At 37.3% G+C, this 72,089-nt stretch overlaps 1 long non-coding RNA gene across 2 annotated transcripts; it reads right to left on the reverse strand.

Moving 5' to 3' along the window:
- Positions 1–9,612: 9,612 nt before the first annotated feature.
- On the reverse strand, positions 9,613–34,654 carry LOC118498376. 2 transcript variants are annotated; one of them, XR_004900879.1, is made up of 3 exons: positions 33,734–34,654; positions 33,424–33,585; positions 9,613–9,671 (listed from the first exon to the last, which is right to left on the reverse strand). It is a non-coding gene; the product is annotated as an uncharacterized LOC118498376 (long non-coding RNA). The 2 variants fall into 2 exon arrangements; XR_004900878.1 differs by lacking the exon at positions 9,613–9,671 and having other exon boundaries at positions 28,743–33,585.
- Between the last annotated feature and the right edge of the window lie 37,435 nt (positions 34,655–72,089).

The following is a 72,089-nucleotide window of genomic DNA, read 5'->3' on the forward strand; positions in this document are numbered from 1 at the left end:
TCTATATCTTTCTTGTGGTCCTCCAAGATTTCCATATATATTTGGGCACTCCTATATTGGGTGCATATGTTTATAATATTTATATCTTTAAAAAATGATTTTATTTATTTTTAGAGAAAGGAGGTGGGTAGGAGAAAGAGAGGGAGAGAAACATCAATGTGTCATTACCTCATGCATGCCCCCTACTGGGGACCTGGCCCACAACCCAGGAATGTGCCCTGACTGGGATTCAAACTCATGACCTTTTGCTTCACAGACACACTCTCAATACACTGAGCTACACTAGCCAGGGCTGTTTATTTCTTCTTGATGGATTCTTCCCTGGAGTATTGTGAAAGGTTCTTCTGGGTCCCTTTTTATGGCTTTGTTTTGAAGTCTGCATTTTGTGATATAAGTATTGCTACCCCAGGTTCTTTTCTTGTCCATTTGCTCAAGTATATTTTTTTCCAACCCTTCACTTTCAGTCTGTGTAGGTCGTTTGTTCTGAAGTGGGCCTTTTTTAGGTAGCATATGGTCAGGTTGTGTTTTCTTATCCATTCAGCTACTCTATGTCTTTTGATTGGAGCATTAAGCTATTTACATTTAAAGTTATTGATAGGTACTTATTCGTTGCCATTTTACCCACTTTGTACCTGTGTTCCTCTGTTTATTTTTCTTCCTCTTCTTAAAGTAGTCCCTTTAGCATCTCTGGCAGTGCTCATTTGGTGGACATGTATTCTTTTAGCCTTCTTTTTTAGTGGGGAAACTCCTTATTTTGCCTTCATTTTTAAACGAGAGACTTGCTGGATGGAGTAGTCTTGGTTGCAGGCATTTGCTTTTCTTTACTTGGAAAATTCCTTGCCATTCCTTTCTGGCTTGTGTTTCTGTTGAGAAGTAAGGTGCTAGCCTTATGAAGGCTCCCTTCTATGTTACTTCCCGTTGCTCCCTTGCTGCCTTTAAGATTCTCTCTTTGTCTTTGAATTTTGCCATTTTGATTATGATGTTTCTTAGACTGGGCTTCTTTGGGTTCCTCTTTATTGGACCCTGTGTACTTCCTGCATTTGTGTAACGTTTTCCTCTCACCAAATAAGGGAAGTTTCCCATCATTCCTTTTTTGAACAGGTTTTCTATCCCTTGCTCCTCTTCTCATTCTGGTATCCCTATTATATGAGTATTATTATGTTTTATGTTTTCCTGCAGTTACTTTAACACCTGTTTGTTCTTTTTGAGTTTTTTTCCCTTTTCTTGTTCTTTCTGGTAGTTTTTTCTACCTTGTTCTGCAGCTCACTGATTCAATCCTCTGCTTCATGTAGCCAGCTTTGGAATCTTTCCACCATGTTCTTCAACAGAAATTGTATTCTTAATTTCCTCTAGACACTTGTTGATAGTTTGTTTCCTTTTTCATGTTGATATAGTTTACACTAAGTTCTTCATAGTTTCCCTGTAGCTTTTGGTACTTCTCACTGAGCTCACTGAGCTTCCATATAACCATTAAAACACTTAGTTGTTATGGATAAGATTGAATTACATTAAAGTTTTTTTGATCACTGAAGCCACTGAAAAAATGAAGAGGAAATCAGAGTAAAAGATGTGTTATTGGTAATAAAATAACATGGGGATTACATCCAGGATATATAAATATTTCATACAAGTCAAGAAGTAGCCCAACCCAATACAGAATGAGCGAGCCTTGAAAAGGCACTTCACCAAAGTGGATATCTAAAGGCCAATAAACACATAAAAAGTGATCACCATCATCAGTCATTAAATTAAATACACCATAAAATGCCACTACATACCTAGCAGAGTGGTTCAATTTAAGCAGAGTTACAATACGGTTTACTCGCATACGTGGTTGGTGAAAGTGAAAATTGTAGCAATCACCACCTCACACTGGCATTATCTACTAAAGCTGATGTATCCACACCATACCCTATAACATAACACTTCCACTCCTAGGTATACTCCAACAGAACACAAGTGAAAGAACATTCAAAGCAAGATTACTCACAAACACACACAAGAAAACATCCAAATGTTTGCTAACATAGGTTAAAATGCAACAATGTAATTAAACTATACCTATGTACATTAATAAAGCTCACATTTTAAGCAAAATTAGTCTAACAAAAGATTATGAACTTATAACTCCATTTATGGTAACTTCATTAACAAGCAACACTAAGGTATGATTTTAAAATTCAGCATTGAAGTTACCTTTGGGGCAAGGGAGCAATAGTGATTGAGATGAATACATAGGGATAGGGTTTCCGAGCTGCTGGCAGCACTCCATTTTTTGTTTTATTTCATATTATGTTTTTTATCATTTATTTATTTATTATTTAAGTATAGGTGCTACACAATCTCCCATTGGTTATATTACCTTCTTGCATACAGTATTGTGACTCAACATTTTTATATCTTACAATGTGATCACTCCACTAATTCTAGTAATCATCTGTCACTGTGTAAATGTATCACAACATTATTGACTATATTCTCATTTCGATTTTCACCTATCCTGCACATCCTCCCTTCTGGTAACCATCCTTTTGGTCTGTTTCTGTTTTGTTTTTGTTTAAGATTCTGTATATGAGTGAAGTCATACAATACTTGTCTTTTTCTGCTTATTTCACCTAGCATAATACCATCCAGGTCCTTCCATGTTGCCACAAATGGCAAGATTTTGTTTTTTATTTCTGCATAATATTCCATTGTATATCACATATTCTGTATCTGTTCACCTGTTGATGGGTACCTAGTTTGTTTCATGTTAGCTATTGAAACTAATGCTGCAATGAACATAGTGGTAGATACATCTTTTCAAATTAGTGTTCTCATTTTTTTGGATAAACCAGAGAAGAGGAATTGCTGGGACATATATCTATTTTTAGTTTTTTGAGGAAATTCCATACCTTTTTCTGAAGGGGCTACAGCACTTTCCAGTTCCATCGATGGTGCATAAGTGTTCCCTTTTCTCCAAATCCTTGCTGACACGTTATTTGTTGACGTTGATAGCCATTCTGACTGGTGTGAGGTGGTATCTCATTGTAGTTTTGATTTTGTATTTCCCTGATTAGTGATTTGAGCATGTTTTAATGTTTGTTGGCCATCTGTATGTCTTCTTTGGAGATATGTCTTTTCATGTTCTCTGCCTATTTTTTATAAGATTGTTTATCTTTTTTATTGAGTTGTATGAGTTTCTTATAGATTTTGGATATAAACCCTTTACTGAATGTATCTTATAAAGAAAGAGAATTGGCCCTGGCTGGAGTAGCTTGAGTGCTGGCTGCAAACCAAAGCACCGATTCCCAGTCAGGGCACATGCCTGGGTTGCAGGCCACGGCCCCCAGCAACCACACATTGATGTTTCTCTCTCTCTCTTTCTCCCTCCTATCCCTCTCTAAAACAAACAAACAAACAAACAAATAAAAATCTTTTTTAAAAACACTTCTTTAAAAAAAGGAAGAGAATTGCAGGCCAGTATCCCCAATGAGCATAGATGATAAAATTCTCAACAGCATACTAGCAAACCAAATTCATTAATACCATAAAAAAGATTATACATCATGAACAAGTGGGATTTATACTAGGAATGCAAGGGTGCTTCAAACAAGCACAAAACAATGTGATTCCTCACATCAAGAAAACCAAGGATAAAATTAAGATTATCTCAATGGATGCAGAAAAAAGCATTTAGCAAAATTCAACATCCATTTGTGATAAAAATCTTTCAACAAAGTTAGTGTAGAAGGATCCTACCTCAACTTGATAAATGGCTATGTATGACAAGTTAAAACCTAACATAGTCAATGGTGAAAAGCTGAACGCTTTTCCTCTAAGGTCAGGAACAAGATAAGGATGTCCACTTTCACCACTACCATTCAACATAGTACTGGAAGTGCCAGCCACAGCAATCAGACAAGAAAAAGAAATAAAAGGCATCCAAACAGGAAAGAAAGAAGTAAAACTGTCACTATTTGGAGATGACACAACATTACATGTAGAAAACCATAAAGAATACACTAAAAATTAACAGAATAAATAAAGAATTCAGTAGAGTAGCAGGTTACAAAATTAATATACAGAAATCTGTTGTATTCCTATACATTAGCAATGAACAATCAGAAAGAGAAATGAAGAAAACAGTCTCATTCACAATTGCATCAAAAACAATCAAACAAACAAAAAAGAACAAACAATAAAATGCCTAGGATTAAACTTAGCCAAGGAAGTGAAAGATGTCTACTCTGAAATACATTGAAGAAACTGAAGAGGACACAGATAAATGAATGAATGTACCACACTCATGGATAGGAAGAATTAATATTGTTAAATGACTGTACTACTCAAAGCAATTTATAGAGGCAATGAAATCCCTATCAAAATACCAAAGTCATTCTTCTCAGAACCAGAACAAATAATCCTAAAACTTATATGGAACCACAAAAGACCCCAAATAGCCAAAGCAATCTTGAGAAAGTTGGTGGTATCATCCTCCCTGATCTCAAACTATATTACAAAGCTATAATAATCATAACAGTGTGTTACTGTCACCAAAAATGAAACATAGATCAGTGGAAAAGAATAGAGAACCCAGAAATAAACTCTCACATATATGGTCAAGTAATATATGACAGGAGAAGTAAAAATATATGCCATAGTAATGACAATCTCTTCAATAAGTGATGTTGTAGAAAGTGGTCAGATACATGCAAAATTAATAAAACTAGATCACTCTCTTACACCATATACAAAAATAAGTCCAAATGGATTAAAAAAAAAAGACCTAAATGTAAAGCTTGAAACCATAAAAGTTCTAGAACATTGGAAGTAAACATTATGATATCAGTCTGAAGAATAGTTTTTGGACAAGTCCTTTAAAGCAAACAAAAAAGCAACGAATGGTGTTACATCAAACTAAAAGGTTTTGTATAGCAAAGGAAACCTTCAATATAACAAGTCTACTGAATTGGAGAATGTATTCACAAATGATAGATCCAATATGGGTTGATATACATCTCATTTCTTGACTTGGGTGGTTACACAAAGCTATTGCCTGAGTTGTTCATTAATTCATGAATTTCCCATATGCATACTATATTTAAGAATTTTAAAAGTTAAAAATGGAAAAATATGAACAAGAAACTTAACAGAAAACCCTCAAAGTTCAAATGCATGTAAAAGCATGTTCATAATCACTAGTAACCAGAGAAACAGTAAGGCATCACTTTATAGCTTTTAGGCTGGGAAAAAGTTTCATTGTATCAATTTGTGGGGATGTGCATAGGTCTCATTTACTGATGTTGAGAGCGTAGTTTTTTGATCAGGACCTTCTAACTGGTGCATGCGCTACAAACCACCAACTCCACTCCTCGTTATATATTCAGAGTAATTTCTTACAGAGATCCAGAAGGAGACATGCATTAGAATGTTTTACTAGAATAGTATTCATTCTGGCAAGGAATTGGTTCTCATTTGGGATTCATCACTGGAAATGGCAATAGATGAAATGTGGTTGAACTCCATGAAGTACTATCATAGTTAGAAGCAGAAAATTAGACATCAACATGAAATAACCTAAAACACATACTGCTTAATTTGAAAAAAATGAGATAGGCCCTGGCTGGTGTGGCTCAGTGGATTGAGCACTGGCCTGTGAACTAAGAGGTCCCAGGTTTGATTCCCAGTCAGAGCACACAGCTGGGTTGCAGGCCAGGTCCCCAGTAGGGTGCGCATGAGAGGCAACCACACATTGATGTTTCTTTCCCTCTCTTTCCCTCTCTCCCACCATTCCCCTCTCTCTAAAAATAAACAAAACATTTTACAAAGCAATTTAAAAAATGAAATAGAATGGAGCTACAGCACAATACCAATTATGTGAATTAAAAACACCTGAATATCAAAACAAGATATATTTTTCAAGAACATATAAAAATTAAATGACCTATACTAAACAGGTAATTTTTGGTTGGGAATAAAGAAAACTAGGAATAAGGGGTGATGCTAAAAAATTTAATAGAAAAATATAAATAGCCAACTTGAGACACCCACTTAACCAAATGATCAAAGTTATCCTCACTAGTAGTAGAATAACTACTACTTAGAAGCAGAAAAGTAGTAGGATAACTATTACTAGTAGGATAATCCATACTGATATGATGAATTAAGAAGTACATACGACTTCTTTACTGTTTTTATCAACTCAAGTGTAACCCAATTTTAAGCAGAACCATTAGAGAAATCCAAATTGAAGGACATTCTACAAAATAACTGCCTTGTATTCCAAAAGTGTCAAATTCAAGAAAGACAAAAGGAGGCTGAGGAGCTGTTCTGGATTAAAGGAGACTAGAGATATGGGTTTTTAGATTGGAACTTGAACCAGAAATAAGACAATAGTAAGACAAGCAGTGAGATCTGAGTAAGGTGTTGATTACAGTATCATATCAATCCTAATTTTTATAGTGATGTTTCATAAGGTAACACTTGGGTAATTAACACCGTGTGAGTACTCCATACTATTTTTGATATGTAATTCACATACCATAAAATTCACCCGATTAATTTGTACAATTCAGTGGTATTTAGTATATTCACAAAGTTGTGAAACCATCACCAGAATATTGATTCCAGAACATTTTCATTACCTCAAAGAGAAACCCTATACCTATAAGCAGTCACTCTCCACACCCCTTCCCATAGCCCCTGGCAACCATTCATCCAGGTCTCTAGACTTGCCTTTTGTGCACATTTCATACAAACTGATTATACAATATGTGGCCTGTTGTTTATGGCTTCTTTCACTTAAATATAATATTTTCAAGATTCATCCGAATTGTAGCATGTTATCAATACTTCATTCCTTTTCATGGCTGAATAATATTCTACTGTATGGATATACCAATTTTGTTTATCCATTCATCAGATAGATGATGGGCATTTGGGTTGTTTTTACTTTGGGCTATTATGAATGGAAACGGTGCTGCTGTGAACATGTGTATATATGTGCAAGTACCCGTTTTCAATTCTTTTACATATATACCTCTAGTGAAAGTGCTCAATCATGTGAGAACTTTTAATTTTTTGAGTAACTGCCAAATGTTTCCAAAACAGCTGCACCATATTAAACTTCTATTAGCAGTGTCTTAGTATTGTGCTAACTTTCTCAAAACCTGAAATTGTTTCAAAGTGGAAACATTACTAGTGCATCAGACTTGAAAGGGAAGTGAAAATCTTACCATGTAACTAGGGAGTTTTTCACATCCGGCCTTATTGTCAACACTGTCTTGTTTAATGACAAAACAACTCAAAGAACATCACAAATATAGGAGTAGAGATGGGAGAAAGTGTCTCTTTGAAAATTATGATGTATTAAACATACGCATGCTGCACAAAGACCTTTATCATTTTTCAAAGGTTGTCAAATATTTCAAGTGGAATGACCTTCTCTTCCCAGTGCACAAAGGCCAGTGGTTTAGGTACAGAATAGATGATGGAACTGATTGGTGAATAGAAAACCAAGTATCTCTCTCTCTCTCTCTCTCACACACACACACACACACACACACACACACACACACAAAGAAACACAATCTTCTAAAAGCTCCAAGACATTAGCTTTATTTTTACTGAATTCAGCATGGGATGACAAAAATGCATTAACTATATCACTAAAATTAAATATTACATCTGTATATTTTTACCTTTATTAAATTTGTGTGACATTAGTTAATAAGATCATACAGGTTTCAAGTACAGAATTCCATTATACATGATCTGTACATTTCACTGTGTGCCCACCACCCAAAGTCAAATTTCCCCATGTTACCATATTCTCTACCCTGTCTACCCTTCACTATCCTCCACTCCTTTTTCTCTGTTAATCACCATACTGTTGTCTGTGTCTATGAGTTTTTGTGTGTCTGGCTTGTACATACAGACATTTATCTTTGCATTTCTTATATTCATTCATTTTCTGCTTTAAATCTGTTATTTCATACTAATTAAAATACATGATTTCCTACTAAAATCTAATTCATATAACCAAGGGCTTATAACTTCTTCCTAAAAAGTTATATTGCTTTATTATTGGGAATTTAATATTTTAAATTGCTTTTTTAATGTTTAAGGAATTAAATAATATTTACCAGGGGCAGAAGAACAAAACATAATGCAAAAGTGGTTTTCCAGAAGCTATTTCCATTCTCTTCTTCCTTTCTCCTGCAAGCTGGTATTTTACCTTTATAAGTTATCTGTCATTCCATAAGAAAGCTGCTCTTCTTCCAGCTTCATAAGAAATAATAGTTTTTTTTAAAAAGTCCAGCTTATCTAAATTCCAGAGTTACTACAGGGAACAAATGCTGGGGTAGGATGTTGGGGCATAGTGAGAGATACAGATTCTGATAAGACTGAGAGTCATTCACAAATGTTACAGGGCTGTGGTAAAGGGATAACAAAAATAAACCAGGTTCCTACAGGTGGACAAGAAGTCAAAATGAAGAGGAATGGTAGGGTAGTAGGGCAGTGTGATTATGTGTTATGCCTTCTGATAATTATTATGAAAAGAAACCAAGTAATGATTAATATACATGTGTAAATGATCGATCTTTAAGTGTTGAGGCAGAGAGAATAAATGATGACATTACACTTTCTCACTCATTCCATTTCCTAGGCTGCTCTGTGAGATCATCTTAGGTAACATAACAATGTTTTCACGGTGTCATTTCTGTGCACCCTGTCCAATGATGAAGCCCACTGATTTATGCCTCCTGGAAAAGTTATTCCCAAACAATACAGGTAAACAAACACTGGTAAGACAGGCATGGAGAACATGTTTCCAGGTAGCCTGAAACCCAGCAGACAATGTAGCTGTTGCTCAACAAACACAGAAATCTACATTGTATGCCAGGTTCATGCCCCAGACCTGGATGTTGGACCTGAAAGTCTTCCCCATATAAGATTTCAACAGAGTTGCCTGCTGCTTCTGGTATTTATCCTCTTTACCATAGGGAAAAGACAACTGCAAGTCAGAATGCACTGTTAGGACTTATCTCCTGCAAGTGAAATTTCCTTATACTGTCGTACCATCCAACTGTAATTATTTAATCGTCATGTTATTATGAGAATGCCATTTAAAAGTCCAGAGATGAAAAGATGGTTGCATGGATGGATGGATGGATAGATAGGTGAATAAGATAGACAGGTAAATAGGTAGGGATATAGTTTTGTTACCAAATTATTGATTTATACAGAGAATGAAATGGTTTTGTGACCAAATAATACCTTCCACAGAGGGAAGAGGTGGGGGGAGAGAAAATCAATCTGGATAAAATATCCAGATTTCTTCCCATTGTGGTAATGAAATCAAGTATAATAAGGATGAGTGTAGTTGAACAACAATTAAAAAAACAAATATACCACATAATTCATAAAAACCTTCATGGTCCCCACCTTCTGGCTAACAATGGAAGACTTATTACCTCATAACTTAACTCTGTGTGTGTAAATCAAGGAAGTTTTACAGTAGCCTTGGTTCAGGATAGTGTAACAGAAGCTAGAAGATACCATCAGAGACCCAGTAGCCAGATGTAGCTACTGATTACAAAAGACAGGATCTACACTGGCTACTGAGCCATTGAGAGTACCTATACATTCCAGCAGCTAAATGATCAGCAGGATTCTGGACAGGAGCTCTGTGGAAGGAAAGAGAAAACATTAGTCCTAGAAACTTAGGTGAAAATGGTATCAAGCGAGTCAACTGCATATTTTACTTATTAGCATTCTAACCATAATCTCATATATACACTTTAAAAAAACCTTCTAGATTTATTTACTTACTCAACAGGTATTGATTGAGTATTGATCTCTCAGGTACTGGAGCTCCAGCAGCAAATAAAAAAAAGATTAATAGTCCTGCCCTTCTAGCATTCATTAGTAGTAGTGAGAAAATCTGCAGTTGATTCCTTGGCATGTTTTGCAGTAAAATATCTTATATATGAGAAACAAAAAAGCAAGCAAAAAAAAAAAAAAAAACCCCAATTCACCATTCTGTTGTGGCCTTGGAGCATCTTTGTTTGCTTTATGCCAGTTTAACTTGGGTAATGTAGCAATGATAAACATATGTAAAATAACTTGCAGTAAAAATATTGTTTCCTTGTATAAATTTATGATACAGTTATAATCTACTGAAGATCTAAAATAACAAAAAAAACTGACAAAAGATGTTTAAAAGGTATTCAAAGCAGCAAATCACCAGTATGTTGATTCTAGGTTTACCTCTCATAATACAATGTAGCTATAAAAAAAGTTTAAAGCTAGTTGTCTGCTTCAAGTTATTCCTTCATTCACTCAGCCACCCTCAAAATGCCTCCTAAAGTGCCTTTTCCATATTTTATGCCACTCATTAGGGATGTGACACTAAATGAAGTCCCTCCACTCATGGAACTAAGAATGTAAAACTTAACTTGTGGGTACAGAAAGACAGAAAAAAATCAATAGATATGTGTGTCCATTTCATTGAGTAGTACAACAGGGAAGAGGATTGCTATTTTTCATAAAGTAATCAGGAAAAGCCTCACTGTGGGTGTAACATTTAAGCAGATCCCTTGAAGGCAAAGGACTATGCACATGATGCTATTTATATGAACTGTTCAGAATAGACAAATTCTTAGAGACAAAAAATAAATTAGTGGTTGCCTGGGGCTGGGAGGGTAGAGGTTAAGAGAAGGGAGATAGACTGCTAATGGGTATAGACTTTCTCTTGGGGGTGATGAAAATTTTCTAAAATTTAGTGTGGTACTGAAACCCAATGAATTGTACTAAGTGTAAACCCAGAGTTAGAAAGAACATGGCTAGTTCTGGCCAAGATGGAAGGTGTAGGTAGAAACCCTTTGCTTCCTCACACAACCAAAAGGAGGATAACAACCAATCTAAAAGCAATAAACAACCAGAAGTGCCAGAATATCAAACTGCATGGAATTCCAACAACCACAGAATTAAAGAAACAGTCAAACAGAACAACCTGACTGGTAAGGAAGCGGAGGGAGAGAACCCAGGGCAAGGTGGTGGACCATGAAAGTGGGGCTGGCTGTGGCAAGGTGGTGGGCTGTGAGGGGAGGGCTGACTCAAGGGGAAACTGAGATTCAGAACTGGCTGAGGACTATGGCAGTTGCCAAGGTGGGAGAAAATCCCAGTCTCACAGGATAGTTCATTAGAAAGTTGAGTTAGAGACCAGCAGGGGAGCTGCATTGTTCCCCCTCTGGCCCCTCCCCCACAGGCAGTGCTGCCTCAGCTCAGAAAGGAGGGTTGCCCTGCCCTGGTGAATACCTAAGGCCGCACCCCCTTACAACTTAACAGATGTTTAGAGACAAAGAAATAGGGCCCAAATGAAAGAATAGAAGCAAAGCTTCAGAAAGAGAGCTAAGTGATAAGGAGCTAGCCAACCTATCTGATGCAAAATTTAAAGCCCTGGTAATCAACAGAACTGATTGAGCTCAGTTGAAAAATGAAAGAAAAAATTAAAGATTCCCAAAATAAAATAAAGCAAAATATTCAGGGAACCAGCAGTGACAGGAAGGAAACCAGGACTCAAAGCAATGGTTTGGAACAAAAGCAAGAAATAAATATCCAACTGGAACAGAATGAAGGAAAAAGAATAAAAAAAAATGAAGAGAGACTTTTGAACCTGTGGGACAACTTGAAACATTCTAATATCTGAATTATAGGGGTGCTGAAAGGAGAACAAGAGCAAGAAATACAAAACTTATTTCAACATATATTGAAGGAAAACTTCCCCAATCTGGCAAAGGAAGTAAGACTTCCAGGAAGTCCAGGAAGCCCAGAGAGTCTCAAAGAAGTTGGACCCAAAGAGGAACACACCAAGGCACATCATCATTAAGTCACCCAAGATTAAAGACAAAGAGAGAATCTTAAAAGCAGCAAGAGGAAAGGAAAGGATTACCTACAAAGGAGTGCCCATAAGGCTTATCAGCTGATTTCTCAAAAGAAACCTTGCAGGCAAGAAGGGGCTGGAAAGAAGTATTCCAAGTCAGGAAAGGCAAGGACCTATATCCAAGATTACTCTATCAAGCAAAGCTATCATTTAAAATGGAAGGGCAGATAAAGTGCTTCCCAGATAAGGACAAGTTAAAGGAGTTCATCATATGAAATGTTATTATATGAAATGTTAAAGGGACTCATGTAACAAAAAGAAGATCAAAAAGTATGAACAGTAAAATGACAACAAATTCACAACTATCAACAAATGAACCTAAAAAACTAAAAGAAAAACAATGAAAACATAAACTAAGCAAACAACTAGAACAGGAACAGAATCAGAGTAATAGACACCACATGGAGGGTTTTCAGTGGGGAGGGGAAGGGACAAACAGGGGGGAAAGGTACAGGGAAGAAGCATAATTGGTAGGCATTAAATAGACATGGAGGTCAAAAATGGTATAGGAAACAGATGTGAAAGAACTTACACATACAACCAATGGACATAAGCTAGGGGGAGAATGCTGGGGGTTTGGGGGTGCATGGTGGAGGGGGGATAAAGGGGGAAAATTGGGAAAACTGTAATAGCATAATTAATAAAATATACTTTAAAATATCACTGAGACAGAGCAAGAGTCAGAAGGAACCCTTGAAGCAGGAAAATGCCTGGTGTCATGAAGAAGGCATTTTTATATTAGCACATGATCACAGTGGCCCATTATTGTTTGACTTTTAGAATTATTCTAGATAGTAAATGACTATGCAATTTGGCTCCAAGTACATGTTTTAAAATCCTACTATCATGAATTTAAAATGCTTTGGCTATCACTTAGAAAAGATTTAGGGAAATTATCTTCAATTGGAAGAAAGACTATACCTAGGGCTTTAAGTTAGTACAATTTGACTGGACATATAGCTGGACCGCAGAGTGAATGATATTTATTGCCCCCGAAAGTGGTGTTTTGAAAATAAAATGTGCTAGTGATTTGAAAAAATGTCCAACTTTCTGAGAGCTATAAATATATTAATTTTGAGGGAATGTTTTAAAGTGTGTAATCACAGATGTCTAATTTTAAGAAGGAACCCACTTACTAAGTTGTAGTAATACTGTTTCACCAGGAAGTTAGCTCTTCTGGGAGGAGAATGGTGAAATTTACAAGGTAAGTAGGTTTTTGATTGTTAATTTTTTTCCTTTTGAAATAAGTTAAAAACAATTCCATCTATGACATATAAAGTGGCATTGCCTAAAACCCAGCGCATATGTACCAAAGTGGTAAAAACAAAAGAAAATAAAACATATAAGTTTAACTGCAACTTATCCTCAGAATCAAGCATTTATAGATCACAAATTTACATTTCATAAACCACTAAAGCTAAATGTTGTTCATAACTCTTTACAAAATAGACTAACAACTAAAATGAAGCAAAGGTGTAGTTTGGTTAGTTTTAATGCCAACATCCAAAGGATTCTCTTTTATAAATTTTGTTCTATATTTAGATTAGAAGAATGGTATTATTAATGCTCAAAGTCTGCCCTATCTACCCACAAATCTTCCTAAGTCTGAAGAACTATGAAGATGGGTTTTCCCCACTTTTAAATTTATCTAAGCAATACAGAAAGGAAAAGGGATAATAAAATTTTATTAAAGGTTACTTACTCTACAGATTAATGTCAACCACATCAATAATACATATTTTAATGTTTATTAAAATATAGACAATAGAATATATGTGGCATATACTATAGCATAGAATATTAGTCAATGATAGAGTTTCAAAGATTATGAAAAAAAGTCAAAGAAACAGGACCTAAGTAAAAATGTCAACATTACCATATGTTTCAGACTGTAAGACATACTTTTCTCTCCCCCACCCCCACCCAAATTTGGAAGGAATAATGGTTGTTAATGCTGCTGTTGAATTCTATTTACATTTACATTGGTGAAATATTATGTTTTATGTTATTAAATGTTTTACCACATTTTGTACTTCAACATTTTTTTCCTATTTCCTTCCTCTAAAACCTAGGTGCGTATTATGCACTGAAAACTACGGTATATAGTTTTATTACCTAACAATTAAGACAATTAAGCCACAAGAACAGGTGATAAAGCTATAACCCAGTACTCACTAATCAAGTCCCACTCACAGTGCAAACAAACAAAAGAAAAACAATAAACAAAATAAACTGTGTCCATTTTGACTTAAGGCCATTTATTTGATGTATGCATAATGGGAAAGAGTTTAAAAAGGGAGGAAAACACTGATTAAAATTTAAGCCTGCTACCTGTTGTTGGAAAACCAATTGGAACTGGGATAAAGACCATTTCTTGAAATGTTAACTAAGAATCTGAAGAGCTTCTACCATCCAGAATTAGAACAGGGGTGACCTATAAACCGACAAACCAAGAAGTAAAGAAATGCAATGATACTTAAAGCCAAGGTGATTGATATAAAATGGTGTTCTCAAACTTAAAATGAAAGAAATGTTGCTTCATATACCAAACTTTAAAAATTACAGTTTTTGAAAAGAAATTTTGGCCCCAAACACTGTATGTGGAAGTAAATGAAGAGAGATAAACAATTTGATAGCATTGTTAGAATGTTAACTTCACCAAGTCAAATTGTAATGTTTGATTCCAGATATCCCTTCCAACCCCCACTCATGATATCTCACATTTTAGTTTATGTACCAGGGGCCTTATGTCACTAAATACAAACACAGTCAGCTTCTAAAACATATTTGTGGATTTGAAAGAACACATACCACTTTGCTATTCCAACAAAGTCAGTGTTTACTTTAGAAATGAATAAAAACTGCCTCTGACAGGACAATCTCATGTTAAGTGTTCTTTAACACACAAACACAAGGACACTCTGAGATGTGTTGGATATGTCTATTACCTTGGTTGTGGTGATGGTATCATGGGTATTTGCATATGCCCAAATTCATCAAATTGTGCACATTCAATGTGTACAATTCTTTGTATATCAGTTTTACCTGAATAAAATTGCTTAACTCTATAGTCCGGGAAATAATGCACACATATACACACAGGTTTCCATGGGGTGAAATATGCCAGAGGAAAAACTAATCTTTCAGATACAGGTTTCTTTTTTTTTAAATGTTGTGTCTTTTTTTAAAGATTTTATTTATTTATTTTTAGAGAAGGAAGGGACGAGAGAGAGAGAGAGAGAGAGAGAGAGAGAGAGAGAGAGAGAGAGAAACATCAATGTACAATTGCTGGGGGTTCTGGCGTGCAACCCAAGAATGTACCCTGGCTGGGAATCGAACCTGGGACACTTTGGTTCCCAGCCCGCGCTCAATCCACTGAGCTATGCCAGCCAGGGCTTAGATACAGGTTTCTAATTAAAGTATGTTTTTGTGAACTTTAATTCCTTTTGTGTATGTCAGAGTATTTGAGCCAGTGTCTCTCTATAACCAGCACGTGGTTGCAGCCCATCCAACTCTTACATACCTGAGATCCTGTGACTACAGTGACCAAAAACATTTACATCAGCTGATGGTCACTTGATTCTCACATCACTGTGTTTAGTAAATTGCTTTGCAACTCAACTTGAAGGCTCAGGTGAACATTTCTGAGATGTTCCTGCTAAAAATATTTTTTAAAAAGAATTTTTTTTGTGAAATAATTTTTGTCTTAACAGGCCTGGGAAGGGATGGGATTGGCACAAGATCCTAAAACAAGTTTTTAAAGGTGAAACTGCTCACAGCCATAAAGGCATACTCAGACTAGTTTTTGAAAAATAATATTTAGCAATCACTTGCATGCCTTTAATCCTTCTCAATAAAAACCAACTTTTTTTCAAAACAGGAATTAGATGAAAAAGTGAATCATTTTACTCATTAAAAACACTCAAAGAGAAAGGATAGTTTTTACCTAAATTACAGCCTTTCTTATGGATGGACAAATTCCAGAAATTAATTACACTAAATTCACTTGCAAATATCTCCTTGTCACTCTCCCTCTCTCTGAAAGAAACCCTTAAGGCATTCTCTTCAAATAATGTCTGTAGTGTGCATTAATAACTGAAAATAAAGAGTATTAAAATAAGGTGACTGTTTTCTGAACCTGAAAATAATTTAAAAAAACAGTCAGTTTCCCCAAGAATTCCTGACTTAAACTTTTATTTAAATTTCAATTAACCCATTACTATTCTTGACTATTACTTGAGTCTTTCTAAATTTGGTCTCCTTTTTAAGCCTTGTGCTACTTTCTAAAGGCATCAACATCATATACACATAATATTGCAGGTTTCATTTATAATCAAATCTCCACCAAGACTCTGCTTTTGCCACTATAAAGAACTGTTGTCATACAATGTTCTCATGGCACAAAATTCTTCATTTGGTCTTCCTTGAGTCTTCCTATCAAGTTTCACTCAACTCAGATGAACTGAAAGAGGAACAAATAAATATTTGGCCTCTGCACACTGCTTGCCCAGCCTTCTCCCCCCCTCTTTTGAGCCCAGCTCAGAGACTCTTCTAGAATTCTAAGGGACCTTCCTGGAGTCCTCCAGAAAGTTAGCTGCATGCTACTCAGGGCCAGCTCCCTCATCACCGAGTCTGTGTGTCTCAGCTGAAAACATAAGCCAAACTGCCCTTTAATTATTTGTTTAGAAATGTGTCTCCCTGAATGTGAGCTCATTGACGGTAGGGATTGAGTCCTAATCTTTTCAGATTCTCCAGATACTAGCACAGTATACTGGATCACAGTAATCTTTTAGTAAGTATTTGTCAAAGAAAGAAATCTGAGTGAAGTGTATGGCACCTGTACTGATAAAAAAAAAACACTTCAAAAAACAACCAAAAACAGTGAAATGGTATCTCCACTTCAGGAAAATTCTTATTTCTTTATCCTTTAAACATTACTTGATTCCCACCTTAGTTTTATAGTATCTTTCTATAAGATTCATGAGTGATTATAAAATCAAGCTATTTATAAAGGAGTATATTTTCTTAACAAAGTATGAGCTACAGAAAGTACCAATTTAGAGTGAATGTTTCTATATAATCCCTGCAGCACATGTATAACCTTGTTGCACAGAAGAGTCCTTGAGACTCAGAAAGGCTATCTTAACTGCCCTCAATTCTATAGAAGAAGTAAACAAGATCTATTCTGGTGAATTGAAAAAAAATTGAGAAATTTAACAGGTAATTGCATGGGGAGGGATAAGAAACTGGGTAGAAGAACAAAAGGAACATCCATATGTTGTAATTCCTTTTGCTTGTGATGGTTATAAAATGAACTATATTGTAATTAAGTGAAGCATCTTCTAAATATCATAGATGACTGCCAGAAGCTAACATTGGGATTCCATTACTATGAGATCTGTGGTGGTATGTTGATTTTTTAAATTATGTGGTTTCTGTAAGTGTCTCATACCACTAAAGAATAGAAGGTAAGACTGTGGAAAGATAAGTATGATTTGGGGTAGTGAATACACAATACAATATACAAATGATACATTATAGAATTGTACACCTGAAACCTATAATTTTATTAATCAATGTAACCCCAATAAATCCAAGAAAAAATAAAAAAAGAAAAGATAGATGTGGAGATTTGAAGGGACTAACAAAAATGATTTGAAATGATGGAGGGCCAAATGTATATTTCATCCTTTATGATGTAACATGATGACCTAGAGGCTATAACAAACAAAAGACATTCACTCAGCGAAGGGGAAGTAGATGAAAATGTCGATTCTATTTATATAACAAAGAGAAAATTGGAAAGTTAATTGAGATTTATAAAGGAAAATTGCTCTAATATGTTAAATGAAGGAGGAAAAGGGGGACTGGATATGTTTAAACTTCCAGAGAGTGAGAGGACAGCAGCATGAAGTCCTAGCCTACACAGAAAGTATCTGTTCCCAGAGTGGTCGCCACTGAGTAGACAGATGTCTGATCAGTTCTTCAACTAGTCCTAAGGGTATCAAGTGTTTGGGTGTTAATATTCAGTACAAAGCAAGGGACACTGAAAGATGTGAAAACAGCATTTTCTCCCCCCATCTGCTCTCATTAGTTGATCCTAGAATATATCTATGTCCACAGTAGAGGGTTTTGATGGTTTTTAGAGAAACACTATCAATATAATTAAAAAATGAAATTAAAATTATTGAAAATCAAGCTCTCAACTTACAATTGGAGATGGATTTTTGAGATGGTCACAGAATGTAAAAAGAAAGAGGGATACTGAAGAGGGAGGGCAATATAAAGTGGCAAAGAGGAAGGAGGAGAGGTGTCAGTCAAGAGGGCCAAGGAGAAAAAGAGTGTAAGAAAAGGCCAACACCTACTCATGACACTGAGGCACTCATGAGGCAGCAGCTTCATGGTCAGCTGCTATAACTAGGTAGAAAGGAAATTTATTGGATGGAGAAAACCAGAAACTTAGGAGAGGAAGGATGAAGGAAGAGTAGGTCTTGGGAGTAAAAAAAAAAGGTAAAAGGTAAGCATCCGGAGTCTGAGAGCAAGAGAAGATATTCATAGGCCTGGGCAAAGTCAAGAAATTGAGGAAGGAAGTATTTCTTCCTGTGCAGGGTCGGGGAGCAGAAGTGGCAATCTTTATCACTAGGTTGGAAAGGGGAAATAACAGAAACAAAACTGCTGTTTATATTGATGGTAAGTAACACAGGGAAATCTGGTTCCTCTATGAGTGGAGAAAGAGGTCAGGAAAGGTACTTGGCACTAAAGGTTAGTATAACCTTGAAAGGTCTGGCTCAAAGAAGACAAGAGAATGTGTGTGTGTGTGTGTGTGTGTGTGTGTGTGTGTGCGCGCGCGCGGCAGGGATAATCTGAGGAAGCATGAATGGCAGTGTGCTGTAGAAGTAATTTTCAGTAAAAAAATAACTTAGCAACACCCTCTCATTTCAAGAAAATGCCAAGGCATAAGGAACTCAAAAATGAAAGGGAACCTTCAACTTCTAATGAGAACATACTAGATGTAAGTTGGCAATGCTAGATAAGCAGTGAACCTCAGAGCCTGATGAGCAATCCAAACCACAACTGGGATATCCAGACTCTGGTTTGGCTTTACAATCCTATGTAGATGTCACAAGCCAAAAATAAACTCAGTTCACTTTAACTCCAGAATCACCTGGTCCGCTTCTTGACTCAATGCCTATAAATCCCATGTTTGTTCTCCTGTCTTCCATTCCTAGCTGGTAGGTAATGTCATTGAACTACTCAAGTTTCTCACTGACAATTATTATTCATTCTGACATTATCTCTTGTGATTATTACACTTCCATGGTCTGAGAAACAAACTGTAAAAAAAAATACCAAACATACAATAATTCTTTTCATGCTCAGAGGTCAAACTTATCCTACTATTGAGATCACAAATAGTTAACACAAACCCTATGCTGACAGGAAAGAGCTGTTGTGTACATCATCACTTTTCTTTCATATCTGCCCTTGCAGAAGCCAGGATAGGACATGAAATTATGGATGGAATAAATAGAGGTTCTTAAAAGAGCAGAACCCAGAGGATTTGGTAAAAAAATAATAAAATAAAACAAAAATATATAAATTCCCTCTATTGAGTTTTATCCTTAAACAAAACTTTACACTCTTCATGCTCTCATATTAATATATATCCCGATTTCCCAAGTTTAGAATAAACCTGAATAAATTTTAAGAGCATGAAAAAAAAGTTTAGAAACTGGAACTTTCAAGATCCAGTCAAGAAAACAAGTCAAATTTTAGATGTGCCAGTAGGAACATACAGAAGGCTCTTAGGAAAATTTGTCATTTTACCAACATAACAAATATCAGGTTACAAACAGTATTTCCTAAAGTGTGTTTTTGGGGTATAACCAAGAGATGGTTCACATGTTTCTCATGAATTTTTAATACAAAAATTAATGTAAAGGGTAATTGGAAATCCTGTACAAACTTATTTAATGTTGCTCAGCATAGATTTTTCTGAAATTATTGAAATGTAAAACATTTTTTCTGTCTCCCAAAAATGTGTTCTGTTAATTGCCATCCTAGAGAGTACTAAAGGCTATACTGGTTCCCGCACAGTTTATCATATATGCTGGGGAGAAGTTTGGGTGGCAACAGAACAGTCAAGAATTCTCCTTAGGGAGCTACCTCCAAAGCAGTAATGTAAAAAGAAAGAGGCATCCTTAAGACAACAACAAAGCAGGAGGGATGTCAGTTAACATAGCTAAGGAGGAAAGGGGTGCCAGGCATGGGGCAACCTTCTTGGCTAAGCAAAACCTAATGGCACCTACCTTTATCTCAGTTTTGTCTCCTTTCAAAACCACCGATTTCAGTCATTCAGACCCAAATGACTGTTTAGTCATTTAAAGAAAAATTTTAAATAATATAGTATACAAGATTTCATTTATTATGAAACTGAACAATCTTGATAGAAATGATGGAGCAACCATGGAATTAAATCTCATGTTTCCATGTTGGTTTCACAAAGGACTCAATCCCATGCCATCAGTAATCAGGCCCAATGAGGGAAATCACATGGTAAATATCAAAACCCACTGTGGATATGGTGCTGTCCAGCTACCACAACTCTTTCCCATATGAATGAATCTTTGGCCCTTACAACTTTGTGAAACCTGTGGATGTTATTCACTTACAGATGGGTGAACATGATTAGAGGGGATCATTGTCATAAACAACTTGTATACAAATAGAAGTGACCCCAGTAACTGCCTTACAAATTGGTGAGCAAAGAATCCTGGCCAAATACTCAATGACATGACTTGAAGGAAGCAGCAAGTATAGAAGGGAGTACAGTGACCTCTGCCCAAGAAGAGAGGGACAATGTGATCCAGCCAAAGAGCTTGGCTTCTCTGGGTTTCAGGTTGTTCCCCTAGCATATGTGGATAATACTGATCTTACCAATAGTGGTATCATTAAGATAATCATACAAAATGAGGTTTATGAAAGTATTTTATTACTTTTCATGCATTCTGCAAATAGATTTATTACCTTAATAATGGTATACTCTGAAGGTTGTATTTTCACGTCTTATCTTTGCAAACTGAGCCCCACTTTATATGCTTTAGCCCTATGAGTGCTACAATAGTTGTATTTAAGTGCAAATACTTATAAACTATAGAGACAGCTGGCCCCACAGTGCTGGACAAGATATTTCCTGAACCACTTATTTCAACACCTTATAAACAGGAGTAACTAAAGTTATCACATTTATATTTGCAGTCTAACTTTGTTTTCTTATCTATACTAGAAAGTTACATTTTAATACCCAAACCATTAATCAGGTTTTTCTCTCCTATGCTAAGTTGGGTAGTTGTTTTGTTTTTTTGTTTTTTTGTTTGTTTTTTGCCAAAAAATGGCATTTAAAAACCTATCTGCTATAACAATGACTGCTCATTTTTGACGTATTTTTTAAATTGAGGAATAACTAACACACAATGAACTGCACATATTTAAAGGGTACAGTTTGTTATGTTTTGATAGGTATATGCACCCATGAAACCATCACCACAATCAAGATACAAGATAGTGAAATTATCCACCTGCCCCAAAGTTTCCTCGTGCTCTTTTGTAACCACTCCCACTTAACACCCTTACCTCCCCCACCCTCAAGCAACCACTGATCTGCTTTCTACCATAGATTTCTTTGCATTTTCAAAGAATTTTATATAAATGGAAACATTCAGTATGTAATTTTCTTTGGGCCTGGCTTCTTTCACTTAGTGTGGGGTCATCCATGTTGTTTTCAGTATCAGTAACTCACTCCTCATTATTGAGTAGTATCCATCATATGAATATACCACAATTTGTTGATCCATTTACCTGTTGATGAACATTATTAGGATTGTTTCCAGTTTTTAGCTATTACTGATAAAACTGCTGTAAATATTTATTACGAGTTTTTGTGGAGACTTATGCTTTCTTTGCTCTAGGATGAAATATCTGGATCATATGGTCAGTGTATATGTAACATTTTAAGAAACTTCCAAATTGTCTTCCAAAATGTTTGTACTATTTTACATTTCTACCTAAATGTATTCAGAGTCCCAGATTCTTCACCAATTTGTCAACACTTGGTATGGTTGGCCTTTTTAATTGTAACCGTGAAAGTAGTTGTGTAGTGGTATTTGACTGTCATATTGATTTGCATTTCTCTAATGATTAATGATGCTGAGCATCTTTCCATGTGTTTGCCATTTGTATGTATATCTTCTTTGGTGATGTATCTGCTCAAACAATTTGACCATTTTTCTCTTGTTTTCTTATTGAAAATTCCAGTCACAATGGGTAGTACAAGACATTAACTAAAAATTCAAAATTTTATATAATTCATGAGTACCCAAGGACAAAAACTTCACAATGATTACTTTCTAAAATGTATGCTGAACTAAAATATTCTCTAAATGTTGACAAACTTGAAATTTTTAAAAGCTTAAAAAGGATTTAGCTATTTGTAATCAGTATTGTTGCTAAGTCTACATAGGTTCAGAATTTAATTAGTAAACAAAGTCTTATTTCCATGTATTCTATTGGTACCTAAACTACCTTAGTTTAGTTGTTCCTCAGTGCATTAGCAAAAATCACCAAAGTTTCTGTCCATAAGCCACAATTCACATTTTGTGCTAATTATAGTCTAATCCCACAGATTCCATTTTACAAAAATAATTTCTCAAATTTGTGTCCATGTTCTAAAACTGGCAAATGCAAAAACCTCTATTGCTTTTTTTTTTTTTTTGCAAATACTAACAGCTAAGATGTGATTTCCAAGCATGAAGATGAATTCTACTAAAGATCTGCAGAGCAGGCTAGATTCTAGGGGAGCTACATACAGGCTTTCCTTTGAGGAAAAGCAGGGCCATAGGTTCACAGCTCAATTGTTACAGTTGATGTGGGTTTCCTTTTAGATGCCTGGAAAATGACTATGCTGACCACATCCACATTCTGAAATACTTTTTGAGAACTTGTAACCAAACTGCAGGAACTGACTCATTTTGCAGTACCCAGCCACCACATAATCGTTCAGAATAGACTCCCGTCAAGGCAGAAATATCAAGGTTTTAGAACGCAGGCAGCAAATTGTCTACTTATACGGGGAAAAAGAGGGGGGAATCCCCAGGCACATGGGCAAAATGGCTCAAACCCCAGCAGACCATCAGACATGACCAGAAAGACCAAACAGAAGACATCATTTCATGGGCAATAGATGGGTTTTCCTTAAAGCTAAAAGTCAGAGACTGGTAGAAAATGGACCTTATCGTCAAGTTCTCTAAATTACACCTAGAGAGTAGGGCTCAGTTGAGAGCAATGTATGCTGGAAGATTTGGAGAAGATGGTGTCTTAAACGCCCATTCCTGAATTCCTTGTTCACTAAGTCAGAAGCAAAAGCCCTCATCTCCCAGGAAACATGGAAGGATATTGGGGATGCCAGAAAGAAGTGAGGGGAAAAGGTATACAAGGACACCTGGGCTTACGAGACCAGACATTCAATGATACCCTGGAAATCCCCTACATTTTTTCTTACCTATTTTTACATCTTTCTCAGATCCCAAGGTATCTCATTCCAAGGGAGTCACCTTTTTCATGATGTGCCAACTCTCACTCCCTCTGTCAGTGCAGAGTTCGTGCTTCAGAGGAGGATGCCAACAGGCAAACCTGGCCCTCCTCCACAAACATTCTATGTTCCCAAATTACTAATTTCTCCTCCCCACAAGTGAAACTCATTCTCTCAGTCAGTTTCAGCCAGAGGTGGTAAGGAAATCCGGTCCAGTTAAACTGAACTATAAATGACAAAACCAAAATTCTTTTCTGCAGGTGGGTCCCTGGCTAAAAAAAGTATGAATGTTAACCCAAATGCATAACTAAGTAGTGGAAAGTCAGATGTGGTCATAATAAGTATTAGGTATAAAGTCTCAGGTGGTTGTAGTAATACAAACCTGGACAATACCTACTACAAATAGCTATCAAGTCCCTCCAAGCCCTGTATGTTGTCAGTCCTGGTTACATGGTCCAATGTTGATAAAACAACATGTGTATGTCTGCTCTCATTGATGTCATTTCTCATATCATGTAAACTCCCACATGACAGAAACTGTAACATACTTTTTACAAAACATAGGACTGAGTTATGATAGTAAAATAATGGTAAAGGGCTGCAATCCATTTACAGCAATCAACTCTATCTTTAAGAAATTACAAAAATGTTTCTAACACAAAATTAAAAGGTAAAAAGTAAATACAATCTCATTCCTCCTGATTGGTCAACTGCTTTTATTTTCCCACGGTCCCTTTCTGCCTCCGATTATGAAACAGGCACTGTGCAACACAACTTTTTAACCTGTATCAAACAAAATTTTCATACAGAATTATAAGAGGAAACCTATCAATTGCATGAACATAAAACTGAGGGCCACCAAAAAATACTTTTAACACAGAAGTACTTAAAACCATGCAGTTCAAAATTCTAAACTATTCATCACTGAGTGTAAAATCAGCAAAGACATTGCCTACAGGCAGAGAATTTTTGGCAAGTATGAATGGAATTGAAACATCCCACTGCTAGACACTCGAGTACCCCACACCTTTCTGAGGAACAAATGTGATGGGCACAATTACCCATTTTTGGCTCTTTAGCTAATAAAGAGTTAGTAGCTCAGCTTTATTTTCTTTACTAAGGTTTCCATATCATACTAACTTCAATTACAACAGTAGCATTTTACCAAATGAGGGCCCTACCCAACTTGTATACACTCAGGTTATGAGGCACAATGGCTGGACTATCCAGGACCCCTATACAAATCACCTGTACTCTAGAACACCATTCTCCTTCTCCTTAGTTATTATGTTCTCTATGTTCCAGCAGTTTCTTACTATGGCCAACTATGTGATCTGCTATTCACTACCTCCCAGACCTTATCTACTACTTCCCCCTTGCTTGCTGTTCTACACCAGCCTCTTTTCTGTCCCTTAAACATGACAAGTTTGCTTCCACCTCCACTGCAGTGACTCCATTTTTTCTGCCAGGAATCCTCTTCCTCCAAATACTGTCATGGTTGGCTCTTCACTTTCCATGGGTAATTCTCTAATAAACATTAGAAAACCTTTCCTGTCAGCCCTGGATAAAATAGCTCTTCCCTAGGTCCCTGGGTATTCCCTATCTGTCTTGACAGTTATATTTTTCTCCATAGCATGTACTAACTTCTAACACATACTTATTTGTTCAATTACTGTCATTCTCTCAGCTCCATGCAAGCAGGAGCTTGACAGAGAGCACAATCTGGCATGTGTAGGTGCACAATACATTGTGTAAAATGAATATATCCCATATGACCTTTTCGTCAGTTGTTCTGCTATAAGTTTGTGAAGTTTAGATGGAACCTGAAATGATTTTTGTCAACATGCCATACTTCCAGGGCCAGATGGACAGGAGCTATATAGCACAGTGGTCATTTCTCCAACATTAAGAGAAATTGTGCAGGGATGAGGAAGGAAAGGACACCTTCTTTATACTCCCTCTACTATCCATAGGTAGAAGATAAGGAATGGTCTTTTAGAGTATGGCTATCAAACAAGATGTAAAGAAAGAATAGAAATGTACTGCCTTTACTAACCTAACTTGTTCCAAACGGTACTTATTTGATCTCAATCAGAGCGAAGATCCCTGAGATAATGAGCTGCCCTTTCAGAGTGTGAGCTATTTTGTTTTTAAGTCTACATGAACATTTCCTTATATTGGGCTATACAGGGTGAAGCAAAAGTAGGTTTACAGTTGTGAGTATGTAAAACAGTTTATTCTTGCATTATTTATTAATTATTGTATTACTTTCCACATCAACAACTTTTGTCTCTACTTTTGCCCCACCCTGTATATACATACTATTGATGTAAACTTAACATTTCATGCTGAAAGATATAAAGCATTTTCATTGCCTTTGCTGCTATGGTATTAGAAAACACACAGACCAAGTTTGTGCCATTACAAAGAACTTGATGGTTATCTGTATGCTTTCCAAAAAGTATGGGAAATGATACTCAGGTTTAAATCATTACTAAATCACAAGTAAAGGTAGACTCTATATGCTTTAAGGAAGAGTATCCATAACTGCAGCATCATCACAAATAACACTTCTTAAAGTGTTAAAAGTATAAATGCTCCTTACTATCTTCATTTCTGCAGAAGACAGGGTATCCCTCATTTTTTTATCCCAAGTTTTTAACTGCACAACATTTTATTGTTATCTATAGGCACTATACTATACAGAAAATCTCTGAACTCTGAAAAAAGTTTCTGAACTATATAACTAATTCTCCTTATTCTTTTTAAAATTATTTTTTATGGTCGTTCAAGTACAGTTGTCTCCATTTTCATTTTCACGTATTAGTGATACTTCAAAAAAACTCACAATAAATTTAATTGAGGGCAGAGCAGATCTTTGTACCTTCAAATTGACTTAAATTCTATTTTAAAATCATAGGCCTTTGTTCTCTCTTCCTGTTTTTTAAACAGGGGAATAAGTTGAAAGCTCAGGGGAAATTCTTAGACATTATTTACTAATACATTCCCTACTATGACTCCTTCTTCTACCTCCATTAAAAAAGGAAATAAAACCAATTTCTCTACACTATTTTCCTGTTATTAGCTTCTTTCTCCTACTTTGAGAAAGAAAGCTGACTGCCAAAGGAAGATGACTGAAGACTTTTATGAATATCAGTCTATGAAACATGCCTTGTGTTAAAAATAACAAAGAATCAAATGAAAGATGTAGTCATTGAGATGAAAGGAACAAACTGAATTTGTAGTTACTCCTCTTCCTTTCCCTAATGGTCCCTAACCCCATCCTTTCTTTCATGGACCTACAGGTAGGTGTTGAATGAGTTATGTAAGATAATAATGAATGAATGAATGAATGAATGAATGAACAAATGAAAGCGTGAAGTCAGGCATGATTAGTATATCTTCCTACAAGCAAGCTCAGTCTAAGGCTAGGAGATTTTTAAAGAGATTTCTAAGCGCTCTGAACCCATGGGTTAGGGTAGCCTGCTCTCCCCCTATTAGTCAAATTTTCAGCTTACATCTGATAAAGGAGGAAATTCTCATTGTGAAACCCCTTTCTGAAAATTAACTCCTCATACAAACACAGGGTTTCATGCACACAGCTGGTTCTTATCTTCTTTACTTAGAAGTTTTGCCCTTCTAGATAGCACCTAGAAATAGATAGAGATAAAGGAGAAAAAGATTCATTAACTACAGATTCTTACTCATTTTATTTTTCTGTGGATTAATTCAAGAACAGATTAAAAAAAAGAACAGACAGAAAAATCTCCAGAGATGCTGCCGAAAAGTACATATCTAGGACCCAAATGCTCACATACTTCTTCCTTTCAAACTAACTTTCAAGTGAAAACATTAGAGGAAAAATAGGGGAAATCACATGAGTAAATTTTTTAGTGTATGAGATCAACTGAAAACAAGGAATTCCCCTCCTGGACTTCAGTGGCCTAATTCAAAAATCATAAAACACAAATGACTAAAACTGTTCCTGTTAATTTGTAAAATAAGAAGCAGAAAAAGTCAACTTTGTATTTCAATATTGGGAGGGCCAGGCCTAGAACATGTAACACTTTGCAGGATAGAAATGAGAAGACCATTTCTGAGACTTTCAGGTTCAGTCAACTTTTATTCTGCTTTTCTGCCAGAGAGAAGTACTTTCCATCTATACTAGCAACAGCCTCTTTGGATTTAGAGTCTGGTTCTATACCACCTGAGTGGCCACAAGCATATTCCTTTACCTCACTATGTCCCAGTGTCCTCATCTATGAAATGCGCATAATAATTGAATCAATGGGTTGTCAGGAAGACTGGACAGGTGAATGAGGGTAGAGCTAATACAATAGTGCCTACCTAGAACATGGTTAAGTATGCAGTAAATGGCGACCACTATTGTCATCACTGTTTTACTTAATCTGATGTGAAAAAAGACATATAACTTAGAATGGATCTATGGGATTTAAAACTAAACTGAAGGATTTCGGAAGGGAACTCAAGTATGTTAAGCACCATTACCTCAGGGACCACAGCATGTATTTGACATGTGTTATCTCATTTCATGCAAAAACTTTGTGAGGTAGTACTGATGCTCCACTTTCTGGGGCTTAAGGAAATAAATGGAGCAAGGGGCAAAGTCTGCTGTAAACACAAGTCTATTTGTTTCCAAAGTCTGTACTCTCAGGGAGCAAACACTACAATGGATGCTGTGAACAGGCACCTTCTTAGAGTCATGGTAACCACTATCACATTCTTGACACTGAGTGGAAAATGTCTGGAGTTTTGGAGACTCTTTTTCATGTAATCAGAATTTTGGAAGGACTCTGCAAAATTTTGCTGGACCTGTACACATTCACTGTTTTTCTCATTTTGAACAACTCTACTCTCACTATATACATTTTTGTATATACATGTATATACATGCATATATATATTTTTATATATATGCATGTATATATATCTATATATTTGTATATATATACATGTATATATGTATATGTGTGTATATACCCATCTCCAAATCCTAATTGAGAGAAATCAATTGGTTTTCACTTAAAATGTCTTTATCCAACTGCTTTTAGAAAAGGCGAGAAAACTAAACTTTTGTCCAATACCACAACCAACGAAGAATGGGCTTTCAGTAGAATAAGTGCTTCAGGAGAATTAAACTCTTCCAAGGCAGAAAGGGAAGATCCTTTAAAAATAAAACCTTAACATTCTTTACATAATCAATGACTCCATCTTTTACTTTTAAGTACCAGTTATGCTTTGTTTTTAAGCAAATTATTATCTTATTACATTGACCATTTACAGAAACTAGAAACTACTGTTATTAAAATATAGCCAAGAGAAACCAAATGCCAATTATTACAATTACTTACAAAGCATATTATATTCAACTTTTATATGTATCTAATCTGTTCCTTTAAGAATTTAAAAGAAAAATGCCCTGACTGATGTGGCTCAGTGGACTAAATGCTGGCCTGAAAACCAAAAGGTTGCTGGTTTGATTCCCAGTCTGATTCCCAGGCTGCCTGATTTCCCCCAAGGGGCCCTTGCTTTGTCTTAGTGTAGCTCTCATGCCAGGGAGCTCACTACTTCAAGGTGACCCATACTCTCTTTCCTCAAAACCCAGACCTCCTGATAAGAATGTCTATGCAATAACTTTTTCCACTATTCAAGATAATTTCCTTGGGGCTAAGGAAATAATTATTTTGTGTGTCTTAATTTTTCCAGATAAAGAAGTCAGGCTGTTGATAGAGATCAATGTTGGGAAAACTATAAACAAAATAGGAGCCTCTGAGACTCCTGGAACTCCCACACACCCACCTAGGAGAACCTGTTATAAATAAGCATTCTGCTGCAGGCCCCTGGTAATGACCATGATGGTAATGCCATCAGCTTTTGATGACAACAGGCACAGGGTGACAAGGAATAAACAGTTGAAACATCTTTCTGATTCAGTCAAGAGTTCCAGTGCCAGATCTCCAAGCCTTTCTCATACCTTTCGCATACCTAGACTCAGTAAGAACAGAGTGTAGCTAGACTGCTTGCTTTCAAATCCTGGCTCTACAACTTCTTGGTTGAGTTAATTTGGGCAAGTTGTTTCACCTCTCTGTGCATCTGTTTCCCCATGCAAAATGGAGATAATCATACTGGTTATACACAGTTTTTGTGAGAATTAAATAAGTTAATACATATATAAAGTATTTTTATACCCAAACATTTACTGAGTATGTGCCAGGCACTGTTCTAGATGCCAGTGATTCATTTGGAGTAGTGCCTAACACATATATGAGCTCCATGCATACCAGTAATTAGAAGTCCACAAACCCTTATCTGATCCTCAGATTGATAATTCTTACAATGATTTTATAAATGTAATAGGGTGACTATTCTAACTATAGAAAATCTCAGAGTGGAGACAGGTCTGGTGCAGCCCTCTGTGATCAAATACATTGGTATTGCTATAATAAAACATACTAACATTCATTCTAAGTGGATGAATGAAGACTACAAAAAGTTTCACATTAGATCAAGTTATGATTTGCTGCCAAATTTGACATTAAAATCTTTTGGTTTTTAAAGTTTTTTGGATTTCAGAAGAGATGGTGAACCTATATATTAAAAAATGGATAAAACTGATTAAAGTCTGTTTTTCCTTTCTACTTCTGATATGCTAATGACCAAATAAATAGTCAAAACCATTTACGAGTAATGACTAGGAAACCCTTCAGGCATGGAAAATCCACACAGCGTAACTAATCTATCCCAAGCATTAGTCAACAACCTCTGCCCCCAAATGCAGTGTGCCATAATATTCTCAGTCAACCAAATCATTTCCACAAACAACAGGTCTCAAACAATCTTTAAGGGTTTTTTAAAGTAATTTTTGAACATCAGGTAAAATACCTAAGTTTTGCCGCTATTTTAATAGCACAACTTTATCTTTCCTCTAGAAAAAAGACAAGCTATTAAATGACAAATAATTGATTTAAAAGCATATACCTTAAAAGAATAGAGTATGCTCTGTAATCAGCCTAGTGGAAATAAATAAATGTGATGCCTAAATGGTAAACTATCCTGTTTCCCAAATAATTTTCTCCATATTGCAATTTAAGGAAATATTTGAGGCTCTTGAAAAGCTACACTGTAACTGGTTCAAGATGTTCTCACTGCTGGTCAGCACTGGATAAAAGATTAACAAAACCCATGGAAGCCAACTTCTCCTGACTACTACTCTCATATATTGTTTACCTTCCCTAACTTTTCTGACCCCTTTCCATTTATTCTGTACTAAAGTATTGCTTTGTTCAATATTTAGGGTTTACCACTTCCATGGTGATCCATACACAAAGGCAAGTCAGGAAGACACGAAACAAATGGAGATACTTATGTTGCTTCATGGTTTTTCCCCTTCTCATTATCCTCCTACTCAATGAGACTATAGTGGGAGGTCTGAATGACATTTCCAAACTGAAACTTAAAGCTACATTTTAACAGCCAACTCTTCAGTTGTCATAGGAACAACACTATGAAGCTTATCTAGGTTCTAACAAACAGCCACTTACTTTGCTAGCAATTAAAGCTCTCCCTTCCAAACATATAAACACATACACATACATACCTTAAAAATTGGTGAAGGGATTGAGCAAAAAGGACAAAGGACTCTGGACATGGACAACAGTGTGTTGATTGCTGGGGGCGGGGGGGAGGAGGGCAGAAATAAGGGGACTGAAAGGTAATCTAAAACAATTAATAAAAAAATTGGACAAAACTGTATACCACATCAAAAATTTAATAAACAAACCCAAAGGGAGAGCGTTTATGTTTCTGACTATGAAAATACCAAATACACAATCTGAGAGAAAAGTATTCTGAAGTGTGTCACTTGACCTGATTCCCTTTAGTTTGTAGCTTTACATACCCGCAAAGTCAGGTGCACACTGTTTATAGAGTACATAAAAATATTAATACTCTCAGTAAACACAATGGAGAATAAAAATGCTATATTATTTATTTTACATGCATTTTTAAAACATGAAAACATGAATTGAAAACATGAAGAGCTAAAAGCTTTCCTCTGGAATATATTTTCTAGCATTTATTTTTTCAACCTGCTTCTATCATATTTTTGTCATTCAAAACAATGGATTCTAAATGGATGAGTCAAATCTACAAATTATATAGAGGCTTTTTTCCCATTAAGCATGGAAGTCTTCAGTCAGATTATTAAATCATGTTTTTTCCAAGTATTTACACAGAATATAGAGCTGAATTATGAATCACTGAATACAAGCTAGCAGATGGATATATATTACCTGTAAATATCTCAATGCTTCATCACCATTTTTCTATCTTTAAGACTCTAAAACCTATAAATTCATGTACTTTATGGAACTGAGCAGCATTTTTCCACATCCTCAGTTACACCTTAATTAAGTCAAATAACCTGTAATATTCACACATTTGGATCACCAACCTGGTTATGGGAGGACCTGCCCCTAAAGGCCATGCTTACCTTGTTTTTTTATCTATGTCTTTGAAAGCTATTAGTCTGAGAAAATGTTTTTTAAAGTTCTCAAAGTACATAAAAATACCAATTAATGCATACCACTAGATTCATTTTTCTCTTCTCCACCTTCATCCCACTCTAGTGCCAGAGACAAACTGCAGCATTGCTATGTTGTTTTTTATTATACATTTTCCCCTTTCAAGTTATGGATTTTAAGATTCTGAGAGCAATAGAATGGGAACCCAATTCACAAATGCAGATTTAACTTTCAATTTGGCTTAAGATACTGAAGAAATAAATAAGATTATATAACCTGAAACTTATCAGAGTATGACTGATAGTAACAGTTTTAATTATGTGTTTACATTTATAAAGAGAGATCACCAAAGTTACCAATAATTGCTAGCAGTTAAAGAACAATTCTTTAGCATATGATTCTATAAGTATTCATCATATGATTACTTCTATTGATCAATAAAAAACAAGTAAAATCAAGTCGCTGACCATCATTCTAATTTTATTTTCTTATTCTATTTAACTTTTCCAGCAAACAATTCTTAAGAAGCCAAGTCAAGAAATCTGACATTCACACCTAATATAAACCTGTGTTCCTTTAGAGTTCACAAGAGCTTACTGTATAGAACACAGGTATCCAAAGCTTTATTGTATTATTCTCAACATCTTAAATACAGGGCAGCTCAGACTCAAGATTTTAACAAACAATTAACACTTTAAAGAAAGACAGATAGACAGGCACATCAGTAAGAACTATTAATCAGGACTTCTCAAAATCTAATGAACCATATAGGAATAACTACCCTTTTCCTATACTGGTGTAATCAAATAGAACAATTTTAAAATTCATGATACAAACATAAAAAAAACCTATTGTCATCTTAATCTGTCTTTAATAATCAGTAGGAAATGTTTCTAATGCATTACTTAAACTTTCATTTTGTAGAGTTCTAAATACCTGACCTCCTTGGGTAGAGGGATAGAAAAGAAGGGTATCTTGACTAATTCTAAAAGCATCCTTTCAAAAATCATACATACTATTCAGACTAAATGGAAATCTACATCCATGGAAAGTCAATGCTGCAACTCTACCAAACAACCCATTTTAATTTTCCTCCCTTCAAACAGAAAAGGTAAAAAGGGGGGGACAAGCTAGTTATATTACATATATTTGGCTAAACTGGTAATGCTCAGTTCATCTTTATTAACTGCCTTAAGGCTTCTCAGCCTTTATGCTATATTCTTGGGCTGCTACTCTTTAGAATTCCTTACTCTGTTTATGTGTTGTCTGGTTCAACACAGTTCTTAAGGGGTCTGTGAACAATTTCACAATTGCCACACACACCATATGATATCCATTAGGGAGCAATGCCACTTTTTACTTACCAGTTCTGGATAGAGCAGTATTTCCTGGTGATAGAATGCTGCTTCCATTCATTAAAACTCTCTCTTCACAGCTTGGTAAATCTGATTATAAAATGTCTTTGTTCCAGATCACATGAGGAGCTTTGCTTACAAGTTTTCTAAGAAGTTATCTGCATTTCATTCCTGTGACAAAATGAGTAAGAACAAGGAGTTGCGGGGGGAAGAGGGGATGGTGAGTAGACAGGGAGTGAGTCCACACAAGTTCCTGGCAAAGATTTTTAGTTGCATTTTTCTGAGTTTAATCAGTAAGCTATATTAAAGTGACAGTTACCAGTTCAGGAAGCCAGAGTCTGATCGTCAGCCACAACCCGTTGGGTGTCTTCCACTGATGCACATAGACCCTAAAAGAAGCAGTCACTTGGTCATCTATCACATGTGGCTGAATCACTGGACAACCACCCCTCTCCCCTCCACACCCACCAGGCCTCTGTTGAGCAGCCGCCCAGGCAGGAAAGTGGTCTGACTCCAGAAGCAGGACCTCTTATAGAGACCGCCAATTAGCTGCTGACCAATCGCAGTCTGCACCTAGTACCTAAGTCACATGACAGGGCAGTCCCTATGACTGAAGGATTTCTGAATTACTGGGGTTATGCAAAGGACACCCATTCAGGAAAGGAGAAAAAAATGCCATAAGCTGAAACAGAAAACGCCCATGCTGTGACAACTCCAGCTTTAAAACAGGGAACATCCAAGCCTCACACAGACAGAGAGAGAGCCACAACCAAGTCAAGATGGAAATCAGATGAATACCTGGCACATACTAAAAAATGATCCCAAAGCAGAGAGGCAGAGTTTACAAACCCATTTCACCTATAAATCCACTCCTTCTTACCCAACTTCTACAGTTTCTACAACAATTTTACATTCTAAACTTAGTTATTTTAATAAGTGACAGTGAGCCTCTCTCCAAATCCACTGTGAGAAAATGTGAAACACACAAACCCCTTCTCTCTCCATCCTCTCAAAATACCCCTAAACAGGATTCAAAGTTTGCCATGAAAAAGTTTCATAAATGAAACGTTTCTTCCAAAATTGGTGGATAAATCAGGCAAAATTAAACATTGTCAGGACAAATTTGTATGGTAACTACTAAATCATATGCCTCTCACCCTCCTCCTTCTCTCCCATGTAATCATTTTAGACTGTTCAAACCAAGAACACTCTTCTTGTTAAGTAAATGAACACCCCCAGTAAACTAGCTACTAATTTATTTTTAACACTATTAATTTATTTCTTAAATATTTTATGTCCTAGGAAAAATTCAACTGTGAACACTCTTACCATTTCTATGGCACACCCCCAAATGGTACTTACAAATGCTCTTTCTTAGGGTCTGTTGGTTTCTCCCACCCCTAATATCTGAAGCCAATATATGAGCTCAGCTTCATCCTTTAAAGCTAAAGGCCCTATTTTGATTGTGCAAAACTGCAACAGCTCCTTCCCCGAGACAAACCCAGAACACTGTGCTGCTTGCCATTCCCAATTTATGGAAGGAAGTGTATGTCAAACAAACCAGGTGATGACTCAGAATACCTCCCCCAGACATATTTCCCTAGCATGGGAGGGTAGTGTAAGTGCAGCCCATTTGGATGTGACTCAGTTTTATTAGGCTGATGATTGTAGTTAATCTGACAAGCTCACATTTTTCTTTTATAACTTGCACATTTCAGGATCAGAATGCACCTTCTAAATGGTTTTAAAGAACTGGATCATGTAAATGATCAAGTTACACCACTAATTTTAAGGTATAGCAAGTTTCTTGTTCTATTTCCAAATATTTAAATCTTCAGAATTAATTGCTGAAAACTTTATAACTGAGGCCACCAAATGTTTGAGTTCACATGGCAGCTATAAACTGATTGTATATGTGTAGGTCTACTGCAGGTTTTTTCCCATGGAGGACCCTTTGCATTCTAGGATCCCAGTTTAAGTCTCTAAGTCTGAGGCCCACATGGCAGGTTCTTCAGGAAGTGGTGGGGATCATGAGAGCCATGTTGCAGCTTTCACTTTTGCATTTACTGAAATTCACATTCTAACCTGAACTACTCATACACTAGCACATATAAAATACAACCACATCTCTCTCTCCCTCTCTCTCTCTCTCTCTCTCTCTCTCTCACACACACACACACACACACAGGCACAAATCAGTATAGTCCTTTAATCCCAACAAGTTTACAAGCAACAATAGAAAAACTTGAAAATCATCATAATGTCACCTGTGAAAATTACAGTTAAATAAATTGGCATGCCTAAAAGTCTTCTTCAGTAAAAAGTTTACTACCAAGATGGGGGCAGTATTACATGGAATAAATTGTTCCCAGGCATAGACAGGAAGAACACAGTAATAAGAAGTGTGATTCCCCACACAAAAAATCTGGAAGGCTCAATCTGAGCAGTTCAACTAGTTATCTCTTTTTAGCATACTTCCTTTACCTTGAGTAAAGTCAGCAACTGCTCAGACCAAGGCTTGACCTTTATTATTGATTATGCCTTGAAGGATAACTAATTTGTTAACTACATAAACATTTTCTATTTCTATAATATATAAAATGTATCCTATTTTCACATTGGGAGAAGAGGGCAGAGAAAAGATATAAACCCCGAAACAGTGAAAAACAGTTACATCAGGAGTTGACTGTTCACTTTACCAAGATTCCTTTTAGGGTTTGACTGGAATAAACCTTCACACTAAATTTAAATATAGAATTTACTTTCAGACACAAAACTATTCAGAAGTACATCTCCAGATTATACTTTTGAAATGTTTCTAGCTTAAATATGTGCACATAGTTCTCATTCAGTTATTAAAACCCATACTTCAACAGCAAGGTGTTAATCCAGCCATTGAAATTTCTGAGTAAAAATTTGTTGGCTTAAAGAAAGCTGCCTTTCTGTGATACACAGAGAACATAAATTATATGGCTTTCAGTGGAAGTAAATACAGACTGAAAACAGTTCCTAAAATCAAACACCTAAGCCTTCTACCATCTTCAAGAATCTATAACATTTTAAAAGTTTGAAGACTGGCTCTGCCATTACTAACTGTGGTACCTGTGTTAAAAAGCTAATGCTGTAGTTGTACATGGATTTTTAACTGTGCAAGAGGAGATTTACACCTCTACCCTCCTCTTTGTTCATGGGTCAGCTGTATGTAAGGACAGTAGCTGCCTGACAGGTAGTAAACACTACGTAAGGGCTGGCTATTCTTTTATCATTATCGCCCAATCTCTATCCCTTAACTTTTCTTTGCATCATTGTTTGAGTAATACACACCTTAGCAATTCCCTAAATAACATTTCTGCACAAGAAAAATGCAGTTCTATAACTTTGTTTAAAAAATCACTTATAGCGATTTTATTTATGAAGTGGCTAGGCATTTGTCATCATTTTTTCCTCCCAGTTTCAGTGGTTTAAATATGTGTCTGATTTTACATCTAACATCCGTTTGGGCTTTTCTGTCCAAACTTCTCAGAGTTTTCAAAGCCAGTGCAGAATTGAGCCAGGGCCAGCCAGAGAAAATATTCAAGAACTTCCATTCCAGTCAGCTCAAATGGGTCAAGACATAGAAACTCATCATCCAGGAAAGATGATCAACAGCTCAAAGACTGAGTGAAACACTACAGCTCTGTCTGGGGTAGTGTGCTGCCCTTGATATCAACAACAGGCCCCCAAATGGAAATGCGAGGAAGTGGTTTCAGACCCAGAAAAAAAGTACCCAAGATCCACTGTTTATTCTTTCCACAGGGTCATAACATAAAACTCCACCATAGTTACCCTAAGGGAAAACCATGAAGTCAGAGCATGTGTAGGGGGTACAGAACAAAATCTCAACATGCATTCTCTCCTACACTGTCTTTCATTAAGAAATTTCACTTCTTAAAGGAGAAAACTACATGGATTTCCATCTGAAAACTCTGTGAAGAAATTCAAGCATCCCAGAAAGCCTTCAGTAACAAAAGCTGATGATTTACAGCCAGCATATAACATACTTAAATAATGATAAGACAGCAACCAAGTATCTCTGAAGTGCAGGCAAGTTTTTAAAAGATGGAATTCCTCATATATGGCGCCCAACACTGCTCTGGAGGATAAGAGAAGTAATTCTATGTTTTGTTTGAGGGTGAGAAACTGCTCTAACTTGTCTTTATCCAGGCAATGTTTCTGAGACAGATGGTAACATAATGGGGGAAAAGCCAGCAAAATGGAAAGAAAGTGGTTAGGATTACAAATGATTCTCTTCATCTCCATGTGGGAGCTCAGCTTGAAGATGCCCAGAGACCTGATTCAACAGTTCAGTTAAAGGCAGGTTTGGAGCTCCAGCATAAAGCTTCCTCTCATTCACTACTCCTGTCCCCAGGCAATCTCTAAAATATCAAATGATCCAACTGTGTCAAGTTCCCATAAAAGAGTACTACAGGTCAGGATGCAGACAGACAGTCTGGGTTCCAATACTGGCTCTAGGAGGGACTTGGGAAAGTGATTTTATTTCATCAAAATACAAGGAAGAAACAGAAATCACTGTTTCAATAATGTCTGCCACCACCATCAGCTCACTGAGGGTGAGTTGCCAATCTCAACACCAATCTTCCAACTCCTAGGGGAAGGAAAATATTGTTCATTTGAAGAATGACAAAGTGACTTTATCATTTATATTTTAAAATGATAAAAATTCTTTGGATAGCTGCTAAATTCACTTTCTGATTGTAGCAAAGTATCCTATTTTGAGATCAGACAATGAGTTTTGCATATAGTAGTATATATGAGACTCCCAATATTAGAAAATTTTCGGAGAAACCCAACTATGCAGCTATGTGCATGCCCCTACAGACTTGCACACAAACTATATCTAGACTTATATAAGACAATCTGAACATTTCTTTGAGAGCATGTCTCCGTTTCAGGCTTTTCATGTTATATAAGCAGCCACTTTGCCAGTCTTCCAACAATGATTTTAGATCTAAGCAGTATACTCCACTCAGAAAAGTTTTATTAGTTGTCTTCTTTCCCCACCCACTTTGAAGAACAAACTGACTCAGTTTTTTGATGGCAACATCACTGAGTGGGAGTGAATATGGGAGTGGGCAGGGTGGGAGAAAGGGAGGAGGAGGAGGAGGTGGTGGGAGCCAAGAGCTGAATCACAGCCATGTGAGTAATTTTAGGGTTTTTTTCTTCCTAAGGGCATGAATCAATTTAAGCTTGTTTTGCAGTGGGTGAAGGAAGAGGAATATAATAGCATGAATCAGAGCAATTATCAAATATGTGGCACTTACTAAAAATTAATTACAATCACTGCCTTCTCTTACATGTCTGCCAGAAAATACCAGAGCTTTTGTTAATCAATATAATCATTTTCAATTTTTTTCTTAAGTTTGAACTTGATTCTCACCCTTTTCCCTTTAAAAATTTCCTTTTACACATAAATTTCAGAAACAGGAATTATTTAAGAGCAACTGTGAGATAATCTTTGGCCCTTGGAGATAAGTGTGAAAACAACATAGCTAATAATGGGTAGAGAACAGGTTATACACTATCTAGCCATGAGTGCTGGAAACAAAATACTGATTTTATGAAAACAATTGTTCAGAAATGAGTTTAATCTCTCAAAGTCATTCCAACAACAAACCCTGGGGGAAAGTGTGCATTCCTTCCATAATAGTTTTCAGTGAAAATAAAGTTGTCATACAAAACTTTTGAACTTCCTTATACTGAATTAAGTGGATCCTCATCAATAAGAGTTTATTAGGAGTAATATTGAGAAAGAGATGGATCAAAACATAAAATCAGTTTTTTGAATTTACATAGAGAGTAAGAACATAGTTCAGTTATTTGTAATCAGTGTACATATGTAACCAAACTTATAGAAAGGCACTTCCTTTTCTGCCATATTCTTTAACCCAGGGGTTTGGTTAAACTCATTTTCACAGGGGGCCACGTCAGCCACGCAACTGCCTTCAAAGGGCCAATGTAATTTTAGGACTGTATAAATGTAACTACTCCTTAACTAGGGGCAAGGAGCTCAGCGCTGACGCAGTGTAGAAACAAAGTGCTGGGCCTGATAAAAACAAAGCCAGATTTGGCCCTTGGGCCTTGTGTTTTCCACCTGTGCTTTAACTCAATCTATTTAGTAATCTGTGGACTATAAATATTACCACGGGGGCAGCAGCTATCTAAAGAGAAAGGCTATATCGAGTAAATTATTTTCTACTCTCAGGCAAATCTGTGTGCATTAGGAAGTCAAGAGGGCATATTTTGAACTTTACTAACAGATTTACATTTTTTACTACCAACAAGTTCAAATGCATTATCCCTTTTGTTATCTACTCTTGGTGTTTTTTTTCCTTTTAAACTCTGTAGATAGCCAAATGCTACCTCTGAACTTAGTACCCTTATAGAATATTACACATATGGGAGCTCTGTGAGAATAGTGTCTTAACACACTGTCAGGTTTTTCAAAATATTTATGGGATAGTGGGCTTTTTGTGTGCTAGCACAACCTTTATAGGGGTCTCCAAACAAATTATTTCAAGACCACTGTGAATAAGCAAAAGCTTTTAACTTTTCCATGCCTATGTATTCATCAGTTTGGAAAAAAAAAACTTTAAAGATTTTATTTATTTATGTTTAGACAGAGGGAAAGCAGGGAGAAAGAGAGGGAGAGAAACATCAATGTGTGGTTGCCTCTCACGTGCCCCCTACTGAACACCTGGCCCACAACCCAGGCATGTGCCCTGACTGGGAATCGCACCAGTAATGCTTCGGTTTGCAGGCCCAAACTCAGTCCACTGAGCCACACCAGCCAGGGCTTCGGTTTGGAAATTTTAATCAGTAATGACAAGCTCTTTGAAGATGACAATTTGTATTCCAGGTTTAACTATTTCCAAGTCTGCTTATATACCATTAACGTTTGAGAGTTGGTCAAGATCTATTTACATAATCTACAAATACTTATCAATATGAGGTCCGTATAAAATGAGTCAGATCTATTTTCACAGTAGGTGACTGGATTTCTCTACCCAGATCCCTCAAGTTCCCTGCCACCTGACCCCAGCCAAGTTAATATTACAGTATTTAACTTTTTACCTTTCAAGTCAGTATTCTCCCTAATTAAAATCTCTATTAGGTAGTAGATATAATATTGTCAAACCCAATTTTGCCACGTTCTGACCTGTGTCTATTGCAAGAGGCTAGAAGTACCCAGAAATTTAATACATATTTTAGTGTTTTCTCTTTTTAAAAATGTTCTAAATAGTAAATGCAGAAGACGACACTAAAAAATAGGTCCTATGAATTCTCAGAGTGCAAGTCCTCTGAAGAGTCCTTGAGGGGATTCTATATGGGTTTTTTTCTGCTCCTCAATATACCAATTGTGGAGTAGATGGGGTGGGATGATTACATTCTGATATTTTACATGGAAAGACATGGAATGTTAAAAGGCATAATTAACTGATGCTAAATGTAAATGAATTACTTTATAAATCAGTTACTAACTATGCTAAGGTGACCTTGTTTTTATCTAGCAGTTAAGGAAGAAGCATCAAAAACAAAAGCAAAGACAACTTGAAGGCCAGGCATCCATACAAGCCAGTGGTAAAGGTGAAGGTGGTGGTGATAGTGCTCTTGGTTGGGAGGTAATGACATAAAGGGAATCAGTGAGGCAGAAAACAAGATGGGAGTATCAGAATCTCTCACAGTACAGACCACACCTTAGAATTCTGGCTTGCAAAGGGGAATAAATAGAAATGGCAATTAGACAAAAGGAAAGGAAATTACTATTTCATTTTTTAAATGATTTTAATTATGAGCTTTTGTTTCCAATCTTGTACAAGTCCTCTTGTCACAATTTTCCTACAATGTAGCTTTCAGCTTACTACCTAATTTACCTGATCCATCATTATTCTCTCTCCAAGACGTATCCAAGCTACCAAAAAACTGCAGTCTGTGTAGAGTGGCTGAAGCTACAGTGAGGGGGCCTGAAACTGCTGCAGGATTAAAAGATCTAGGCGTATTTAAATGGAAGGAGGGAGAGAAAAGCACAGAGATGCTTGTCTGTTGTCTGATGTGTGGGTGAGAAAAATCCTATCATGTGGAAACTAGACTGAGACCCTAAGCATAGGAGGGTCTTAGAAAGAGCTAGAATAGAAACCTGGCAGGAATGTTGAAGGAGAAGTCACCCTATCCAGTGGGTGATTGACCTTAAGTCTTTCCCAATACTGTGATTTTAGAACTCCCAGTTGCTCTATTTCAAGAGTTTTGCAGAGCTTTTTAAATTGCTTTAAACCAATTTAATAAAAAAAGAGATTGTGCTGAAGCAAATCAATGAAAAGTTCTTCTGTTGAAGAGTCCACAAATTAATTTAACCTGGTTATTTTCTCTGTGAGGTGACAATGTCTGAATCCTTCTATGACATCTTAACCTCTGTTCTCACCTCTTATGACCAGGAATCCTCCTAATGTGAGATGGCTGGTTATAAAATATGATGAAACTCCTTTTCCCTTCTATTTACACCCACACAGGTCATTGAAAGAGAAAAATATGACCCATTAAAACCTGCAGCTGTGCTATAGTTATGTGAAATGTCACTAAGGGGGAAAGCTGAGTGATGGATCTGCAAACTCCATAAGATTTTCTGTTAACTTCTTAGTAGTAAGAAGTTAATTATTTCTAAAGAAAAAGTTGAAAAACAAAACCTGCAGATGTCTTAAAATTTTCTCTTCAAACTAATCATAACAAACCGAAAGTCAAAACTAATTTCTGGATAATTAGTCCTAATAATGCTAGCTAGCTCTCTACTTAATGCTGGAGAGAAAGGCATTCAATAGGAAAACCAAGAAACCATAACCCCAGTACTTAGCCAAACCTCTCTCTTTTGGTTTAATGCATATGGAAAAGTAACATTTCATATCTTAAAAGCTAAAATGTAAGCTAATAACTATAAATGACAAAATTAAGATTTACATATTACTTTTATAATCCTAAGATCTTAAAAAGAGACTCATTCTCTTTTATCCAACCTGAAAGGTCATTAATTGTTGGCATTCCCTTGTTTCATGTACCATGAGGAAAGAAACATTGCCTAGTAACTGTGACACAATCCCTTAAAGACAACCCTGAATGACAGTAAAACTAACCTCTTATTGTTTTGTTCTGGGAGATTTGGCAAATTTCCACCGTTCAGTTCCACTGCTTGGTGTGTGTCTGGAAGTCCTTCTGCATATATCTCAGGAACAAATAAATAGTTTCAAGTACATGTGTTTTCCTAGTTGTTGTTTTGAAAGAACATGTGGGATTTCACCCTGTCTCGTGTGGCTCAGTGGACTGAGTGCCTGCCTGCAAGGGGGTTGCTGGTTCGACTCCCAGCCAGGGCACATGACTGGTTTGTGGCCCAGGTCCCCAGTAGGGAGTGCGTGAGAGGTAACCACACATTGTTTCTCTCCCTTTCTTTCTCCCTGCCTTCCCCTCTAAAAATGAACAAATAAAATCTTAAAAAAAAGAATGTGGGATTTCACTCATTTTTCTAATAATAAACATTTGCTTCACTAATATATCTACTCCTTGCTGTTCTCATGCCTTTCCTTCTGTGTACAATTACATTTTGTTTAATACAAATAAAATATTATTTCAATAAATGTAACCTTATTAAAATCATATCACCCAACAGGTACCCTCAGCCATATACAGAACCAACAACACAACTAAACTCTTGGTCATGAGAACAGTTATGACCAACTATGTTAATGTATCAGCAACAGCAACTACACCATGACCACTACCTGACAGATGGTAAGAGACAGAGGCTATCCATTCTAATATGCATCTCAATCTTACAAATGCTCAAATATGGAGAGTGGGTAGAGGAGGCATCTTAGGATATATGAAATATCAGAGATACCGTAGGTATTCTTCCAGCCTGAGAAATTTGTCATTTCCTATAGTTTATTTCTGACAACCTTGTCCAGGTAATTCAGTCAAAATTTTTTTTTAATACATTAACTTCCAGGTACCATGCTAGGTTCAGAGGATATAATGATTAACAAGAGACAAAGTCTCTGATGCCATGGAATTACTTAGTCCAGAAGGAAAGGGCATACAATAAAATAAATGCAAAATATGCTAGCTGATGATGAGATCTCCAGCAGGATACAGAAGGCAAACAGTGGTGGTGGTGGTGTGGGTGGGAGATAGGGTGGCTGTTATTTTGTTTAGATTGATCAGTGAAGGAAGGCCTCTCTAAGTAGGCATTTGAAACAAAGTTCTGAAGGAAGGGAGGAAGTGGATCCCATGGGAAGGCAGGCAACAAATGAGGAAGTAAGGCAGACAAAAGAACTTGTACAGGAGCACTGATGTAGAAATATACCCAGTCAATTTCAGGTACAGTAATGAGGGCCGTGTCGCTACAGCAGAATGGGCAAGGGAGAAAGATGACATTGATTAGGTCGGGTAAGGATGCAGTACAGTAGTTCACACAGGACATTCTAGGTCATTGTCTTTTAAGGGCTATATGGTCTTTACTATGACAGAAATAGAAGACCACATGAGGCTTTTGATCAGAGTGGAACAATCTAAAGGGGTAAATCCTGAGGCAAGGGCAGAACAGAGTGCCTAGTTGGTTCATTCATATGAGGTGACAGTGGCCTGGCCTAGGTGGTATCTGTGGAGATAATGGTGACTGGTCAGATTCTGGATATATTTTAAAGGAAGAATAGATAGGATTTGTAAGAGTCAATGGTGGGAGGGAGGTGGGGAAGGATGGGTGGGTGGGCTGGAATGGGAGTAAAAGGCAGAAAACTGTACTTGAACAATGATTAAAATAAAAAAAAAGAGTCAATGGTGACTCCAGGATTTCTGTCCTGGGCAACTGGAAGAATGAAGATGCCATTTCCCAAGATAGGGCAGCCTGGGTATGGCAGGGGTGAGAAGATGTGAAGAGATGAAGAGTTAGGTTTTAGACATGCTAGGTTTGAGGTGTCAATTAGACATCCAAGCAAAGATGAGGTTGAAAATGAGGAGAGTTCCAAGATGAAATCAATGTCTAAGTGGAATTTAAAGCCAAGAGATTAATTTGACTTTGGGAGGAGGACAGATAGAAAAGTGGTAGAAAGACTGAGGGACTTGGATATGAACAGATCGAGGTGATGCTAGACAGAATCAGCAAAGGATACTGGCAAGGAACACCCTTCGGGTCAGCAGAGTACCAAGTGTGGCATCAAGGAAGCCAAGTGAAAAAAATAATTTCAAGGAATAGGGCAGGAGCAGCTGGGTCCAATCCTGCTGGCAGGATGAATAAAGTAAGAACTGGAGGTTCATCACTGGATTTGAAATGTGGAGGTCCTGGGCATTTTTGACAGGAGAAATTTTGGAGGGATAGAGGTACATGAAGCCTAAGTGGAGTGAAGAAATGGGACAATGGGAGGAGAAGTATTCAAGACAATAAACAGAGACAGTACTTTCAAAGAGAAGTGGCACAGTAGCTGAAAGGGGATGTGGGTAGAAGAAATGGATGATGCTACACGACACATGGATAATTGCAGAAGCCTTGATTAGGAAACAGAGAATGGGACCCAGTGTGCCATGGAGAGATTGCCCTTTCATGATAGCAGAGGAAAACAGCCCCATGACCACCCATGAAGGTATGTCAGAGGTGGGAATATTGGAAGGTCAATTTTACATCATGTTTGTTCAAGACCTTTTTAGACATGAATTAGTTCATTCTCCTTTGTGACTTTTTGTTGCTTCTTTTGCCACACTGGATATAGTAAGTCACTAGCCCCAAACCAAAAAAATTGTTTTAATAACTAAAGAAACAGATTTAGAACAAGAAAGAAAGAAACAGAAAAAACTGTCATTGATGTCACCCAGGGTGATTAGTGGCCATATATTGAAATATCTGGCAAACATTAAACCATAAGCATTAAACAAAACTGTGAGTAATAAAATGGTGTTTATTTTCTGTTTACACAGCTAAGAAACACAATTAACTCAAAGCAAAGTGCATCGATACCAAATGTACTGCAAAGCCACTATAGCAACTATAATGTTATTTTCTGTATCTTAGTCACATTGTTTGGAAACACCCAACTACATGATTTATCAGGTGCCATCACCTGGAATCACAAAACAAACTGGATTGAATATCTCTCTAGTAGTGGCACTTACCACCCCAGTCAGAGGTACTCCCTGTGTAGCATCTCTCAGTTGACAAGCTGGTGGTCATCAGGTAGTCTATTTGTGGCTACAGAACTGAGGCTGACCAAGTTCTTGGTAACTGAGGACACCAAGCCCAACCATTGAGCTTCTTGAGTATTTATTGCAAAATTGCTGTGTGTTGAGTAGTGACTATGAAGAGAACCATCAAAAATCTTAGGCCATTATCAATGACAAAAAACATCAATTGGTTTAATTTAGAGGCAGACAGCAGAATGTGGTTAAGAGTACAAACTACGGAGTCAAAGTGCCCAGACCAAATCTCAGCTCCACAATTTACAAACTGTAAAATGTGGGTAACTTGCTCAACATTTCTGTGCCTGTTGTCTGTAAAATGCAGGTAATCAATAGTATCTATTTCATCAGGTTACTGGGAGGGTAATGTGAATTGCTATATGCAAAAATATCATAAAGTTTTAGTCTCCATCTTGGAATTTAAAACCAACCACAAAAAAATTAAAAGTAGCATGAGGACCCTCTTGGGAATTCACAAAACCAGGGACTCAACATATTACACATCCTTGGGGCACAAGCTATACTCTAACATTTGAGGACACTAAATAATGTACTTTAAAAAATAGTTTTAAAATTGTATTGATATGAAAACAGACATATAATGCATATAAAATTCACATTTGAGGGTAAGGCGGATACTTGAAATAAATTGTGTGTATGTTTCTCAGGGTCTTTCATCCTCATACTCTCTGAGGTTTTGTGACCTCTTCTAAAATTTAAGAGGAACACTGACTGGCATAAATCTTTATCTACTGAGTAAGAGAGAGATCTACCACTTATGAGGAAATCATGCTGTGAGGACTCCCCCATATTTAGGTGAAACAAAGCTATAAAAGTTCAGTGACTGCTGAAGGTTAAATAAATAGCAAGCGACAGGGTTAACAACTAAATCAGGGCTCCCAACAGCCATTCCTTCACATTACTCTGGGATGTGGGGGTCTCCCATAAATGGTACTTAGTTGCACGATTAGACATGCCATGTTGTAAGCACTGTGTTTCTTAGAAGGAGAGTCTGGAAATCCCCACAGTAATTCTGCATGGACTGTGGTCTCCACCCTGAATGCTATTAAAAATACCCATCCCTCCTTGCTTCCCCCACATCAGGTGGCTTGAGACTCCCAGGGCCGTTCCAACCATGCCTGTCACTGCCTGTCTCTTACTTTTAGCCCTAAATTTAAAGAGAAAGAACTCCATGGATGAGAGAAATAAATAATGGTATGGACAGCTTCCATTTTGAAAACTATATACATTTTAAAGAGGAGCAAGGAATAAGTGTGCCCTTAGAAAGAGAGTCCCGGGGTATTAAAATTTAAATTTGTATCAGTGATATACACTGCTCTGATGATCAATAAATGAAATTTTGATTTGCTTGTGCAAAAAGTATCTTTTGCCTACTATACATGCAGTCTCGGGATGGGCTCTGGGACTGTAGAGACATACAAGATAGAGACCATGCCTTCCAACGTTCAAGACACAATCATAAAGACCAGGTGCAAAGATTAAGAAAGATAATGAATAATAAGGCAACATGTAGGGTCTAAATTAATGAAACAAGCAACACCTTAAACTTTGGAATGTTTCCTTCAAAGGAAAACTACAAGAAAGCCTAATATGTAAAACAGATCAAAGCAAGTGATTTGGTAGAAAAGCTCTGTTCTCTGCTGCCTGTCCCCAGCCTTGAACTCTGCCAGTGCTTAGCCTTCAGAGCAGTGTTCAGCCTTTGGAGTACTCGAGAAGGAAAGAGGGGTGTGCTTTCCAAGGTAAGCATCACACATGAGCAGGTAGCAAAGAACCCACTGGGTAGGAAGAACTGCAAAGACATAAATGTGGAGGCAGAAACAGTGCCTCAGGTATCCTTAAAGAACAAAAAAAGAGCACAGTAGTCAGAAATGGAAGGTTCATTGATGGGAGGATTAGAAAAAACTGGCACCATGATTTTCCCCTTTCTGACTTAAATTCTAATCCTGAAGAACAGATTGTGTGCAGTTAGTGAGCTGTGCAGCTGCAGCCTGAGAAGGACTGGATGAAGGATAAAGATACATAGAGCACTGCCCACTAGCAGGCAGCCACTTCTTATCCCAGCCTGGATTCTTGTCCTGGCTCTCACCCCAACCCCCATCCCATTCTGCAGGGTGATCCCTATAAAGGGAGGCACATGAAGGTGGGGGATCTCAACCAAGATGCCCCAAGGCTAAAATATCAAATAAAAACAAGCGTGGGATGCCAGGGCAAGTTTCAGAACATGTGCCTCTGCTTACCCTGGCAGATATTTCTTAACACCTTCCCACACACACACACACAATTCCTTGGCTTTTATCTTGTGGAAAGGTAGGTTTGAGGGGGCAAAACTCTCAGTTTATCAACAGAAAGAAACACTGTACCATTCATAGCGCCATGTGAGCCGAAGAGACTATACCTATAGACCAGTATACATTCCTGCATTAGAAGAGGGACTGGAGTCTGCCTTGCCTACTGCACTGTTCCCATCCTCTTGCCTAGAATATAACCTGTGTGTTCAATACATATCTGTTAAGTGACTACATAAGAACCAAGTATTAGATTAGGCAGCATAATTTAAGCCAAATTCTTTTGTCTCTCCTCCATTGGAGAAACACTACATCTCAGAGGAAGTAGATAGGGTAGCAGCTTCTAAGTAAAGGCAAATCTACATAGACGTTAGTCATCAAGTTACTATTACTCACAGTGCCAGAGTTACTGTATTTGCCCTCCACATCTCATTTTTCAAGCTCTTTTGTTATGCTGTTATGCTTGCCTCAAGCTCAATAATTCTTTCCTTCCCTCTTCTCCCTTTCACCCTGATCAACTCGGGGTTTTACCAAGAAAAAAGTCAAATTCACTAACTAAATAGGGAGTGTTAAGTGCAGTTCCTTATCAGAGTGGCAGGTGGCACTAAATCTATCTCCAGCTTCAGAAGGGGAAGAAGTCCTAGTCTCTGCCCTTCCCTTTGACCTTTTAAGAACACCAATGGTAGTCTTGGAACAAGGTTTAGTTTGATCTGTTTCTGCTTGACTCTTTAAGATATTTCATTATAAAAATTCTTAAAACCATGTACAGAAGTAGAGAAAATTGTATAATGAACTTCATGTATTATCAATTGGCTTCAAAGATTATTTTGCCAATACTGTTTCATCTATCTTCATTTTTTCTCTCTCTTTTTAAAAGTTAATAAAATTGGTATTATAAGGCAGCCCTGGCTGGTGTGGCTCACTGGATTGAGTACTAGCCTTTGAACCAAAAGGTTGCTGTTTCCATTCATGGTCAGGGCACATGCCTGGGTTGTAGACCAGGTCCTCAGCTGGGGGCATGTGAGAGGCAACCACACATTGCTGTTTCTCTCCCTCTCTTTCTTCCTCCCTTATCCCTCTCTCTAAAAATAAATAAATAAAATTCTTACAAAATTGAAAAGGCAACTGCCTCAACTCAAGGCTACCCTGTTAGAAGCAAGTAAGATTGTAACTCAGATTAAGTTTTACAAAATTGATATTCTGGTTTCTTTTCAGATAGTACAAATCTTTTGTCTTTTTACAAAATCAGAGAAGGTTCTAGAGAGATTAGAACTTAAGAGAAACAAAATAAAAAAGATAGACCCTGAGTGAAAATCACTTCCCATCTTTTTCAGTAAATTCTCTCACCACAGGAAGTTAAAAATATCATTAGGAAAATAGGTGAAAAATATAATATGTAAATCTTCTCAGGCCAAGAAATATTTTTTTAAATTTTGTTTTACTTTCTTTTTTATTATATTTTAATCATTATTCAAATACAGTTTTCTCCTTTTTAATGCCAATCCATTCCCCCCTCCCACCATCCCCACTTCCCTCCCATTACCACCCTCCCCTTAGTTTATGACCATGTGCCCTTTAAGTTTGTTCCTGTGAGCCCTTCCCACTGACCCCTTAAATTCCCTCTTCTCTCCCCTCCGGTCACCGTGAGCCTGTCCTCTATTTCAGTGTCTTTGGTTATATTTTGCTTGCTTCTTTGTTTTGTTATGTAGGTTCCCGTTAAAGGTGAGATCATATGGTATTTGTCTTTCACTGCCTGGCTTGTTTTGCTAAGCATAATGTTTTCCAGCTCCATCCACACTGTTGCAAAGGGTAGGAGCTCCTTCTTTCTTTCTGCTGCATAGAATTCCATTGTGCAAATGTACCATAGTTTTTTGATCCATTCATTTACCGATGGGTATCTTGGTTGCTTCCAGCATCTAGCTATTGTAAATTGTGCTGCTATGAACACTGGGATGCATAGGTTCTTCTGAATTGGTGTTTTACTATTCTTAGGATAGAGTCCCAGCAGTGGAATTGCAGGGTCAAAAGGCAGATCCATTTTTAGTTTTCTGAGGAAGTTCCATACTGCTTTCCATAGTGGTTGTACCAGTCTGCAGTCCCACCATCAGTGCACTAGGGTCCCTTTTTCTCCACAACCTCTCCAACACTTGTTTGTTGCTTTGTTTATGATGGGCATTCTGACTGGTGTGAAGTGGTATCTCATTGTGGTTTTAATTTGCATCTCTCTGATAGCTGGCGATATTGAACATCGTTTCATGTGTCTTTAGATTTTCTGCATGTCCTCCTTGGAGAAGTGTCTGTTCAAGTCCTTTGCCCACTTTTTAATTGGATTCCTTGTCCTCTTGGAGTGCAGTCGTGTAAGTTCTTTATATATTTTGGAGATTAAACCCTTGTCTGAGGTATCATTGGCAAATATGTTTTCCCATACAGTTGGTTCTCCTTTAATTTTGATACTGTTTTCTTTAGCTGTGCAGAAGCTTTTAATTTTGATGTGGTCCCATTTGTTTATTCTTTCCTTTATGTCCCTTGCTCTAGGGGACACGTCAGTAAAAGTTTCTTCGTGAAATATCTCAGATTTTCCTACCTATGTTCTCCTCTAGGACATGACACTTTAATGGTGTCATGTTTTATATTTAAGTCTTTTATCCACCTTGAATTTATTTTTGTATATGGTGTAAGTTGGTGCTCAAGTTTCATTTTTTTTGCACGTGGCTGTCCAGTTCTCCCAACACCTTTTGTTGAAGAGGCTATTTTTATCCCATTTAATGTTGCTGCCTCCTTTGTCAAATATTAATTGACCATAGACACTTGGGTTTATTTCTGGGCTCTCTGTTCTGTTCCATTGGTCTATGTGCCTGTTTTTATGCCAGCACCAGGCTGTTTTGATTACAGTGGCCTTGTAGTATAGTTTAGTGTCGGGTATTGTGATCCCTCCTACTTTACTCTTCTTTCTCAAAATTGCAGCAGCTATTCGGGGTCATTTATAATTCCATATAAATTTTTGCAGTGTTTGTTCTATGTCTGTGAAATATTCCATTGGTACTTTAATAGGAATTGCGTTGAATGTGTAAATTGCTTTGGGTAGTATGGACATTTTAATGATCTTAATTCTTCCAATCCATGAACACGGTATATGTTTCCACTTGTTTGTGTCTTCCTTGATTTCTTTCTTCAGTGTTGTGTAGTTTTCTGAATACAGGTCTTTTACCTCTTTGGTTAGGTTTATTCCTAGATATTTCATTTTTCTTTTTGCTATTTCAAATGGGATTTTTTTCCTTGATCTCTGTTTCTGCTGTTTCATTGTTGGTGTATAGAAATGCCTTTGATTTCTGGATATTGACTTTGTATCCCGCTGTTTTGCCAAATTCATTTATTAGGTCAAGCAGTTTTTTGGTAGAGTCTATAGGATTTTCTATGTATACTATCATGTCATCTGCAAACAGTGACAGTTTTGTTTCCTCCTTTCCGATTTGGATGCCTTTTATTTCTTTATCTTGTCTGATTCCTGTGGCTAAAACTTCCAGTACTATATTGAATAGAAGTGGTGAAAGTGAAGAGCCTTGTCTTGTTCCTGATCTTAGTGGAAAAGATTTTAATTTTTGCCCATTGAGTATGATGTTGGCTGTAGGTCTCTCATATATGGCCTTTATTATGTTGAGGAATGCTCCCTCTATTCCCACTTTGCTGAGTGTTTTTATCATGAATGGGTGCTGTATCTTGTCAAATGCTTTTTCTGCATCAATTGATATGATCATGTGATTTTTGACTTTGCTTTTGTTTATGTGATGTATTACATTTACTGACTTGCGAATATTGAACCATCCTTGCATCCCTGGAATGAATCCCACTTGGTCATGGTGTATGATCTTTTTAATGTATTGTTGGATGTGGTTTGCCAGTATTTTGTTGAGGATTTTAGCATCAATGTTCATCAGCGACATTGGCCTGCAGTTTTCTTTCTTTGTTGTGTCTTTACCTGGTTTTGGAATTAGTATGATGTTGGTCTCATAAAAAGAGTTTGGGAGACTCCCATCTTTTTGGATTTTTTGGAATAGTCTGTGAAGGATAGGGGTTAGCTCTTCCTTAAATGCTTTGTAGAATTCTCCTGTGAAACCATCTGGTCCCGGGCTTTTGTGTGTTGGGAGTTTTTTGATTGCTGCTTCAATTTCTTTTGTTGTTATTGGTCTGTTCAGGCTTTCTGCTTCTTTTTCATTGAGTTTTGGAAGATTATATTTTTCTAGAAAGTTGTCCATTTCACCTAGGTTTTCAAATTTCTAGGCCAAGAAATATTTTTCAAACATTATTTCAATAGTTAGGGTGCTTTGTATTTTTCTGTAGTATTTAAATTTTCAGCAAATGAAAGATTAATATTGCATAAACCACAATAAAAATCCTTGTGTCCGTTTTCAATACTTTAAAAGGTAACATGGGGGAGAGCTTCACTTTTTAAAGGGAAATTCATTGATGATAATACTTGAGAATAGAGCTCAATTTGTTATCTTATACCCATATATCTTTTTTGGTGGAGATAGTAGGGGCATCTTTTTAAACACAGTTTTAAGATAGCGGAGACCATTTTTTTCCAGGTAATTAAAACACACTTCTAATTAAAATTAAGAAACAGACATCTGGTATTCTCCCAGGACTATGATAAAATATTTTATTTTATAAAATCAGCATTCTAGATTATTATATTTGCTGTCCCTCCACCTGCCTTTTCAGTTCTGGATAGATCTGATCCGTTTTCTCTACAGCATCCCCAAGTGCCTAAAGAACTCACACTTGCTAGGTGCTCAAAGATAGTTTAATTTTATTTTTCCTTTTTAAAGTTTTTGTTTATTTCTTTATTTTTAAAGAGGGGAAGGGAAGGAGAAAAAGAGGGAGAGAAACATCAATGTGTGGTTGCCTCTGTGCACCTGGCCTGCAACCCAGGCAATGTGCCCTAACTGGGAATCAAACCGGTGACCCTTTGGTTCACAGGCCAGCACTCAATCAACTGAGCCACACCAGCCAGGGCTAATTTTATTTTTCAATTCAAAAATATTTCCAATACACAGAATGAACCCCTATTGGTTTATCTCACATTCTTCTCATTCTTCACAAATCTTACCTTTCTCAGCTTTCCAGCTCTCTTCCCTTGCCACAGCCCCATTCAATCTCTTCATTGATTTTAATGTTCTGACATTGAAAATAGTGATAAGTGCTCTAAAATGTCCTAAGAATGATTTATCATGCCAAATACTTTGGATCCATTACCTTTTGCAAATCTATGACCACTTGGAACACTGAAGGGAACCTGTCTGAATGGCAGATAGGAGCACAGAACCTCTACACTGCTGAGGCCTTGCAAGTGAATCTTTGAGTGTCTAGGTAGAAGCTAAATATTTAAAAATAGAACTTAACTATTTATTAACAAGACCCACACATTAATGCTACTTGATGTTAACAAACCTTATCCTTACAGTGCATTACATTATATTCCGAATTTGGTACCCTATGATTTTTTTTTATGCTTAGTAACAACCTAAACAATGTTCATACACTGTAACACTCCCTACTGGTTGATGGGTCTAAAGCGCATGGACAATATAATAGCAGCCCCTAAATACCCTGGACAAAGAAATACTTCACCCAGAATAGTCACCAGCTAATTATTACCTTCATGATGGAGAGATCAAGTGGAAATGAAAGAAGCCATAATTACTGTGTGAGAAATTTGGACTTGAATAAAAATAGTATATCCTGAAAGTAAAACCTAAAATAATGGACCCTGGAAATCACAAATAAATATTTTTTGTTCATAAGCTATAGTTTCTACTCCTTGAGATGCCTAGAAATTATATTTAGCTATAGCTATTTACTAAGATGTATGAATCAAGCTGAAGTTTCTTCCATACATCTCAGTAAGGCAAGGAGGACAGACAATGGTTTTAATTTCTTTTGTGTTTAAGTCATGGTTGTTCAATGTCAGCATTGTTGATATTTGGGGCCAGATCATTCATTATAGGGGCAGGGCCTGTCTTGTACATTGTAGGATGTTTAGCAGCTAATAGCACTTTGATTCCCTGATGGTGACAATCACAACAAAAGTTTCCAAACATTGTGAAATGTCCCCTAGAGGGCATACTTATCCTCAAATGAGAATCCTTGTTAAGTTCTCAAACATCTTTCTTTTTTTAAGTATATTTTATTGATTATGCTATTACAGTTTTCCCAATTTCACCCTTTATCTCCCCTCTGCACACCCCAACCCTCCATCATTCCCCCTTAGCTCATGTTCATGGGTTGTACATATAAGTTATTTGACTTCTGTTTCCTATACCATTCTTAACCCCTCCCTATCTTATGCCTACCAATTGCGCTTCTCCTTCCCTGTAACACTCCCCCATTCTTCCTCTCCCACTCACCACTGAAAACCCTCCATATGATGTCCATTCTCCTGATTTGTTTCTGTTCTACTTATTTGATTAGTATTTGGGGTTTTTTTTTAGGCTCACTTGTTGATAGTTGTGAGTTTGGTGTCATTTTACTGTTCATAGTTTTTTATCTTCAATTTCTAACTTAAGTCCCTTTAACATTTCATATAATAAGGGCTTGGTGATAATGAACTCCTTTAACTTGACCTTATGTGGTGAGCACTTAATCTGCCCTTCCATTCTAAATGATAGCTTTGCTGGATAGAGTAACCTTGGATGTGAGTCCTTGTGTTTCATGACTTTGAATACTTCTTTCCAGTGACTTCCTGCCTGTAAAGTTTCTTTTAAGAAACCAGCTAATGGGCACTCCTTTGTAGCTAACTGTCCCCTTTCCCCTTGCTGCTTTTAAGATTCTCTCTTTATCTTTCATCTTGGGTAACATAATGATGATGTGCCTTGGTGTGTTCCTCTTTGAGTCCAACTTCTTTGGGACTCTGGGCTTCCTGGACTTCCTGGAAGTTTACTTCCTTTGCCAGAGTGGGGAAGTTTTCCCTCATTATTTGTTCAGATATGTTTTCAATTTCTTGGTCTTCCTCTTCTCCTTCTGGCACCCCTGTAATTTGGATATTGGAATGTTTCAAGTTGTCCCAGAGGTTCCTGAGCCTCTCTTCATTTTTTAAATTCTTGTTTCTTCATTCTGTTCTGGTTGGATATTTATTTCTTCCTTTTGTTCCAAATCGTTGCTTTGAGTCCTGGTTTCCTTCCTGTCACTGCTGGTTCCCTGAATATTTTGCTTTATTTCACTTTGGGTAGCTTTCATTTGTTCTTTCATTTTGCAACCAAGTTCAATCAGTTCTGTGAGCATCTTGATTACCAGGGTTTTGAACTTTCCATCAGATAGGTTGGCTATCTCCTCATCGCTTAGCTCTTTTTCTGAAGCTTTTGCTCTGTGCTTTCATTTTGGGCCATATTTCTTTGTCTAGGCACACCTGTTAAGTTTTAAGGGGCAGGGCAACCCTCTTTGCTGCATTTGTGTCACTGTCTGTGGAGGAGGGGTCAGAGAGGGAACAATGCGGCTCACTTGTTTGGCTCTAGTCCCACTTTCCAACAAACTCTTTTGAGACTGGGAGCTTCTTCCACCATGGCAACCCCCACCTTAGTCCATAGTGAGCTCTGAGTCTTGGTTTCCATTCATCCAGCCCATGTGCATATATGCAGTCTGCCACATCACCCCTGGGTCTTTTCAGCCAGCCATGCCTGTGCAGTCCACCACCTTGCCAAGGGTTTTCTCTGTCTGCCTGTCTACCCCATCTCACTCCTACTGATCTGGTTGGTGTGGCTGACTGTTTCTTTAACTCCATGGTTGTCAGAGTTCCATGCAGTTTGATTTTCTGGAGCTTCTGGTTGTTTATTGTTTTTAGATCAGTTGTTATCCTTCTTTTGATTGTGTGAAGGAGCAAAGAGTTTCTACCTACACCTCCATCTTGGCCAAAACCCCAATCATACCTTTCTGTGTGCAGCCTCTCTTCATTATCATTCCCCACCCACAAAAGCCAAATTCAATATAACCTGTGCATATCCTTTCTAATCTATAACTTTACTTCAATGAACAGTTATGAAAATTAAGATAAAAGATAAGTAGAATGGGTAACTTGCTTCCAGAAGGATACATAACAAGCACTCAAAAACTGTTGGTACCCATGCTCCCTGTTAAGAAATTTATAATTTTTAAAGGAGATACCTGCCATTTCAGACACCTTATTTTAAAGGTAAGTTCACAGCCCTGGCTGGGTATCTCAGTTGGTTAGAGCATCATCCCCAAGGTTTTGAATTCAATCCCCAGTCAGGACAGATACAAGAATTAACAGATACATGAATAAGTAGAATAACATATTGATATTTTTCTTTGCATCTCTCCCTTTCTATCTCTAAAATCAACTTTAAACATTTAAAGGTAATCTCACATATTTTGAATATGAAATTGCAATCAAAATAATCTAACTGAAACTTGTGATTTCTTCTATCTTTTCTCTCTATAGGATGAATGCAAGTATTAATTTTTAAGAACACTGGATTAAATAAATACTTACTTAGCCCTTTAAAGGAAATGTTTTTTTAATGCTCCAGTGAATTCTTGCCAAGAAGAATGGTCTAAAAAACACAACACTTTCAACAATGATGTCTAACAGTAACAGCCAACAGTATTTATAGCCTCCCAACCAAGTTTCTATGGTGATACCTGAACTCATATAATTTTAATTCAAACTACTTAGTATATAAGGAAAACCCCTTTCCTCATTCCTTAAAGCATTTTTTGAAATAATTTGTTGAGGTAAGGAAAAAACTACTTTACCCTTTTTTTTAAAATTTCAATTACAGTTGGTATACAATATTTTATATTACTTTCAGGTGTATGACATAGTGGTTAGACAATTACATAATTTACAAAGTGATTCCTGATAATTCAAATCTTATTTTATACTTTTTAGAAATGTTTTCTCAGTTAAGAGATTAAAATTTCACTTCCAGTCAAGGTGAACATGGCTTGCCTCATCACACAACCACATTAAAATTACAACTAAATTACAGACCAATGATCACTCAGGACTGTCAGAAATCAAGCAGTATGGATGTCCAAAAACTACAGAACTATAGAATCCACCTCAGTCCAGAAGGGTAGGAGATGCAGAGACACAGAGACATGGAGACATGGAATGTGTAGGTCCCCATACCAACTTGCAATAAATAATATCTCATGAGTAAGATGTCCCAGCCCCACACCAGACCCCAGCCCACAGTTCTAGTGCCAGGAAGATAAGCCCCCATAACTTCTAGCTGCCAAACCAGTGGGATTTTGGTCAGTGAAAAAAAATATTGGACTCCCTGGCAGGCCCCTTTAGGGCCTGTGCCAAACTTACTGAGACATTCTCCCTGAGATCCAGCAACACCACAGCAGCAGACTGAACGACAACAGTGGCTTCTGGAAAGGAACTGAAGTATCTGACATCAGGGCAAGAGCTAGGGAACACCTCTCTTCCAGACAGACTGGCAGACAGAGGTCACTGTGCCTTTTCTGATCCTTCTCCCCCACGGAGCCACAGGAACAGGCAGGGGAGAACCATATCTCTAACTCCATCAATCTGGCTTACACTGTTTGCCACGCCCTGGCATTTACCTGGGACTCAGCCCTATCCAACTTACAGGCCTACATCCAGCCTTCTTACCACTGGCTAAGTGGCCCCAGGCCTGGCACTAGCAGCAGCCAGCTTTGGATCACACTTTGGCTCTGCCTGGGAACCTCCAAGACCAGCACAAGTAGCAGCTATCTGTAGATTGCTTTGTATCTCACACAGGGTGGCCCCAGGAAGAACACAGATGGTGGTTGAACCTGACCTGCATCAACTGGGAAACCCTAGAGGCTGCATACCCAGTAGACAGCTACAGACCATGTCAGAACACCACCATCCTGCCCCTACACAGCTGAACCTCCACAGAGGGTGGAGGTTGGTGGTTAGTGGTCACAGCCAGTCCTTGCAGCTGACTGGCCTGGGTATATCCCTCCCATTGATCTGTCAACAGCAACCAAGGCTCAAAACAAAAGGAGGGTGTACTCAGCCCATCCAGAGGACACACCTTGAGTACCCAGCTTGGGTGGTAGGGGAGGCTGTGCCACTGGACCCTACAGGCCATGTTTCCAAGACAAGAAGTCATAGCAGCTCTACCTAATACACAGAGAAAAACACAGGGAGGGCTGCCAAAATGAGGAGACAAAGAAATATGGCCCAAATGAAAGAACACAACAAAATCCCAGAAAAAGAACTAAACAAAATAAAGATGAGTAATCTATCAGATGCAGAGTTCAAAAAAATGGTTTTAAGGCTGCTCAGGGAATTCAGTGAGTACTTCAATGCATAAAAAAGAGCCAGGCAGAAATGAAGGTTATACTAATGGAAATGAACAGTTTACAGGATATCAACAGTGGAGTGGGTGAAGCTGTGAATCAAATCAATGATATAGAACATATGGAAGCAAAAACGACCAATCAGAACAACAAGAAGAAAAAAATAATCCAAAATAACAGAGTATAAGAAGCCTTTGGGACAACTTCAAGAGGTCCAACATTTGCCTTATGGTGGGGGGGGCAGAAGGAGAAGAGGAAGAGCAAGAAGTTGTAAATTTTTTGAAAAAATAACAAAAGAAAGCTTCCTTAATGTGGTCAAGGAAATAGACATGCAAGTCCAGGAAGCACAGAGTATCCCAAACAAGATGAATGCAAAGGAGTGGTCCAAGACACAACATAATTAAGTTACCCAAGATTAAGGATAAGGAGAGAATCTTAAAAACATCAAGAGAAAAGAGACAGTTACCTACAAAGGAGTGCCCATAAGACTATCAGCTGATTTCTCAAAAGAAATCTTACAGACAAGAAGGGCCTGGAAAGAAGTATTCCAAGTCATGAAAGGCAAGGACCTATATCCAACATGACTCCATCCAGCAAAGCTTTCATTTAGAATTGAAGGGCACATAAAGTGCTTCCCAGATAAGGTCAAGTTAAAGGAGGTCATCATCACCAAGCCCTTATTACATGAAATGTTAAAGGGACTTAAGTAAGAAATTGAAGAAAATCAAAATAATGAATAATAAAATGGCAATAAAAACATACCTATCAGCAATTGAATTTTAAAAAGTAAACTAAGCAAACAAAAAGAACAGTGACAGAATCTTGTATACAGAGAGTTCCCCGATGGGGGGTGGGGCTTAGGGGAATGGGTGAAGAGGTGAAGGGATTAGGAAGTACAAATCTGTAGTTTCAGAACAGCCATGAAGATGTAAAGTATAATATAGAAAACGGAGTAGCCAAAGAAGTTATACACATGACCCAAAGTGAGGGGACTGCCTGAGGGGAATGGTGGTACTGTTGGGGGGGGCAAAAGGGAAAACATTGGGACAACTGTAACAGCACAATCAATAACATATTTTTTAAAGATTTTATTTATTTATTTTCAGAGAGAACGGGAGGGAGAAACAGAGAAAGAGAGAAACATCAATGTATGGTTGCCTCTCATGTGTCCCCCACTGGGGACCTGGTCCACAAACCAGGCGTGTGCCCTGACTGGGAATCAAGCCCTTTGGTTCGCAGGCCTGTGCTCAATCCAGTGAGCCACATCAGCCAGGGCACAATCAATACAATATTTTTTAAAAGAGAAATAAAAAATTTTCACATGAGACTTCAAATTCTAATGGACTATAAGAATTCTACACCAGTTTTCTAAGACTCATTAACATTTTTACAATCAAGAAATACTAGACATCTTTCAAGTAGAGGCAGGGTTAAGCAAGCCACATAGTTGAGAAATCATCAGCAAAATAGTAATCACAGCTGAAACCTGATACCTCCCATGTTCCTTAAGTACAATACATTCCAGTGATTCATTCCATTTCCTCTAAGTGCCCATTTAATCTGTCAAACTGGATGACAATACTGTAAAACTGTTGAAATGCTGAAATCCAACCTGCTAAAAATCCTGAACAGCACTTGTCCAAAAAAGAGTTAAAAAAATACATGTATCTTTTCACATGTGGGAAGGTCTTAAAATTACACAAGGATGTCCAAATAACCCCTTAAGCTGCTTACTATGAATAGCATTTCAAATTATTGATCTAATTTTAAGCTTCCATGTTTGTAAATGGTACTCAAAATTTTTCCTTGTGTTCTTAAATGCTAAAGGTTTTAAGATCCTTTTAGCACATATAGGCATAACCTCTTGCAAACCATGGGCTGTATGTTTAAAAGGAGTCAAAGGAAAAGCAGATGAAATGCTATAATCTGCACCCAGTGTCACTTAAGACATACAGCCCACGCACTCTGAATGCCCAGCCAGCATCCTTCATCCACCCTTTATTTCAAGTCCACTGCATTAAACTATGGAAACTCAGGATGTGTGGCCACAGCGGTCCCTGCTCTGGCTCCAGCTGACCCACCATGTGGCGTGGCTATGACTTTAGTCACACTTCCTCCTGACATCCGGTAAGTGGGCTCAGGCTGGAGCCAGACCTTCCCACTGTGCTGCCTGCCCTACTCCCTAAAACATTCCATTCTACTCTGACACCAGCAGAGTTTCCTGTACCCCACCCCTCCTGAACAACAGGTCTTTGAATATCATTCACCATACTGGTCACACCTTTAACCATTCTGCTATTAATGGAGGTATTTACAACTTTAGTTCAGATTTTCACAGAGGCAAGTGTTCTGTGATTTTAACTAAACTATTTTAATAATTAGCAGAATAATCCCTTCTCCAGGAATTATAAGCACGTACAACATTTAGAATATAAAACAAGGCACTGACAAACTTACACAACAAAGCTTACTTCATTAAAGAAGTACTTCCTAAGCCCTGGCTGGCGTAGCTCAGTGGATTGAGCACAGGCTGCGAACCAAAGCATCACAGGTTCGATTCCCAGTCAGGGCACATGCCTGGGTTGCAGGCCACGGCCCCCAGCAACTGCACATTGATGTTTCTCTCTCTTTCTCCCTCCCTTCCCTCTCTAAAAATATATAAATAAAATCTTTTAAAAAAGAACATAATTAAAAAAAAAAGAAGTACTTCCTCTGACTGGCATGGCTCAGTGGATTGAGTGCTGGCCTATGAACCAAAGGGTCTCAGATTCAATTTCAGTCAGGGCACGTGCCTGGGTTGCGGGACAGCTGCCCACAGGGGGGTGCACTAGATGCAGCCACACATTGATATTTATCATCTTCTCTTTCTCCCTCCTTCCCAATGCTGAAATCCAACCTGCTAAAAATCCTGAACAGCACTTGTCCAAAAAAGAGTTAAAAAAATACATGTATCTTTTCACATGTGGGAAGGTCTTAAAATTACACAAGGATGTCCAAATAACCCCTTAAGCTGCTTACTATGAATAGCATTTCAAATTATTGATCTAATTTTAAACTTCCATGTTTGTAAATGGTACTCAAAATTTTTCCTTGTGTTCTTAAATGCTTGTCTAAAAATAAATAAATTATTTTTTTTTAAAGAAGAGGTACTTCTGCAAGACTTCCAGCCATGAAGCAGGCATAGGTAGATAACACTTTGCCTCCTCGCACAACCAAAAGAACAACAACCAATTTAAAAACAAAACATAACCACAAATGCCAGGAAATCAATTTGTATAGAGGTCCAACAACCAAGGAGTTAAAGAAGAAACATTCCTCCAGGCTCCTAGGAGGGGCAAAGACCAGCAGCAGAGACCAGCAGCCCAGGCAGAGAGGCAAGGCGGCAGTGGCCAGAGGACTGACTGGTGTAGGCACGGTGGTGCCTGGAGGACCTGGCCATCCCTCTTTTGTGTGCAGATAAACTGGGAGGAGCTACTGGTGATCAAGACAGACCCCACAACCCAGGGTTCTAGTAGTATAGGAAAATAAAGCCTCAAAATCTGACTGAAAAAACCTGGGAGAGCTGAGGTGGCAGGAGAAATTCCCAGCCTCACAGGAGAGTTCATTGGAGAGTCCCACAGAGTCCTAGAATGTATACAAAACCACCCACCCAGGAATCAGCATGACAAGTGCCCAATTTGCTTGTGGGTAGTGCAGGAAGTGACTGAAAGCCGGCTGAGAGCTGAGCAAGCAGCATTGCTCCCTCTGACTCCTCCTCCACATATAGCCTCACAATGCAGAGATGTGGGTTAACCTGCCCTGGCAAATACCTAAGGCTCCATCCCTTACTACATAACAGGTGTGCCCAGACAAACAAATATGGCCCAAATTAAAGAACAAATCAAAGCTCCAAAAATAGAACTAAGCGATGTAGAGATAAGCAGCCTATCAGATGCAGAGTTCAAAACACTGGTAATCAGGTTGTTCACAGAAATGCTTGAGTATGTTCACAAAATAGAGGAAAAAAATGAAGGCTATGAAAAGTGAAATAAAGCAAAATGTACAGGGAACCAACAGTGAGGGGAAGGAAACTGGGACTCACATCAACAGTTTGGAGCAAAAGGAAGAAATAAACATTCAACCAGAATAGAATGAAGAACGAAAAATTCAAAAAAACAAGGAGAGACTTAGGAAGCTCCAAGACAACTTTAAACATTCCAACATCCGAATCATAGGTGTGCCAGAAGGAAAAGAAGAACAAGAAATTGAAAACTTATTTGAAAAAATAATGAAGAACTTCCCCAATCTGGCAAAGGAAATAGACTTCCAGAAAGTCCAGGAAGCTCAAAAGTCCCAAAGAAGTTGGACCCAAGGAAGCACACACCAAGGCACATCATAATTACATTACCCAAGATGAAAGATAAGGAGAAAATCTTAAAAGCAGCAAGAGAAAAGGAGACAGTTTCCTACAAAGGAGTTCCCTTAAGACTGTCAGCTGATTTCTCAAAAGAGACCTTACAGGCAAGAAGGGGCTGGAAAGAAGTATTCAAAGTCATGAAAGGCAAGGACCTCCATCCAAAATGACTCTACCCAGAAAAGCTATCATTTAGAATGGAAGGGCAGATAAAGTGCTTCCCACATAAGGTAAGGTTTCATCGTCACCAAGCCCTTATTATATGAAATGTTAAAGGGACTTATCTAAAAAAAGATGAAAAATATGAACAGTAAAATGACACCAAACTCACAGCTATCAACAAATAAACCTAAAAAACAACAACAACAACTAAGCAAACAACTAAAATAGGAACAGAATCACAGAAATAGGTATCACTTGGAGGGTTATCAGGGCTGTGGGGAGTGGATAGAATGTGGGAAAAGGTACAGGGAATATGTAGCATAAAGGGTAGGTAGAAAATAAACAGAGGGAGGTTAAGAATAGTATAGGAAATGTGGAAGCCAATGAATTTATGTGTACGACCCATGGACATGAACTAAAGCAGGAGGAATGTGGGTGGGAGGGGTGTGCAGGGTAGAGGGGAGTAAAAGGGGGAATGGGACAACTGTAATAGCATCATCAATAAAATATATTAAAGACAAAGTTAAAAAAAGTAAAAGGATAGAAAAAGTTATATCATGCAAACACTTCAAAAGCAATCTGGAATGGATATGTCAGACAAAGTGTACTTCATTTGCCAGGTGTGGAAGAGAAGGGGCAATGCATCAAACCTGACAAACTCACGGGAGGCCTGTGTGGAGGCCTTACAAACTCACCGACCTAGAAAGTAACCACAATGGATGGTCTGAAATTAAAATTTTCTAACTAAAAGTGGTTCTTGGCAGCTGGTATGTCCAAGAGCAGTCTTCTTCCCCAACAAAGGTCAATCTTTATCTTAACCAAGTCTGTCTGCTGTCTTTTTTGCATCCAGGATAACATACCTGATATACACCTTTGGAATAACAAAATAATTTCCCACCCGAACTCTCAAAGCACTACCACTGAACCAAAGGAAGACCAAAAAAAAAAAAATCCCTTCATTATTATTTTGTTAATTGTTGACTATTACCTATCCTGTACCCACCCCACCTATGTTAAAAGAGGTATGTGCCTATTCGTTTTACTTTTTATCCATCCCCAGAGGTTTCCCACTTTCTCCAGCTCCCTCCCCTGTCCATCACCAATGGATTTCACGTAACTCCCTTAAGTCTTGCCCTTTGATTCTAATGTATAAAATATGTAGTAAAACTGCCATTTTTCCAGATCATTTTTCTCAATCCTTTCAGGTGTTACTTCCTGGCCATTGTCATCAGTTGGCTCAAATTTATTTTATTTTATGGCTCAAACAAACTCATAAAAATTCTCTACAGGTTTGAAGATTTCTTACATTGATGCAGGGACAAAGGACATGACATGATGACAAGAGTGAATTTGCCAAGAAGATGTGCATTTATACCCAACAATAGACCTTCAAAATACATGGAATCAAAAACTGACAGAACTCAAAGAAGAAACAGGTAAGTCTAAAGTTGGAAGCTTTGACACTCCTTTCTCAGTAATATATAGAACTAGTAGACAGAAAGTACTGTTAACCTATTTAATCTCATATTTATAAAATATTCTATACAACAAAAGCATAATAATTTCCTTTAAAGGGGACACAAAACATTCTGATACCACACCCTGATAACTTTGACAAATTTAGAAAAACTGAAATAACAAAGTATGTCTTCTGACCATAATAAAATTAAACTAGAAATCAACAAAAATAAAAATTTCCAGAAGTTGGAAATTATACAACATAGTACTAAATAATGTATGGGTAAAAGAGAAATTCTCCTGTGGAAAAAAAAATTGGATTGAACAAAATGAAAATACAACATATCGAAGTGTGTGTGATGCAGTTAAAATGGCACTTATAGGGAAAATTTATAATATTAAAGATTTATATTTAAAAGGTGTTTAGTGAATAATCTAAGCTTTCACCTGAAGAATATAGAAATTGAAGAGCAATGTATACTCAAAGCAAGAAAGATGGCAATAATGGCAAAAGATAACAGCAGAAATAAGTGAAATTGGAAGCAAAACAAAAAAACAGAAAAAGTATCCGTGAAAACAAAAATTGGTTCTTTAAACATATTGATGAAATTGTTAAGCCTCTAGCAAACCTTACAAAGGAAATAAAGAGAAAACACAACTTACTAATATCAGGAGTGAAAGAGGGTAACATAGATTCCACTGATATTACAAGAATAAGAGAAGCCCTGGCTGGTGTGGCTCAGTGTGTGCAGACTGAGTGCCAGCCTGCGAACCAGAAGGTCACTGGCTGGGTTCAAGGTCGGGGGCACATGCCTGGATTTCAGGCTGGGTCCCCAGTTGGGGACCACACATTGGTATTTCTCCCTTTTTTTCTCTTTCCCTCTCTCTAAAAAATGAGTAAAAAATCTTAAAACAAAATAAAATAAAGAGAGAATATGAGAATATTATGAACAACTCTACACACATAAATTTGACAATTAATATTGTTCATATATTTTACCATTTTTAAAAATTGACCTTCATTAGGGATATTGGTCTGTGGTTTTGTCGTCACCATTGTTGTTTTTATCATCTTTAATATCAATGTAATGCTGGCCTTATATAATAAATTAGGAAGTTTTCCTTCTTCTGAAAGAGATGATCTAAAAATGGTATTTCTTCCTTAAACTGTTTTTATTTTTTTAATTTTTTAAAGATTTTATTTATTTATTTATTTATTTATTTATTTATTTTTGAGAGGGAAGGGAGGGAGATAGAGAGACAGAGAAACATCAATGTGCAGTTGCTGGGGGTTATGGCCTGCAACCCAGGAATGTACCCTGGCTGGGAATCGAACCTGGGACACTTTGGTTCCCAGACCATGCTCAATCCACTGAGCTACGCCAGCCAGGTAAACTGTTTTTATAATTTACCAATGAAACCATCTGGGTCTGGAGGTTTCTTTTTCCGGATTTTGAGTATGAATCCAATTTTATTAATAATTATAGACTATTCATCAAGGTATCAATTTCATCTGAGGTGGTAGGTTGTAGTTTTATTTTCAAGAATTGGTTGGTATAAGAAGTCTTTGTTCAATTCTCATTTGATTCCCCCTGAATTAGAGAACAATTTGATCCAGGATCTTTCAGATTACCAGAAAGGTATCCAGTCTTCTTGGCAGAGAATCTGATGGGGAAAGGGGGAGTTTATAGGGAGCCTTGGCGGGGGATTTAAATTTCAGGCTTCTAGCTTCTGAAATTGGCCTGTCACATGCCAACATAGTTACTACAGTTATCCAAATCCCTATTTCCTAGCCTGGGAAAGGATTTGAAATGATGTTCTATTAAGTAGCTAGAAACTATGGGGCTACAGATGGGGCTGAGGTAGAAGTTAGAGGGTGGAGAGTGGGGTCAGGTCTAAGTGTAAAGCTGGTCAGGGAAGACCACAGGGTCTCCATCCCCCCTCGCATTAGAACAACTGCCCTGTGAACCACCTTCTGGGATTCCTTCATTTTACATGCAGCAAATACTCTGGCACAGGTTAAGTGCTAACATGGCTTCTGCCCACATATAATAAGCAGTATTTTAAATTCTTTTATAATTTTGAAGAGAATTCAGCTACTACAGGGAAAACAAAAAGGAAAATACTGCCCTCAGATGTCTCAAAAGAGGTGACTCGGGTTCTGGCATGGGCTCTTTGGGCCAGCCATTCATTCCTAGCCTAAGGGCACTTCAATAGAGGGAATGCATTTGGAAACAAAGTTGTGGCATCCGACTCACTGGCTGCAATTCTTCCTCCATTTAGTCAGACACAAACTGAGACTCATACAGCTGAAAGCAACCTCATGAATCTCCATGCCCATGTCCTATTTCCCTAAATAAGGAGACTGTGGTCTAGTGTGGGAAGTGACTGGCCCAAGGGTGCATACCTTGCTGAGGCAAAAATGGGATTGGAGCCCAAGTTCCAGGGTCCCAGCACAGTGTTTCCTCTATACTACTCATAAAACAAATACTGACTGGACAGCTACTATATATGTGAGGCAATGTGATGACAGTATCTGTCATCATATAATTTGAACTTCAGTGGGGAAGATATTAAACAATTACACAAATAACTAATATTGAAATGAGTGTTGTTATTAAAGGTAAGTGCAAGGAACGTTACTACACTGCCTTAAAAAATCTTCAAGACACACTCCACCAAAACCAGTACCACATTCATAGTGATTCCAATGGAAAAGTCTCACCTTGGAAAACAGGTAAATTATTATATGTAATCTTTTGGCAATGAAGTGAGATTTTATGTTAAGTCTTTAACTTACATCTGAAGCACAATATTAAATAGGTATAAAAGGAAAAGGTTAGATTGGTATACTGAGAAAGTAGACCAAAAAAAATGGTCATCTAAAGTCATGATTCTAGCTATGGGCACTTTGCTTTGTTGGACCAGGATAAAAAAGCCACTGTAAGGTGAATCAAGCCAAGAATGGCCTCACATACTGAAGTGAACGTGGTCCTGGGACCCCAAAGACCCTGAAACCAGGCTCCAGCAATCAGAATGACATTCCAGAGAGCCTTAACTCTGTTAAGTAAACCTGGTAGTGCTGCATACCACAGAATGAGTGCATCTAGGATTCTATGTTTCATCACCTTGATTTGATAGTGAAAAAAGGACATGATAGAAAATGCACATGTAAAGCTTCTAGTTTAATATTAGAATCTGAAAAACATAACACTTTCAATGAGAAACTTCTAGGAAAATTTGACAAGTTATTCTTTTGTGAGACGTTTCCCCCACAACTGGCACTCTCAAGGTGCAAGCATTTGAAGTATATGATTTCTCCCTACACATTAAACATATAAACACAATGACGGATTCTGAGGCCTGAGGTGAAAGTAGTCATCATTTAAGTTTTTCAACCGGCAAATTACCACATGGGAGAGTTTTATAAACCATACTCAAGCCCAGGAATTAATAATTCTATTATAATAATATGTCAGACTTTTAACTATAACAATCAACAAAAGAACAAAAAGTACGTATACATCCCTGACCGGTGTGGCTCAGTTGGTTGGGCATCATCCCGCAAAGTGAAAGGTCACAGGGTTTAATTCCAGGTCAGGACACATGCCTGGTTTGTGGGTTCGGTCCCTGGTCAGGACACATGGGAGTGGCAACCAATCGATGTTTGTCTTTCACATCAATGTTTCTCTCCCTCCTTTTCTCCCTCCTTTCCTCTCTCTATAAAAATAAATAAAAATTTTAAAAGATACATATACAATTCTGTAGGAAGCATAAGGCCTTTTGGAAGAAAAAGTCAAGTCACTTATGAGGCAGCTGAGATAACTACCAGAAGAAATGTTCCAAAAGCTTCTAAACTATATTGCAAAGTGAGGTAAACTGATCAAATAGTTTGCAACAGAAAAGCAGAAGTAACTGTCAGAGACTGTCACCACAATTGTTAGGATTCAGTCCACATAGGTAATAAACCTGCCAGGGCTTCCTGCTCATCATTTCAAACCCTCTGAAGGTACTTTTTTTCGTTAAAGGTATAAAATTTAAGATAAAAAAATATTTTTTAATCTTCACCCAGAGGCATACTTACTGATTTTAGAGAGAGGGAAAGAGAGGGAGAGAGAGAGAGAGAGAGAGGGAGAGAAACATCTGATCAATTGGTTGCCTCTCTGACACACCCCAACCAGAAACAAAAACCACAACCTAGGCATGTACCCTGACCCGGGAATCAAACCCGTGACCCTTCAGTTTATGGGACAATGCTCTAACCAACTGAGCCACACCAGTCAGGGTTTAAAAATATTTTAATGTATGTATTCAGCTTAAAATTGATGCTTATATCAGCCAACTCCGATGGAGAAGAAATAATTTATTGCTGTCACAACAGGCTCTAACAGTCTAAAGCAGAGGCTACCACAAAAGCTTAATGAAATCTCCTTTCTTGACATGTATTAATAACATAATGGTTTAGTTCACATTTCCCCCAGACCCTCAAGAGCTGGCTAAGTAACCTCAGAAGTACCTGTTAGTTCAGAAATTCTGTGAACCAATGTAAAACAACAATGATTAATCTTGGGGTCTATATTTCAATGTCTGGATAGTGAAGAAGGGACACAATGAAATATGTACAGATAAAGCTTCTAGTTTTATTTCAAGACTCTATAAAATAGTATTTGTTTTATATCTTTTCACTGCTTTATCAAGAGCACCTAGTTCAGAGTCCGGCATATAGTGGGTCCTCAGAAATGTTTTTTGAATAATACATAATGTAATTATCAGACACAAATTTTTCAAAACTAAAAGTACATGCCCTAAAAGATCAATATGTTGTTATTTATATGCAAGAAAGAAGTATCAAACATCCATTTTGTTATTTTTCTTGGTATGGTTTGGTGAAATCAGACAAGCAAGAAAAATGCATACCCTCTATTTTCTACTACTTATGTGATCTTGGACAAATAACTTGAATGCATCTCTTAGATATGGCCTCATATCTAAAATAAGTTCAATAATCTCTTCCTCGGTGTTACAGTAAGGATTAAATGTGGTCATATTGTCTTAGAGCTTGACACATGACAGGTATTCCACAAATGGAAACCCATGAGAAAGTATGAGAAAACCCCTCATATTTTCCTTTGACCTCAAACATGGATTCTGAGTAGAGGCTTATGTCATCCATGTCACTTTCTAAGTCTCTTCCTAAAGAAACCAGTATTTCACTCATTACAGTGAGAATTATCTACCCTGGCTGTAGATTGGAACCCTAAGAGAGCTTTCCAGCAAGAAGATCTGTTCACTGTGGCACTCCAGTAATGGGTGGGCAGATAGAGCTGCCTAGTGAAGCCCGTAGGCTCTGTGCCCTCCAGAAGCCCAGGTACTTGGGGACAGTAGGGCACCAAAGAAAGCAGTCAGAACACAGGGAATGTGATGCTTTAGAAGCAGGTAAAAGGCTGCAGCACAGAGAATACAAGAAAAATTGGCCAGCACAAATTAAGAGCACAGAACCTCTTCCTCAGAGAAGCATCCTTGGTTTAACCAGTAAATGAAAGACCAGTTGGAAATAACTTTCCAAAAGACAAATCTGAAATTAGCTGGTTAATTTGGTTTAAACCATAGCATACAGATAGATCTAAATGCTGCTGAAAAGCTTCCATTTTAAAAGCAACATATGTATTTTTCCATGTAAATTTAACACTTAAAAAGAATTTAAGTGATGTAATCTATAGGTGAATATTCACCAAGCTGAGCAAAAGAGGATGCCAATCAAATAGAAGCTGTTCTCATCTCTACCTCCCAGATAAGCCATATGCTACTATAGTTCTTTGTATAACTTCAAGGATCTTGCAACCTTTTCAGGGCTCAGTTTCTGCATCTGTTTTAGGAAAATTACAGAAGGATGGACCTAGTGAAAACACTATGCTTCTCTTCTGAAAACAGAAATCAGCCTTGGCTTGTGTGGCTGAGTGGTTGAGTGCCTGCCTGCAAGCCAGGGGGTTGCTGGTTTGATTCCCAGTCAGGACACATGCCTGGGTTATGGGCCAGGTCCCCAGTAGGGGGTGCTTGAGAGACAATCACACATTAATGTTTCTCTCACTCTTTTTCTCCCTCCCTTCCCCTATCTACAAATAAATAAGTGAAATATTTAAAGAAGCAGAAATCAGTTACTTTTCTCTAGGCTAGGTGTTTTATTACCAAATGTGCATTATCTTTTAATATGTGACACCCGAGAAGGTTGAGAGAAAGCAGGGTTTAATAAAATAACACAATGACTTAATGCAGACTAAAAAAATAATTCCCTAGACACTTTGTTTACCCCTAAACAGATCACATTCCCCCTCCTTTTCTTTTAATCAAATTTCTGAAATTCCATCTCCCAGATGCCATAAACCTCTCTTATTAGCCAAGGCCTGACTTCAGATAGAATAAACCTACTTACAGGCTAGGAACTCTCTTGCTAAGTATGTAGTTGTTGTAATCATATGAGATGATCACAGTATTGAGTCAATAGCTTACCCAAGCCTCAATGCTGCATGCTAATCTAACACACTTTCTTAGTCCGTAGCTAGGAGTGCAAGATGTCCAAAAAGAAATTTCAGGACTTAAAAGAATACTCCAGTATAGTATTGATGATGATGAATCACATATATTTTTGTTCTGTATAAATTATAATCAAGTTAACATGGCAGCAAAGGCCTTATTTTATAACAGCTTCAAGTGAAAATGGAGGAAAAATCATTAAAACAATATGGCCAAGACCATACCGTTTTAAAAGCATCAAGTATTTAGAGTACATGAAGAAAAGTGGGTCATTCATAAATTCCAATACAAAGAAAATCTTAGTACTCATTAAACATTGCAGACTTTCATAGGCCTTAAATTTGGTAATACTATATGCTCTGGGAACCCAAAGTAGTAGCTATAGAATATTCAGCATTTATTAAGCACTAAGAACTGTACTTTGAGAATTTTTATGTTAACTATTCTAAGAACTATAGCACAAATGTGGCTACAGAATATTCAACACTTATTAAGCACTAAGATATATACATAATACCTAAACAGACAACCTGATCACTAACAGAATATAAGGATTCAATAGAACATAACCATGACCAATCTAGGGAACAGTTTAAGAGTTTCATTCATTACATACAACAGCCTTGTTCTATAACCACTTGAAGTGTTCTTGGTTTGCAATGATAAAAATCAATTTTTAAAAACTGGAGAACTATTACTGTGTAGTCAAAAGTTAACAAGGCACCTATGTTGAGAGTCAGCAAAAGAAAATAAATTAACAATAAGTGGATTTGTACTAATGTAGAAAAGGTTTGCAAAGTAAAACTTCATTTCTCAATATTTCTAAGGGGAGCATGCTCCCTTCTTTTCTCATTCCAATTCATGCCTTTGGACATTAACACTATGCATAAAAATGTCTAACTTGTACTATTATGAAAGGGTTCTCCTAAAAAGCAAAAAAAAAATAATTATAAACAACTGCAAGAAAAAGAACCAATATTTTTCCCAGTTCCTTAAAGAAAGAAATATGCAAAGGGAGCAAAAATGGTATTACAAATGCTTAACTTAAGTAGTCAAAATAAAATATGGAGCTTCATGAAATGTAGTCACAACCCTGTTAAACATTACTATAAAGTTTTTCTTAAGGACCCAGCCTCAAATGAACATATAAATATAAAAATGTGTAGAAATATATAGCTGAAAAACTTATTTCATTCTCTCCTTTACTTAAGTTTTCACACAGCTCTTAACTTCAATTCACA

Source organism: Phyllostomus discolor, chromosome X (assembly GCF_004126475.2).
Source record: "Phyllostomus discolor isolate MPI-MPIP mPhyDis1 chromosome X, mPhyDis1.pri.v3, whole genome shotgun sequence".
Taxonomy (NCBI): domain Eukaryota; kingdom Metazoa; phylum Chordata; class Mammalia; order Chiroptera; family Phyllostomidae; genus Phyllostomus; species Phyllostomus discolor.